General features: G+C 39.1%; 1 long non-coding RNA gene across 3 annotated transcripts; it reads left to right on the top strand.

Annotated features, from left to right (window-relative positions):
* The first annotated feature begins 22,684 nt into the window (after positions 1-22,684).
* LOC112580907 lies at positions 22,685-54,971 on the top strand. Of its 3 annotated transcripts, none has more exons than XR_006546929.2 (5): positions 22,685-22,779; positions 41,660-41,817; positions 45,293-45,337; positions 51,467-51,524; positions 54,694-54,971. It is a non-coding gene; the product is annotated as an uncharacterized LOC112580907 (long non-coding RNA). The 3 variants fall into 3 exon arrangements; XR_006546930.2 differs by having other exon boundaries at positions 54,686-54,971; XR_006546928.2 differs by lacking the exon at positions 41,660-41,817 and having other exon boundaries at positions 22,732-22,779.
* The last annotated feature ends 17,118 nt before the right edge of the window (positions 54,972-72,089 follow it).

The following is a 72,089-nucleotide window of genomic DNA, read 5'->3' as shown; positions in this document are numbered from 1 at the left end:
CTCTTTGCCACCCCATGGACTGTAGCCCACCAGGCTCCTCTGTCCATGGGGATCCTCTGGGCAAAAATACTGGAGTCGGTTGCCTTGCCCTCCTCCAGGGGATCTTCCCGACCCAGAAATAGAGCCCAGTCTCCCACATTGCAGGCAGATTCTTTACTGTCTGAGCCACTAGGGAAGTCCATCTTCACTTGCTTAACACACATAAAGGAGAATGTGATGGAAAGCCTTGTTTGTCCTCTAAATAAAATGATCACTTTGTCTTCCTCATGGATTTACTTTTTCCTTTGTTATGATCACTGCGTACTTCTTTACCTAGAGAAAACCCCCGCGATCCATCCAGTCCTCGCTAGTGATCTCCGAGGACTGGTCGTACATTTTCCAGATTGCTGTAGAAGCCTGTCATTTCTGCAGTCTCCCACAGCTGTTTGTCGTGCTGGGGCTGCTCAGTGCGAGCCGCTGTTCCCTGATGCTTCCCAGCTGCAGGAGGCTCTGTCTGATGACTCCTTTTGAGATTTTTATGGTTCATACCCTCACTTAGCAGGGTTCTGTTTAACTACACCATCCTAATCGTTGCAATTAAAAAAAAAATCATTAGAACCTTTCAACTTATGTTGGAATATGTAAAATTCTTGCTTATGTAATGCTAAAATAAAATGCTAAGCTGACAGATTTTACTTTTTCTTTGTGAGTAGATTTTTTTCCCCCACTTAATTTTCAGTTCATGTAGGAGAAACCTGCAAAGGGGCATGACCATAATGTCCTGTGGATAATTATGACCAATGAGAAGTTTTCCAGGAATTTTGTAATGGGCCAGGTCTACACAAGACAACTGAAAAGTCAGCTGCCTGAGAACTTAAGGTGAGGTTACAAAGATAAATCGTGCCTCAGCTTGTTTTTTTCATTCTTTGATAATTTAATGGAGACAAGTTTTCTTCTAAAAAATTCTTTGGGATTAAAATATATAGACTACACTATATAAAATAGATAACTGACAAGGACCCCCTTTATAGCACAAGAAATTTAACTCAATATTTTGTAATAACTTGTAATGAAAAAGAATCTAAAAAAGAATTTATATATATTTTTATATAGTTATATATATGTATGTATACATAATATATACACATGTATATATTTCTATAACTGAATCACTTTGCTGTATACTTGAAACTAACACTAAACTGCATATCAACTATATTCCGATAAAAATTAAAAAATAAATAGCTTGAAATTTCACTTAATAAAAATAAATTTAAAAAATAAAATAAAATAAAAACAAATCTTGTACTTTCTTCCTGCTTGTTCTACAGTTCTTTTTTTAAAATCTGACAGATCATCATAGGTTATATCTGTTATTAACACTCCTAATGAAATCTTTGCTTTTGAGAAACAGAAAATAGTTTTAATGTCTGGAAGTTTCCCATTTCCCAGTGAATTACATACTTTTTTAGTGGCAAGGAAGAACTGACCTAGCAATCCAGGGGTAAACAGTCTCCATTGCAGAAAGAGGACTGTGCCCTAAAGCTCATTAAAAGGATTAAGCCTTCCCAAGGAGAGAAAAATTTCAGGAAAGATAAAACAGAGAAATAGTGCCAGGAACTGAAGATTGAAAAGATATCATGAGGAAAGAATATTCTTTCTCTTGATGCAACCTATTAAGTTATATTTGATTTGTGCGAGTTGTACACTGAGCGAATTTAGAGGGCATTAGGCATCCCCCGGAGAAGGGCATGGCAACCACTCTAGTATTCTTGTCTGGAGAATCCCATGAACAGAGGAGCCTGGCGGGCTGCAGTCCATGGGGTCACACAGAGTCGGACGACTGAGTGACTGAGCATGCATGCATCCATGAACGTGTGTGAATCGTGTTTCCCAGAGATGTAGTTGCTCAGTGGTGTCTGACACTGCGACCCCGTGGACTGTGGCCCATCAAGCCCCTCTGTCCATGGGATTCTCCAGGCAAGAATATTGGAAAAAGTAGCCATTCCCTTCTCCAGGGGATCTTCTTGACTCAGGGATTGAACCTGGGTCTCCTGTATTACAGGCAGATCCTTTACCATCTGAGCCACACAGTGCTTAACCCTTAACCTTTCTTCATCGTATCTCACTGACCTGAAAATGATAATCACAAGGATAGTAGGAGGACTAGGAAAGTGCCTAGAACAGAGTAACAGAGTAGAGAATTTAAGAAGTTATTTCCTTTCATGCAATGCCTATGTGACAGGTATCAGACATCAAAGTGAGTACCTGGAAGTGCTGATGACATAGGCGAGGCTGCTCAGAGTTCTTTAGATCCAGATGTTCCTGGACTCAGGCTCTCAGATGGCACAAAAGTGGGAAAGGGTAAGGAAATGGTGGAATAAATCTCTTGGTCAAGTTGATGATGGCTGCTTCAAACAATGATCCTTCCCCATATCAGTGGCTTAATACAATATGATTTATTTCTAGATCACATATATTCCAAGGTGGTGTCCACCAAGAATAAAGTCAGAGGCCCAGGTGTTTTCCATCTTGTGACTCTTCATCAAACCTGCAGCTACCACGATTGCTCCAGAAGGGTGGAATGAGGAGCAAAACAGAAGGACTGTTGCTGGTGGCTTCCGCTTGGCCGACCTGATAGTGGTTCGCATCCCTGCGCTGACTGACATTCCTCTGGTGTCATCCCAGCCATACGTCCAGAGGCGCTTTCAAGGGAGGCAGTGAAACATTGATGACCTGTGTGTCCAAAAGGAAGGAAAAAAATCAGTCTCTTTCATAGTTTCCCCAGAAGCACCTGGATTTCATCTTTATATATTAGTCAACCTGTCCTCCACAGATTGGGTCTTCTGGATTCAGAAACCAAACTGCATTCCCACAGGAATCTTTGCTTCTTAAACAACTAGAAAAGAAGTAGCAAAGGAGGGATGAGCTCCAATACACAGGCCCATACACACACAGTTTAAATGTAAAGGGGAACTGCTTTCTTAAAACAAACTGTTTAAAATCATGGTATTTGTATCTATGTTTGAGTTAAGCTTAACTAAGTTAAAAGCTAGATGTCTCTCTATATAATTTGTTTAGATTTTGTGATTCTTTAATGGAAAAAATAGATTATCTATTTCAAAGAATTTTGACAAACACCAACTTGTTTTTCTATCAGACTGTAAGAAAGAATCCTATTTTCCTGGGTTTTCTGATTCCTGATCCTGTTAAAGTGTATGGAAAATATACACTGGCTTCTCTGTCACTCCTGTAACACCACACTGAGGATAAAGGAACATGCGAGATACCTCTCAATTGTCTTCTCCATATTTGCATAGAATTTCTTTTACTTTTTGAATTAGTTTGGTTGACAAGTAACTAAGTTTTTTCTGTCTCATCCTTCCCACCACATTGAATCTAATACTCTGAAAATATAGTATTACAGAAACTTATCTGCAGTCTCTGTTCTGCCCACACTTCATTTACATCTTTCTTTTGAAATATTAGCAAAGGAATCTTTGCTAGGAAATAGTAAATCTCATATGTTTAGCCAGAGGGCCTTTAATCAATTAGTCTTCCCTCCTTCCCTCCCTCCATTCTGTTTCTTTCATTCTTCCTTCTTTCCTTTCTTTCTTTCTCTCTCTTTCTTCCTTCCTTTATTTCTTTCTCATTTCCTTTTGCCTTCTGTTTCTCCCTCTCTCCTTTCTTCCTTCTCTCAGTCACTTTTGCAATTGAGCTAGCAACCTTAGCAAGCTAGGTGTCTTGCTCATGGGCTGTCTTATTTTTTATTTATGTCTTATTTAAGCTTAAGACGGAGATTTTCCTATGCGGTGCTCCACGTTCAATCACATCATGTTGCCTCTTGTGGTTCGTTCTGCAGGCCTGTGCCCATTATGGTGTTGGGTTTTTCTGCATGACAATATATTTTCCTCTTTGCCTGTCTTGTGTATCATCTCTCTCAATGTTAGCTTTGAACTTTTTAATTTCCACATTGTCTCTTTCCCTCTTCAGATATTGCCTTAAAGAAATACAATTTTATAAAAGTAAATGAACTTGTCATCATGCTCCCAGTTTAAATGCTTTTCCCACACCTTGAAAAGCTTTACACCTTACAGCAAGTAAATATGTTGTGCATTTAATTAAAGGTGGTGTTTGCTGTCATTTCTGTAAGTCATCAAGCAACAGGCTCTTAGACACAGAGTCCCCTGTTACAACATCACTTCAATGGGAAAATCAGATTCTCCTTACATCACTGTGAATTACAATGCCTTTTCCAGGAACATAACTCATGGTAAATACAAGGACTGCTTGTAAACTTAGTGAGCTGCTCCTTCCTTTTCAGCAGTGAGGGTTAAAACAGTGGGCATGGTTTTTAGAGAATAACTGCTAAATGCCTCCTGTTGGAAGAAGGGACTGTTAGAAGTTCCTGCTGGGCAGGTCTCTGGCCACTCTGAAGAGATATTGCTGGAAAAGCTGCATTCTTCTTGTCCTGCTTCTTTGTGGTCTGATCCTGGATTGGCCCATCTGAAAAGTGTTTTACCGACACCATTGTACACGTGTCTTGGCTGAAGTAATAGCCTGCAAGTGTCAGCAGAGCACAAGTTGAGCATGAACCTTCTGGGGACTGATAAATTCTAAAATAACTTTGTGAATGTTGACTTTTGGCTTGATTCGGTTTGAAAGGCATGGACCATGCTCCGTTTCTCTTCTAAAAATACTCAAAAGACCAACTCCAGTCTGAAGTTATCATAAATGGCCATGTCAGTTATAAAATCGTGGTCCACTTCCTCCAGGGCATAATCAGGTAAAAATGTTGAACTGTTCACACTAACATGTGCTAAGATTCAAGAATCTAAAAGCCAATGATACCATTTCCGCTTTCAACCAGCTCATATACCTAAATGGGACTTATTAAAGGGGGTGAAAGATATAAGCAAACATATTTATAATAAGATAATGAAATAAGAAAAGTGTTGAGTATAACTTAGAAAGTTCTTTAAAAGTTCAGGGACACTAGAGATATAGCCAGGATGGACAAAACCTCCTTATCCTGCATCCGTAGATTACTCAAGGGGAAATTCAACCTGTAGGGTAGAAATAAACTTTCCCCACTATTAGGGGCTTCCCAGGTGGCTCTAGTCGTAAAGAACCCGCCTTACAATGCAGGAGACGTACGAGATGCAGGTTCGATCCCTGAGTCCAGAAGGTCCCCTGGAGGATGGCATGGCAACCCACCCCAGTATTCTTGCCTGGATAAACCGTGGACAGAGGAGCCTGGTGGGCTACGGTCCATAGGGCATAACGAGTTGGACACGATGGAAACTACTTAGCACACAGCACTGTTACACTGGATATGAAAATATATTGAGTCGGTGCAAATGACCTAGGTGTGTAATTTAGCTTTAATTCCATGAGTTACTATGAGGCTGTGGTGTGGCCATGGGCTATTCTTTGTTTAGCCACAAGTAGAAGTTAACGCAGCTGATGAACACGTGGTGTTCAAACCCATATATGTACATACCCAGGCCACAGCTGAACCTGGGAAATCTCTTTCTCCATCTTTCTTATCTGAAACAGTGTAATACTTCTTACAGTTCAATTTTAGCCAACTTAAAAAGGGAAACATTCTTTGAACTTGAGGGTCTATTTCCATTGAACCATCTGAAATAAATCCTCTCATTTTACTCATTCAGTCTCCAAGGACTCTTCTATGAGTGGATGTCACGTTTTGTACCTGGTCCTGTGTGTTACATGTTTGGGGACCTCACTTAGCACAGGATGAAGGAAAGATGAGTGAAAGGGTGAACGGATTCACCAACACTGAATTTCCGTGTTATCATCTCTGCAAGAACCCATCAGCTTCCTCTTATCCCCGTTAGTCTGTGGCTCCCTATGAGGAGTTAGCATTATTACTAATCAGTTATCTTCCATTCAAAGTCACGGGTAAGCCAACTAGTCCTTGAAAACAATTTTTACAAAATTTTCTTTCTCTTCTTTGCCAAAATCTCAAAGAGGGAAATAAGAGGAAAGAAAGAATTTAAATATGATAGTAAAACTTTTGTATATGCCCTTGGTCTCCCTGGGATATGCTTGGTTGCCTTCTTTTCCCTTCTGAGTGGATAGACACAGAAAGAATTACATTTGAGGTTTTTACATGGATGAGTAACATCTGTTTTAACCTGAATGGTTCAATGTGTTCCTGAAGAACCATGTTTACAGAATTAATTTGGTTATAAATATGAGAACAAATTTAGGCTACAAATTTAACTTGGTTTTTCCCTAAGGCAAGCTAATTCATAAAATCTGAAATATTGTTTTGGCCATGAAGTAATCTTTCCTCTAACTTAATAAGTAAATGGAAGGAGAAAACGTAATAAAGCTCAAATCACAGCAGCTAAAAAGTTAACACCTTAGTGGTGAATAGCCAAAATAAGAAAGAATGGGCTGTTGCCAGCAGGCAAAAGGTCCCAAACCTGCTAAACCTCTTTCTTAGAGCTGTAACACTTTTCTTTCAAGTTATTCAACCTTTCCCCCAATAGGTTTCTTTCTGTGACCTTTGAACCATAGTTATTTGTTTAGCATTGTGGTAATAGAGTTTGGAAATCTGAAAAACATTAAGTTAAATGCAAGGGTGTTGAGAAGGTGGAATTCTTTAAGTGAGCTGCAGAAATTCTATCTGGTAGATTTAAACATTTTTCTTTTTTTTTTTTTTTTGTCCTCCTTGGAGTAAGGGAAAAGAAAAATATTGTGGGTCTTTGGAAACATTATCAAAGTTTTCTTTTCTTTTTTAGTAAAAGGAAAGAATGTTATTGATGATATGTATGTGAAGAGTGAAGAAAAGTAATGATCTCTTTTAGCATCTAATTTTTAAAAAATTATAAAAGTAAAAATTTAACAGGCCAGTCAAAATTTTAATTGAAGTTAGATATACTGCCAATAATCCTCAGCCTGGAAAATATACTTTAATATTCATGTGATCATAATTTCCAATCTGTAAGATTACTAAATGCACACGATTCTTACAGAAGTTTCTCTTTCTTTGCTGTGCTTAGTTTGGAGAATTTGTTTTGTTCTTCCTTCAAATGTATATGTAGATAAAATTTAGACCCTTATATTATGATTCTTTTGAAATAATATTAGCTGTATGTGAGACTTTGTGTTCAACTTAATAATGTTGTAATATAATTATATTAAATGTACATGTTTATTACCCCAAAATGTCATGATTAAAAAGTGCAAAACTTGAGAGTCAATGTCAGTAACTTTTTCTTTACAATAATTATGACCATTTAGAATACTGCCCTTCCATTCACATTTTTAGCTTCATGTATCTGTGGCCTTTCTGCTGTCAGAGTATTAGTGCTAAGACTTTTCTGGATTATTCTTAATAATTTGAAATGTAATATCTAATTGACCAGACAGGAGCTTCTAATTTTTTGGTCAGGCAATGAGGATTGACAATGGTCAAAATTGTTATGTTACAATCTTGTGTGAAAGTAACAAAATAAAATATTTTGCAATACGTCTAGTGGTGTCAGCTTTAGAACTGTTCTTGTCTGGAATAATTTGAGGGATGCAAAAGTGTTTCTGATCTCTATTATCTGTGTATCTAGCTGTCTGTCTATCATCTACCTATATTCTCTTTTTAAATAATTTTATTTATTCATTTTTGGCCGTGCTTGGTCACTGTTACTGCTCGGGCTTTCTCTGGTTGCGGTGAGGGGGTGCCCAGTCTTCTCCCTGCAGTGGTTTCTTGGGTGGCAGAACAAGGCTCTAGGGTGCCCGGGCTCAGTAGTCGAGGCATGTGGGCTCAGTGGTTGCGGCTCCCAAACTCTAGAGCACACGCTCTGCAGCTGCGGTGCATGTGCTTAGCTGCTCTGATCAAGGATCAAACCTGTGTCTCCTGCATTGGCAGGTAGGTCATTCACCACTAAGCCACCAGGGAAGCTTATACCCTTGTTTGTATCTACAGTACTCAGTCCCTTCATTTACTTACTTACTCAGAAAAACGTATGGAGCATGTATTTTATGACTAGTACTATGCAAAGCACCAGACATAAAGACAGAAAGACAAATCTCAAAGAGCTCCGGATTAAAGCAGTAAGTGTTAGTCACTCAGTCTCTGTGACTCCATGGACTGTAGCCCGCTAAGCTCCTCTGTCCAGGCAAGAATACTGGAGTGGTTAGCCATTCCCTTCTCCAGGGGAATCTTCCTGACCCAGAATTTAAACCCAGGTCTTCTGCATTGCAGGCAGGTTCTTTACCATCTGAGCCACCAGGGAAGCCCTAAAGCACTGAAGACCTTGGTGAAATATGAAGCCAGATAGATTAAAAAATTAGGCCCTCTAAGGAGCTGTGGATCTATGTAATGTAGTGGCAATGAACCCACTCCAGTACTCTTGCCTGGCAAACCCCATGGTCGGAGGAGCCTGGTGGGCTGCAGTCCATGCGGTGCTAGGAGTCGGACACGACTGAGCGACTTCACTTTCACTTTTCACTTTCATGCATTGGAGAAGGAAATGGCAACCCACTCCAGTGTTCTTGCCTGGAAAATCCCAGGGACAGGGAAGCCTGGTGGGCTGCCGTTTATGGGGTCGCACAGAGTTGGACACGACTGATGCGACTTAGCAGCAGCAGCATCACATGGAGCACACTGGCTACATATTTATTTAGGTGTCATTTTCTCCCCTCTTCTTCTCACCTCTGTATCCCTAGCTCCTAATGCGATGCCAAGAATGTAGTATGAGTCTATAAATATTTAAATAAATAACTGAAAGGAACAACTAGAAGGGAAAAGGAACAGTGGAAAGAGAAACAGTGTGAGTCTGGCAGTGATTATAATCTTACCTAAAAAGATGTTTTATGTGTTCTCCATATTTTATTCTATAATAGAAATCTTGTGCTTTGGCGGCATTCCGTACTGAAGGCAGCTTTCACCAGCCACATGGCGTGTCAAGTCTATTCGAGTATGCTGTATGAATGGTTGAAGGACATATCAAAACAGAGAACTAATGTATGCGCACCCAGTACCCCACGGCACACAGAAGAGCAAATGCTTCCCTTCCAAGTCCTCATGCTACTGGTGATTTATTGACACATGGCATCAGTTGTCTTCAGGACAACAAATAATCTAATAATCGGAAACTTGTTTGATCACCTGGATAAAACTCCCAGATCGTTATGCCTACTGACATTAAACATCTAGGTCTTTTCAGATATTGATTACATTGCTGTTTCTACATACATAATTAGTTTCACCATTTTTACAAATCTCTCCAGTGAGTTTGGTCAAACAACCAGATAAGACATTAATTTGTCTGATGTGCTTTATGTAATGTGTGCCTAATAAATATTTGTTGAGTTAGTGTTTTTACTGAGTTAATGAATTTGAGTAAACTAGCAAGTCTCTGAATATCAGAAATTCCATGAGGAAGAGTGACTGTGTTGTCAACTGGGTATTTTCAAATGAGTTGTCTTCAGAGAACAATATCCACGCTTAAGCTTGGGATAAATGGTCATATGCTGAACAAATGCACATATCAATTTCAAAATCCATGAATGCAGATATCAATAAAATATAGAAATAAAATCCACCAACATTTTTGAGGTACATGCTGTGCTCCTAAGATCTTTGTCTAAGGATTAGGCATCCCCAAGGATTAGGAAGATATGGTTTCAAGTTTTCATTTGTTTTAGAACTTTTTTTTGAGTTGAATTCTTATGAACTCAACAGCAACCTCAGAAGTTAATGCTCTTGAAAGGGAGACAATGCTATATATTCCAATTCTATCAGTCACCATAATCTATACAAGGATACTTCTCAATATATCATATTGACAGACTGCAACGTTTGTATGTATTTCTTCTTAAGAAAAACATATGCACAGGCACATAGAATTGTTGGGTGAACATGCTTCATTGTTACAGAAAAAAAAATTTGCAATCCAAGTTATTTGTTATACTTTTTGTTCAAATCAATTAGCAACATCAAAGAGATTGGTGTATTTGCTGTACTAGAATGATATTCAAAATTTAAACATTACTATGTTATTTTAGTAAAGGATGAGTCTATTTATGGATTTATTGAGGGCAAATTAAGGGCAATTGTGGATTTTCTTTCTTGGATGAAAAAAAAAAAAGTATCCTAGCTTTAAAGAACCATCTATCTATCCTCTTTCCTCATGGGGTTTAAAAAATGTAGTACCAAGGAATTTCATTGATCCTACTTTACATCCCCAAGGATTTCTCAATGTCCTTTTCCAAGTATTTGCCATTTCCCATGAAGCTATATCCAACTTGTAGTACATAGTGTCCCATTCTTGCTTAATCCCACCATGAGTCTAGAACTATTCTTAGCCATAGTCAGATTTTCTTCTAATGACTGGCTTTATACACCCCCACCCCCATTAATCAGCATCATTGTAGAATATGACTAAGATTATATCAAAGGAATCTACAACTCACTGATCTTTAGAAGGTCACTTCTTAGCTGTAATTGTTTAAAGCATTCAATTCCAGCTTCAAACAGAATTATGACTTCTTCACTGAAAAATTATAGTTTTCTTGTCTCCTAGTATTTTCATCCTCACTTTAACTTCATGTGTTTGTGGTCTCAGAGATCCTTTTTGTTCTCTACATACATTCTACTCTACTGATATTTACTATGTCATTGATTCCTATCAATAACATGTTGGTAACTTGTTTTCATTTGTCATGTACTTTCCCTTTTCAACTAGATGACATGGGTTTGGATCTTCAAGAGTGCTCTACTGTTTAGACTAATCTCTTAATTGAGTCTGCAAATCTCTACCTTCTCTAAGCAATTTTCCACACAGCTACCTAAAATACAGCTCAGAAACTCTCATTGTTCCAGACATAATTTGACAAATCTTTTGGATTCTACAACATACACAAAAGCAACATCTTACCTCTTGACTTCTCAATGCAGTTTGATTCTATGGATATCTCCACTGTACCATATACCTCTCCTGTCTTTCACCCAGCCCCCAAGTTGTGTTTCTTCTCCTCCCGTGTGGACAGAGCCTGCTAAAGGGTTGAGAACTGGAAATGATCATCCATTACTGTCCTCGCTACACAGAAGATGGGTTCAGTAAGAAGCTCAAGTACATAGGAAAGATGAAAGGCTTTGGGGTCAGACAAACCTGGGGATGAGTCCCACTTCCCATCATTTCCAAGTTATGTCAATTCAAACATTTTAACTGGAAAATGGAGATAATCCAGCCCTTGAGAGATGAAATGACTGTCCATGTGAAAGTATATTCTGGAAGAATGGAAGCATTTATTAATGAGTATCCTTTGTGTAATGATCAAGTTGAAGAAAAGAAAAAGAAACATTACAAGTTCTGTTGTTGACTCTGCTGTGACTGTCTGGCCAACAGTGTTCAGTGGGCTGGGTCTGGCAGCCGTTAAGGCCAGAGGTTCAGAGAGGTCTAAGCTGCAGTCTGCTGCCCTAAGGGCTCCTGATTAGCAAGAGTCTTGACTTTTGGGTGAGATTTCCATGCCCTGGAAATTGTTTTCACTGCCAAATAGCTTCTCATTAGTTTTTTTTCTTCTAAATAACATCTCACTTCAGATTTGCTCAGAACAACAGATCAAAGAAAGTGTGTGAACTTTGGCCAGGGCAGGAGGCAAAAGAAGGAAGGCTGGTGACAAAGTGAAATGCATTTTCCAAACTGATTTTGTCAGGGCTGAAGACTTGTGAAGAAAGACTGTGCCCATCCTTTTACTTCCCTTCCATTCATTAAAGTCTGCTGCTACCTGGAAAAAAAAAAATTCTAATCAAAAATAGAAACAGGATAACTTTCATTTTACTCCTTCCTATAAATACAGATTGCCAAAGTAGATTGTTCCTATGAAACCTTTAGTAAGCAGAAATTGTGTAAAGCCGAGAAGCAATTACCTTAGGACTAACTTGCTAATGGATGCATAAAATAAATCAAGACAAAGCACAGATGCTCACAGATGCAGTTCAGAGCTATGGCATCTTGACACGGAGCTGCTCAGTGCTGTTCCTGGGGAAGGAGCTGGGCAGTGCTCCTCTCATGCTTGGGATGTGTGAAGTCTGTAATGGTTCACCGAGAAATACATATTGAACTCTATTTTTGCTTTTTCTTTGTTGGGGTTGGGGGTGGGTAGGGTAAAAGGTAAATTCCATTTCGAGTTCTTTCGGTTATCCAAAATAGGAACTAATAAAAGTCTTTTTTTAAAAACAGGAGTATGGTAAAGCAATCTTTCAAAAAGTCAGGGATATCTACTGGAATCAAAGTGAGTTGGAGTACTTTAACTAAAATGTATAATAAATAGGTAAGTTTGATTGGTTAAAAATACATGGAGAAATGAATTGGAATCTCCACTTATAGAGCATATATAATAATAGTGACATGTACTGTTTTGCTTTTCCAAAGTAAATGTGCTTTGTTCATTACATTTGGCCCTCATGATCCACCCTACCCATGAAATGGAATAGGGATCACTAAAAAAGAAAATGGTATTTCCCCCAAACATTGATCTCTTTATTGCAATTTGGCTAAACAATTCTTTCCAATGACAAGTACGTAGGAAAATCACATTTTCTTTTGAGTAAATGTGATTTTTCAAAGCACAAAAAATATATATATTTTTAGGTATATGTAAAGTTCTTATTATGGGTGAAATTTAAGGTACTGTTTCTGTTCAAGCAAAAATGTTCAGAAAATATAAGATCACTATAAAAATATGAACTAAAATTTTCTCATTTCATTTTGTTCAATTATTGTTGCATTCCTTCTGCTGTATAGTGTGGATGTATATGTGTGTGTGTGTGTGTGTATAAAATCAAAGTATCCATGGTTCCTCTGTTTCCATTTAACATGTCTTGAAATATCATTGTATCTTAAGTATTCTTTGAAAACAAAATGCTTGATGATTTCATAATTTAACATAAAATAAAATTAATTGATCTCTTCATGTTGCAAATTAAGTTTTTTTAAAAAATTTTTTACTATTATCATGTCTTTTAGTTATTTTAAATGTTTATGTCAACTCCAGAGGCTAATGTTTTATAATTAAACTTTTGTATCAGAGGGTACAAATTTTTTTTTAATGTATGTGTTGCATCTAAGAACATTTATATTTAATAAGTTCATAATTGGCCAACAATCTCATCAGATAGTGTTTTGAACAGGCTAACATTTTTTATTCATAAGAGAAACATGTAGAAAAAATATAACACATTAAAAAAAAAATATATATATATATATGTATTTGATCATCACTGCTGTGTGAGAACCAGGAACTTCTTCAGGGAACTCTGCACATGATCATAAACTAGAGGAAAAGGCCAGGAGAGGAAAAGCCAGAAAACTTCCTCAGAGGACTAGTGGGCACACAAGCACATGAGTTATAAGGAGTAACTGAGCACCAGGTGAATTAGGAGTGATGTAATACAATTTAAGGCCTCTCTTCTATTCTCACCCCTTTCTTGGCTCCCAGATGACCAAAGAGTCTCTATCACTTAAGCTCTTTGCTTCCTTTGGACCCAAGTTTGGTCTCCTTTATTGTTACACATTGTAGCATTATCAGTACATTACACTCAGGAACGCATTGAGATCAATATGTTTGTTGGGCCAAATTCTTTAATAACAAGATTAAACTGTATATCTGCATTATCATGCATATTCAGAAAACTGGGTTGACTGAACGAATTCATTTTCTGAGTTATTAGCCACTGAAGAATTTTCAATGACCAGGGCAAGTTGATGAAAATTTCTCACCTCTTCTAGAGTTCCTGATTCTACCTCAAGTTAGCCCTGAAAAGGGATTGTTATTGTTCAGTCCCTAAGTTGTGGCCATCTCTTTGTGACCACATGAACCCCGTTCTAGGATCCCCTGTCTTTCACTGTTTCCCAGAGTTTGCTCAAACTCATGTGCATTGAGTCGGGGATGCTATCCAACCATCTCACCCTCTGATGCCTCCTTCTCCTCCTACCCTCAATCTTTCCCAGTATCAGGATGTTCTCCAATGAGTTAGCTTTTTGCATCACGTGGCCAAAGTATTGGAGCTTTAGCTTCAGGATCAGTCCTTCCAGTGAATATTCAGGCTTAATTTTCTCTAGGATTGACTGGTTGGATCTCCTTGTTCTCCAAGGGACTCTCAAGAGTCTTCTCTAGCACCACAATTTGAAAGCATCAGTTCTTCGGCACTTAGCCTTCTTATGTTTCAACTCTCACATTGGTACATGACTACTGGAAAAACCATAGCTTTGACTATACAGAGCTTTGTCAGAGAAGTAATGTCTCCGCTTTTTAATATGCTGTCAAGTTTTGTCATAGCTTTCTTTCCAAGGAGCAAGCATCTTTCAATTTCATGGTCACAGTCACCATCTGCAGTGATTTTGGAGCCCAAGAAAATAGTCTGTTTCCATTGTTTCCCATCTATTTTCCATGAAGTAATGGGACTAGATGCCATGATCTTAGATTTTTTGAATGTTGTTTTAAGCCTGCTTTTTCACTCTCCTATTCACCTCCGTCAAGAGGCTCTTAGTTCCTCTTTGCTTTCTGCCATTAAGGTGGTATTGTCTGCATATCTAGGCTATTGATATTCCTCCCAGCAATCTGAAAAGGGACAGTGGCACGAAAAAGACTAGCTCCTTTGCAATTATGCTTTCTTATTTGTCTATAGAATTTCTCTTTTTATATTCTTAATATAGTAATTTTTTTTGTTAAAAAGATAGTACATTTGGCAACAATTTTTTATTATAATAGAAAATAGAATCTATTAAAAACGTTTTATGCCAGATTTTCTGGGTGGAAATAAGAAGCTACAACTTACTTTTTTCATTTGTGTGTTACAAATATCATTTAGAGACTATCTGACTGTTCAGAAAGTCTCCCTTGTGAACAATATGTTGGTTGAGTCACCATGATAAAGGTTAAAATCATCAGTTAAATTTTTCAAAATTCAAATTTTCTTTTAAAGTATTAACTCATTCAACTATTCACTTTTTCATTCATTCAGCACAGAAAAAAATACAATGCTTAATACAATTGGTGAAGGGAAAAGCAAATATAATTTATTTGCTTAAAGAAAATGAGTCATCAAAATTTTATTTTGATATTAGAATAGAAATTTGAAAATTTATAGAAAACTGAAAAAATGAGGCAGAGTTCCTATGAATCTTATACCCAGTTCTCCCTATGATTCACATCTGACCTTAGTATGATAAACTTATCACAATTAATTAATCAATATTTATGCATTGTAATTAATTAAAATTATGCTTTATCAGATTTTTTAATCAGATTTTTTTTTAAATTTTATTTTATTTTTAAACTTTACATAATTGTATTAGTTTTGCTAAATATCAAAATGAATCCGCCACAGGTATACATGTGTTCCCCATCCTGAACCCTCCTCCCTCCCCATTCCATCCCTCTGGGTCGTCCCAGTGCACTAGCCCCAAGCATCCAGGATCGTGCATCAAACCTGTACTGGCAACTCGTTTCATACATGATATTTTACATGTTTCAATGCCATTCTCCCAAATCTTCCCACCCTCTCCCTCTCTCTCAAAGTCCATAAGACTGTTCTATACATCAGTGTCTCTTTTGCTGTCTCGTACACAGGGTTATTGTTACCATCTTTCTAAATTCCATATGTATGCGTTAGTATACTGTATTGGTGTTTTTCTTTCTGGCTTACTTCACTCTGTATAATAGGCTCCAGTTTCATCCACCTCATTAGAACTGATTCAAATGTATTCTTTTGAATGGCTGAGTAATACTCCATTGTGTATATGTACCAGAGCTTTCTTATCCATTCATCTGCTGATGGACATCTAGGTTGCTTCCATGTCCTGGCTATTATAAACAGTGCTGCGATGAACATTGGGGTACACGTGTCTCTTTCCCTTCTGGTTTCCTCAGTATGTATGCCCAGCAGTGGGATTGCTGGATCATAAGGCAGGTCTATTTCCAGTTTTTTAAGGAATCTCCACACTGTTCTCCATAGTGGCTGTACTAGTTTGCATTCCCACCAACAGTGTAAGAGGGTTCCCTTTTCTCCACACCCTCTCCAGCATTTATTACTTGTAGACTTTTGGATCGCAGCCATTCTGACTGGTGTGAAATGGTACCTCATAGTGGTTTTGATTTGCATTTCTCTGATAATGAGTGATGTTGAGCATCTTTTCATGTGTTTGTTAGCCATCTGTATGTCTTCTTTGGAGAAATGTCTATTTAGTTCTTTGGCCCATTTTTTGATTGGGTCATTTATTTTTCTGGAGTTGAGCTGTAGGAGTTGCTTGTATATTCTAGAGATTAGTTGTTTGTCAGTTGCTTCATTTGCTATTATCTTCTCCCATTCTGAAGGTTGTCTTTTCACCTTGCTAATAGTTTCCTTTGATGTGCAGAAGCTTTTAAGGTTAATTAGGTCCCATTTGTTTATTTTTGCTTTTATTTCCAATATTCTGGGAGGTGGGTCATAGAGGATCCTGCTGTGATGTATTTCAGAGAGTGTTTTGCCTATGTTCTCCTCTAGGAGTTTTATAGTTTCTGGTCTTATGTTTAGATCTTTAATCCATTTTGAGTTTATTTTTGTGTATGGTGTTAGAAAGTGTTCTAGCTTCATTCTTTTACAAGTGGTTGACCAGTTTTCCCAGCACCACTTGTTAAAGAGATTGTCTTTAATCCATTGTATATTCTTGCCTTCTTTGTCAAAGATAAGGTGTCCATATGTGCATGGGTTTATCCCTGGGCTTTCTATTTTGTTCCATTGATCTATATTTCTGTCTTTGTGCCAGTACCATACTGTCTTGATAACTGTGGCTTTGTAGTAGAGCCTGAAGTCAGGTAGGTTGATTCCTCCAGTTCCATTCTTCTTTCTCAAGATCGCTTTGGCTATTCGAGGTTTTTTGTATTTCCATACAAATTGTGAAATTATTTGTTCTAGCTCTGTGAAGAATACTGTTGGTAGCTTGATAGGGATTGCATTGAATCTATAGATTGCTTTGGGTAGTATACTCATTTTCACTATATTGATTCTTCCAATCCATGAACATGGTATATTTCTCCATCTGTTAGTGTCCTCTTTGATTTCTTTCACCAGTGTTTTATAGTTTTCTATATATAGGTCTTTAGTTTCTTTAGGTAGATATATTCCTAAGTATTTTATTCTTTCCGTTGCAATGGTGAATGGAATTGTTTCCTTAATTTCTCTTTCTGTTTTCTCATTATTAGTGTATAGGAATGCAAAGGATTTCTGTGTGTTGATTTTATATCCTGCAACTTTACTATAGTCATTGATAATCAGATTTTTTTGAAGTCTTTACCCAATGTCCTTTTTATACCAGGCTGTGACATTTTTCTCTCATAAAGCAGATTTTCCTCTGTTCAATGACCTTTCAAGTTTGAGGAGTACTGACCATGTATTTTGGGTGGCTTCTCGGGTGGCTCAGTGGTAAAGAATCTACCTGCTTGTATAGGAGATGGAGACACAAGTTTGATCCCTGGGTCAGAAAGTTCCCCTGGAGCAGGAAATGGCAACCCAATCCCATATTTTCATCTGAAAAAACCCACGGGCAGAGGAGCCTGGCGGGCTGCAGTCCATGGGGCTGCAAAGTGTCCGACAGGACTGAGTGACTGAGCACACCTTCTCTTCTGGTTGTATATTTTATGGAATGCTGCTCAACTGGGATTTGTCTGATGTTTTTCTTGTGGTTAAACTGGAATTACAGGTTTTGGGTAAGAAGATAATCCAGAAAAGTACCCTTCTCATCACATCTTATCAAAGGTATCTGCTGTCAATGTGACTCATCAGATTTCTCTACTGTAAAGTTATTATTTTTTCCCTCTTTTCGCATTACTGTCTTAGAGAGAAAATCACTATGCATGGTACATACTAAAGGAATGGAGAGTTATGATCCACCTCGCTGAGAGTGGAGTATCACATGAATTATTTGGAATTCTTCTACTTGGGAGACTTTTCTATTCTTTTTTATTTACTTATTGACTTATTTACTTTTTGCATATTGATAGCCAATTATTCTTACATCACCAGTTGAAATCACTATCTTTTAACCATTGGATTTCCTTTGCATTTTTGTAAAAAAAAAGTCAGTTGTCTATATTTGTATGGGCTTATTTCTGGGCTCTCTAATTCACAAAATATCATGCTTTCAGGAATATCACAGCATTATATTAAACATCAGATAATTTGAGTCCTATAACTTTGCTTTTCTTCTTCAGAATTATATAGACTATTATAAATCTTTTGCCTTTCTGAATAAACTTCAGACACAGTTTGTCAATTTGCACAAAATAGTTTGCTAGGATTTGGATTCTTGATTGAGATTGTCCAGCATCTCTAGATCAGATTGGGTATATCTGACATGTTAACATCACTGAATCTTTCAATTCATAAATTTGAAATATCTTTCCATTCGTTTAGATCTTCTTTGTTTTTTTTCCACTGTATTTTGTCATTCTCTACGTGTAGATTTTAGATATTTCTCCTCTTCAAATATACCTATTAGTGTTATAAATCTTCCTTTTTGCTCTGCTTTCACTATATTCTGCAAGTTTTGATAAGATGTATTTATTTTCATACAGTTCAAAACATTTTTTCAGTTTTTCTGATGACTTCTTTTTGACCCATTATGGGTTTCTAAACATCCATGGATTTCATTTAATTTTTATTGTTTAATTTCTAAATATGGATTTCTGTTAATTTTACTTTAATTCCATGGTTGTCTGAGGATATATTTTGTATAATTTCTATTTTTCTAAATTTGTTAATACAGGTCATCAGTTTTTTAAGCCAGAATTTCTACTTTATTGATATATTCAGTTTCAACTTCTCAGATTTGAATAACCTACCATATTTTTAAAAATGGTATGTTAAACATGATGCCCATGAATTATGTTAATAAGAGCCATAATAGACAAGTAGATCGTTATGCTAACATTTGCTGTGGGAAGCATTATAGGAAGTCAAAGTCACTGGCCTGGTGTAGGAGTCAGAGCCCCGCGGTATGACAAGGCACACTCTCTGAGCTGATGCTTTGACATCAAGGGAAGCCATGAGCGGATCTTCATTTTTCTTTTCATTTACGAATGGGAAATCTCATAGGTTTAGCTAATCAAAAATTCTGTTTAAGGACTTGAATTAAGTTTTTGATCTATAAAGATCGAATTGCTTCTCAGCCTATGAGTCTGGAATGTTCTTCAACTTCAGGAAAAAATCTCAGTAATACTAGGATGCTAGTAGGAACTGGAAGACACCCAACCCCTGACAGGTCCAAAGACACGCAACCCATTGAGATATTTCGGCTTCATATTTCCTCAATTCCAGGTGATCATCACATTTTTTTTTGTCTTTTCTCCCTGGCCATTCTCTTCTGTGTCCCTTATTATAATTGTCAGATCAAACATGGTGGCATTCCTTGGACACATTTTGTTCCTTCATGCTTTTGTTTTCTATGTTCTATGGGAACATTATACAGATATCTTTTTGGGTTCCATTCAAATGATATCATCTTTCAAGCTGTCATAGAAGTTGGTAAGCACCTCGGTTATGACACCCTGCCTTGTTATCTTTTTCTATGTTTATCTGTGTCCTGCCTGATCTACTCCAGTAGGATGCAAACTCTCGTCAGGTAAGTTTCTGTTTTATATATCTCTGTGCCCTCTATAGCAACTAAAAGACATCGGGTGCCTTTTCTATTGAATGAAAAAATAAATGAACAACCACATAATGAAGTGGAGTTTAAAGTGTGATAGTTCTCTCTCTTCCATATGGAGTCAGTAATAGTGGGGTCAGTGTTTTGTCTGAATTAGGAGATTTTAGAGAAAACATAGGACAGAAAAGACAAGAGGAAAAACTGATAACATCAAGTTCTAGTCCAAGCAGTGGAGTTCCTGTAGAGCTCCTCTTGGGAGCACTTTTTTTCCCCCAAATTGAAGTATAATTGCTTTACAATGTTGTGTTTTTTCTGTTGCACACCAAAGTGAATAAACTATATATATACATACATATCCTCCCTCTTTTTTAATTAATTAATTTTTTGAGTTTACCTTTGATTTGTAAACAATTTTTAACTGGAGGATAATTGCTTTACAATGTTGGGTTGGTTTCTGCCTTACAACAATGTGAATCAGCTATAAGCATACACAGATTCCCTCTCTTAAGTCTCCCTCCGAGCCACCCCACATCCCACCCCTTTGGGTCAAAACAGAGTACTGAGCTGAGCTCCCCATGCTGTACAGAAGCTTCCCACTAGCTCTCTGTTTTACACATAATAACAGATAAATGTGATTTCTAATCTTATAATTCATCCCACCCCCGTCCCCCCTTGTGTCTGAACATCCATTCTCTACATCTGCGTTTCCATTCTTGGCCTGCACCTTATACTTCTTTCATTTTGGGGGCCTTGAACAGACAACTGGGTCTGTATTAACTCCTTTCTAAGCTCCCCGCAAGTATTTCCAAACCTTAGCCTTACTGTAAGGCTACTGAAGACACCTGAATGACTTCAGGGTAAAGATTCACTTCTCACAGATTCAAAGTATAAACTAGAACTAGAGCTTTGTAGGATGAATAAAACAGTGAAAAACAAAATGCTTTCCAGGTGTTTTAGCCATCAATCCTAGCTTCCAACCCCATCCCTCCCTCCTGACTCTACTCACGGGGGGTTGTCTTAAAGGAGGCATATATAGAGTTTCTTTTTAAATTAGATGATTGCTACTTTTCTAAATAATAGGCAAGAGAATTCTGAATCATTCAACAAAGTGCTGGTGACCAAACTCTCTTGGAAGAGGGGAAAAGCACGTTCATGCTCTCTTTTTCTCTCACTTTGTAAAAAGTGACTGATCCAGCTGAAATCTGGGCAAAGATTGTGTGTGTGTGTGTGTGAGTGTATGTGTGTGTGTGAGCATGCACATGTGCATGCCTACATTTCTCTCTTTTTCTGGACAGCTTCCAGTTACACAGTCTTGAAAGCTGGTATCATGTTCCCCTTCTTTCCTTCTTATTTCTTCCATCCTGATAGCGAGACCTCTCAGTCCCCCCTTCTTTCTGTGGTTCCCAGAGAGGGACGTGAGTTTTGAAAGTGTCAAGGCAGTGTAAATGCTGATGTATAGGCCACAGTTGTTTCTCTGAAAAGGCCTTCAGAGTCCTCCCCTCTCCTCTGTTCCCTTCAAGTTGGAATGATTCATCAGCTGGCCTTTAGCAAGAAAAGAGGCTGGCCTGAGGTCTTGGGCCTTTGACCTCCGTGAAGAGAAAGGTTACACCGAGCGCAACTGTGCAAGGGCCAGGGCGGCAGCCACGGGCATAGAAACCCGAGGTGGGGGCGCCAGGCCTGGGGAGGGGGCTGGTGGGAAAGAGGGGGGATTCATCAACGTGAAGAGTCTATTTCTAAGAGGCTCAGTGGATCAGCTGACAGCCGGGGTCAGAGGTCATATTTATGCTTGATTCCCTGAGCATGTTACAGTAACATCTGCTTGTTATCGGTCTTGAGGGAGCAGGCGTGGGGACCAGGCGCTCTGACCTCCTTCTATCAAAGGAGGCGGGAGAAGAGATTAGGGGTCCCTATTAATGTTTGTGTTAGACTTAATGCCTCCCCCCTCTCCTGAGCCTGATTTGTCAGCTTTCCCCTTTTTCTTTTTGTCATCTTGCAAAATGTTTCAATGAGCCCCTTTCTTGTCAGTGGTACAGCAATGGAAATTGCAGAAAAGAAAGTTAGGTTTCAATCAGAAGGAAATCTTGGTGAAAAATATACAGTGAGAAAGAGAAAAAGAAAAATCAACAACCCAGGAAATTCCTCACATGCAGGAATGGAATTGTTTCATAGAAACTTCTCGCTTTTTGGACATCATACACAGAACTGAAAAATCGGTTGTAATTGTTTTCTGTCACCTTCTGCAAAAAACTTCCTAACAGGAAAGGTGGTTTGGTCATTCAGTTACCAGGGAATTCAACTTTAATGTAGGATTTGCCTCAAGGTTGGTGTCATCAACTCAAAACAAGGACAGAAGCCACCACTGGAGTTGGGGTTGAGGGTGGAATAGTAATTCTCTTTGATTAACCTTTTTAATTTGAGTCAGTTTTGTGACTTTTCCACAAATTTCCCTAAAAAAAATTTTCCTTCTGTCACCAGTGAATTTCAGCTTTTACGTGCAAATATTTCCCCATCTCCAATTTCTCTGGCCAAACTAATAATCCATGGAAACATAAAGCAATTTCTGAAAATCAGGCTGAAGAAAATGCACTGAGCTGCTAAGTGCTTTTTTCTTCATTTTCTGAAACAAACAAACAAAAAAACACTTGCTGTGTGCCTGCTGGCTTCTAGAGGAAACAATTATCTATAATCTTGTGTTTCCAATTTCCATGATTTCTGTTCAGAAGTTTCTGGAAGGTCTCAGGTTAGTTTTGTAAAAATCTCTTGGTCCGCTCTAGACGGAGCATACATAATTGATACCTAGTAGATGCCTTAACCACTTATGTGACATTTTGTTTTAGTCTCAAGCCTTGCATGGAGGAATAAAATTTGGGAATGAAGGAAGAGGTTGGAGATAGAGGATATTATTTTTAGCTAAAAAAAAAAAAAAAAAGTAAGTTAAAATAAGCAAATGTGATTTCATGGAAGGCAGCCACCTCTGGGGTCCAAGTCCATGGCAAAGTTCACACAGTCCAACTTCCATACAACTGTATGAAAACAACATATTTGCTATTTATAAGGAATTCCCTTGGGGAAACCAGCTTTAAAAAGGAGGATAGATTGTTGTGAGGAAAACTGGATGTGAGTGGATGGGGCCTCTTTAAAGGTAAGGGCTTAGTTGTGTGTTTGTATGTGTGTGGTGTGTGTGTGTGTGTGTGTGTGTGTAGTGGTGGTGGGATGGGTGATGGGAGTCGCCGTTCAAAACCACTTTGTGATTATAAATAATAAAAAAAAAATTCAATCGGAAGTGCGTTCTGCCAAACTGGACAATAAAGCTCCTAGCAGGGCATTGAGATTTTCTTAATCAGGGTCAGACCCACATGCATAAGGCCAATGAGTTCAGTGGGAAAAAACGACTCTTCTTCCCCGTTTTTTTCCCCTTTCCTTTTTTCTTTCATTTGGAAGGGACCCCCTCATAAACATGCAGAGCAATTTTCCAGTACATTAACCCAGGAGGGATCCTCTCTCTGTCGGCTCAAGAGACAGAGAAGTTGAGAACCAGGGTGAGGGGAAGATGGATGAGCCTGGGATATAAGAGAGGGCAGTTTTTCCACTGTCCTGCCCTGTACACCTAGGACAAAGACTTCATTGACTGCCATGCTTGACATCAGCCTCATAAACTAGTAGTCAGGCACAAAGGGTCTGACACTTGAAAGTACAAGTCCCTGCCTTCTTTCTATTGCAGCTGTGCAGGGGGGTTGGGCCTAACAGTGGTGCCCCTTTGTCAGCCCACAGGACAAGAGGTGAAGATAAATAGTATTGACTTTAAGGTAGTCACCCAATCTTGCTATTTCCCCAAAGACAACACTTCCTCTCAGGCCGCACATCATGGCCCCAGGAGATCTAGCCATCTTCCCTTTGGCCAGGGAGCTAGGGCAGAGTTGGCCTGGGTAGCAATGAAGGTGTAGCTAGAGGGAAGGGGAGAAGACAAGGGCAAGTACAGAGTCGTGGGATCCGTTCCTCGTCCTCTGTGAGGAGGTGGTATGGTTTTCATGCATTCCAGCTTGGTCACAGTGGTTTCTTTCATTCTCTTGAGATCCCCAGAAATGGTCCTAGAGGGAAAAAAACAAATGCAGGAAGCAAGACTGAAAACCATGTACATTTATATGATCCAAAAGATAGGGGGGAAAAACAAAAGCAACAACTCACATTGGTATCTCTGATTATCACAAGGCCAGAAAGCACAATACTTTTCTGGGAACATTTTGGCAATAAAACTTTAAAACAAGCACATAAGTTGAATGCAATCATTTAAGAATCATATGGGCTGAAGGCAGGGACACAGCTGTGTGATTTGTTGGGGTTTGATTGTTGCAATCGCTAGTTTTTTTAATTATTATTTTCTTCATCATTAGTTTTTACTTGATGCATTTTATTATAATTTTTTATTTGCAGCTGCATAGGGAAACTTTTTTGTATTATTTCTATCTGTGTTAGAAGAGAAGGGATTTGAAATTCAAAACACCGAACCCATTTGGATTTGAAGGCTTATGTGCTGTGCCTAGTCACTCAGTTGTATCTGACTCTTTGTGACTCCATAGACTGCAGCCTGCCAGGCTCCTCTGTCCATGGGGATTCTCCAGGCAAGAATACTGGAGTGGGTTGTCAAGCCCTTCTCCAAGGGATCTTCCCAACCCAGGGATCAAACTCAGGTCTCTCACATTGCAGGCAGATTTTTTACTGACTGAGCCACCAGGAAACCTCTGATGGCTTATGACCAAGTTCAACAGCTTAGAGAGGATCACTCTTCCTGGGTGTCTTTCTAGACCTTCTGAATGCAGGATGCTATTTCAGATGTCTTTTCATCCTCTAAAGAGGCTCAACGGACGATGATTTATGAGCCATCCTCAATGACAAAAGTCCATCTCAAGTTAAACCTCTTGTCTTTAGAGTGGACTTACGGGTCTCAGAGCAGACAGGTTCTAAAGAGCACTCCAAAAATATTTTATGTACACAGAGAGAAGGGTGTGGTAGCTCAAATCCCTACAGGCCCCATGTTCAAGCTGAAGAAAGGTTATGGTTAGGATGTGAACGCCAGAGGGGAGTTCCATTTAAACCCTAACAGTGGAACTCAGATCAATCGCACATTAGCTGGTTTATAAAATCTAGCTGAGCTTCCCTTCCCATTGCCTTTTCAAAATTTCTCAGTTTAGCGCCTTCTTCTATTGACAATGCCACTTTATATCATTTGAAAATATATCCTTTATCCAAGTCATTTCAAGAACTTTATTCTCTAAAACTGTGCTATAATTTCATTTTAGAGAACACTGCTTGAGGCTAAGATATAAAGAGATCACATTGATAGGAAACTGTTTGAGATTAGCTCCTTTCTAAGAATCTTTTAAGTAAACATATTTACTCTAAAAACTAATAGTTTCAAGTTGAGAAACAAGTTTCTTGAAAATAGAGGACATATTGACTAGCTTCGATTCACACTCATTTAACCTCCTCTTTAAGGGAGTCTTGGGAGAAGGCAATGGCACCCCACTCCAGCACTCTTGCCTGGAAAATCCTATGGACGGAGGAGCCTGGTGGGCTGCAGTCCATGGGGTCACTAGGAGTCGGACACGACTGAGCGACTTCACTTTCACTTTTCACTTTCATGCGCTGGAGAAGGAAATGGCAACCCACTCCAGTGTTCTTGCCTGGAGAATCCCAGGGACGGGGGAGCCTGGTGGGCTGCCGTCTCTGGGGTCTCACAGAGTCGGACACGACTGAAGCAACTTAGCAGCAGTAGCAGTTTAAGGGAGTCTTATAGCTGATGAACTTAGAATATCTGTTTTGAACTTGATTTGCCTTTGAACAATTATGTGGCAATAGTTTTGTACATGTGTGTTCAGTTGTGTCTGACTCCTTTGTGATCCCACGGACCATAGCACACCAGACTCCTCTGTCATGGGATTTCCCAGCCAGAATACTGGAGTGGGTTGCCATTTCCTCTTCCAGGGGATATCCTGACCTAGATATCAAACCTGAGTCTCCTGCATTGGCAGGCAGATTCTTTAGCACTGAGGCACCTGGGAAGTCTGGCAATAATTTTGACTTATTGATAAAAGCATTATGTCTTGAAGGAGGTGGATTTCATTCATTGCCTTTTGTTTTCACTTCTGGAGTTCCTAAATTCATTATTTCCAGAATCTAGTCATGTTCACTTACACTTCAATAGAGCCTTGATTATTTCCAGAAACCTACAAGTTATCTCAGATTGACACTTTTATTTTCATATCTCAGAGATGGTTTATGGGGCAAACTGCAAACTGAGCATAACTTTGTCCTTCTGCCTCTGCCTAATGCCCCCTTCCTCTTCCCAGAGCCATTGGGTCTTCATTTCTCTGGGCTCTTGGATATTCCTCTGGGGTCTCTTCATCCTTCACCCTCCAGACTCTCAAACTGACATTCTGCATAGAACATCATTTGGCAACTCTCAGATGTGATTGCTAAGTCTACTTATAGCAGGAAAAAAAAAAAAAAAAGCTGAACAGAAGTAAACAGAAACCTAGTTTGCAGTTGTGGGAAAGAAAAGTGAAGGTTATGTCTAGGGGATTTTCATGGGATGATGAGATGTGAACTTCTGGGAAATTTGTTTCACTTTTCCTTTTCCGTTTTTGCCTCTTCTAGTCCATTCTTTTCCAGAGAGTACATTGTTTCACAGGTTTTCATTGTGAAAATTCTGAAATAGATATTGAACATTCTAAGCAGATCTTCTCAAAAGCAGCAAAGTGATTAGCCTTGACTCTCCTCTTTCCCTATGCTATCCATTGTATTTCTACCTCTTGACTCAAAACACAGAAGGAACTTTCCATCAGAGGTTATCTGTCAAACCCTAGGGTAGGGAATATCTCTTAATGTTTTCTTCTGAGTCTCTTCTTCCTGAGAGGCAACAATTTTGTGGGGAAAGCTCATGGATTGGGTGCTGGGAAGGCTTCTGTTCTAGTCTAATCCTGTCCAGCCTTGTGCTCCCTTCATTGAACTTGGATACTCATTTCATCTCCCTCAGTTTTCTTATCTGTAAGATGGACAAACTACACATATCTGTATGATTGTTTTCTTTCTTTCTTTCTTGTCCCTTATCTTCTAACAGTGGACTGCATTTTTTCCCCCATTATAATTATGGGAAATAAGCATGTTTAAACAGATAAGTGAACACTGAAAAATATAATCTCAATTTTAGGCATTGTTGGTATCGCAACTGGAAAGGTCCATGAATTTGATGTATATACATGACCAAACATTTCCTCTCTTCTTTATTTAGACCTGGGTCATGCACTTGGCGGAGAAGGCAATGGCACCCCACTCCAGTACTTTTGCCTGGAAAATCCCATGGACGGAGGAGCCTGGTAGGCTGCAGTCCATGGGGTCGCTAAGAGTCGGATACGACTGAGCGACTTCACTTTCACTTTTCACTTTCATGCATTGGAGAAGGAAATGGCAACCCACTCCAGTGTTCTTGCCTGGAGAATCCCAGGGACTGGAAGCCTGGTGGGCTGCTGTCTATGGGGTCGCACAGAGTCGGACACGACTGAAGCGACTTAGCCGCAGTAGCAGCATGCACTTGGAATTGATATGTTTTGGGAGTTTTTCTTAGTTTTAGTTGAGGACATGTGGTTTTGTAAACACACCATTAAAAGCTAACTTACTGGGTGGAGACCCTCGCATGTGCTTGTCCCATGGGATTCAGCGACTGGCCTGACTTTCCTAGTCTGAATCAGAGTTTAAAAATTCTTTTAAATAAACATTTGTGTTCTGCCTTGTCCAAGGTCTTTCCGACAAAAATATATTTTTATTTGCATACTATTTGACATTTATTTTAGGTAAAAGATCTATTTCAGCCCATTTGTATTTATGCTGATACAGGCTGTGGGCCACCTTGTCCCTCTGGTGTGTGTACTGGGAGCTGAGTTGAGCCAGGAGGCCTTACTTTGTCTCTCACTAACTTTGTTTCTTCGAGCTAGACTGTGGCTTCAGGAAAAGGAAAGAGAACTGTCACTGTGTAAAGCACAGTGCGGGTCCCATACCCTGTATCCTTGTAGAACCAAGGCCAAGGAAATACGAACAGAGTGAAATAAATCATAAAGAGAAAAACAAATATTATATATATTAACTCATATGTGTGGAATCTAGAAAAATAGTACAGATGATCTTATTTGCAAAGCAGAAATAGAAACACAGATGTAGAGAACAAAGATATAGACACCAAATGGGGAAAGGAAGGATGGGATGGGTTGGGAGTTTGGGATTGACATATATACACTGCTATGCATAAGATAGATAACAAATAAGAACTGACTGTATAGAGCTGGGAACTCTATTCAGTGTTCTCTGGTGACCTAGAAGGGAAGGAAATACAAAAAAGAAGGGATATATGTATTCATATAGCTGAGTCACTTTGCTGTACAGCAGACAAAGCAATTATACACCAATAAAATTTTTTTTAAAAGAATGGCTACCTTGGTTTTGTCCCTCTTCTCCTTGATGTTGGCCCCAAGGGACTTCTGTTAAGAGCCTGTGAATACCTATGAATCTTGATACTGAACTTACAAGGACATGGGTCACTTACATTAAAGGGTTAATTGTTGCTTTTAACTCTCTAATTTCGCTTTCCCCTCAGTGATTCAACCTCATATGACAGACTTAGTAAGCATGTCCAATTTGATAACCTGTGAACCTCAAACTCCACCTATGTTAAACTCACTTCCAGTCTCCCCTTAGAAAAGCAAGCTCTGCTTTCTCTTTCATTTTCCCATTTCTATAATTATCATTGCTTTTGTTATCCAAACTCAGAAACTGAGATGCATCTCTGATTTTTTTTCCTTCTTCTCTTTTCCTCTTGCTCCCTATGTGACAGCAGCGATGTGCTCCTACTGAGTCTTGTCACTTCTACATCCTGATTCTATCCTATTTCTATGGCCCTGTGTACTTGAGGCTCTCAGATATTCATTGCTAAATTACTTCAGTGACACCTGAGGTGAGTTTGTTTTTCATCGCTTACCTAACACACTTCTCCATTCCAGCCACCTCTCTTCTATGTATGTTCCAGTGACCTGTGCCTCAATCTAGTTTCCTACCCAGAAGGAGGTTGTTTTTGTTCCCTTGTACCTTTCAATTCACATTCCTCAGCAAGTCTGCCTTGATTTCTCTAGAGATGAGTGAGCATGCACCCTCTGGATACGCATTGCACCATTAGTCTTTATCATATACTTCATTATTCTCATTTGAGAAAACACATAAAATACCTATTGTAGTTTTCTAGAAGCTGTTTGAATTGTGAACAAGATGGTATGAAGTTTACAAATCTGGTCAAGAAATTCAGTAGAGATGTCGGTGGTAACAATAAGACGGTGATATTCTCATGGGCTAGGAAATATTCTAATCATTTATTGTCATTGACGATAAATGTCAATGTCATTGACAATAAATGTCCTTTTCCACAGGACTGGAAAAGATCAGAGTGCTGACAATAACCCTATGAGGCTGTTACTCAGGATTCCATTTCATAGATGTGAAAACAGAGGTGCAAACAGGCTCAGCCCAATGAGGAACACGTTTTATAAGAATGACAAAGGATTATGAAAGCCTGGTAGGAGAGATGACTCCTGTCCAGTTGAAATAAATGTTATGAAGGAGGTTTAAAGAAAGAGGAAAGTGATTTGGTATTTTCCAAGTAACTAATTAGAAATGCTCTGTCTTTCAGTCTTATATTATTGTAGTTTTATGAGTTCATCTTTGCACTCCTAATTGGATGGGTCACTCCTTAGGACAAATATTAATTCTCTTTGTTCCCTCCACAGCATCTAACCCAGTGTTTTTCGTATAGCAGTTGTATGTTGATAGATGCTTAATTACTTTTTGTTGTCTTGAGCACAGAGGTGCTGCATTTCAGGGTCTTTTTTGTTGTTGTTTTCTCACCATTTCTAGATATATATATTGATTTAGTCATTTATTTTGATTTTAGGGAAATAAGTTACTTAGTGTATATACTATATGCCTCAGTTCAGTTCATTTGCTCAGTCGTGTCTGACTCTTTGCGACCCCATGAATCGCAGCACGCCAGGCCTCCCTGTCCATCACCAACTCCCGGAGTTCACCCAGACTCACGTCCATCGAGTCAGTGATGCCATCCAGCCATCTCATCCTCTGTCGTCCCCTTCTCCTCCTGCCCCCAATCCCTCCCAGCATCAGAGTCTTTTCCAATGAGTCAACTCTTCGCATGAGGTGGCCAAAGTACTGGAGTTTCAGCTTTAGTATCATTCCTTCCAAAGAAATCCCAGGGCTGATCTCCTTCAGGATGGACTGGTTGGATCTTCTTGCAGTCCAAGGGACTCTCAAGAGTCTTCTCCAACACCACAGTTCAAAAGCATCAATTCTTCAGCACTCAGCCTTCTTCACAGTCCAACTCTCACATCCATACATGACCACAGGAAAAACCATAGCCTTGACTAGACGAACCTTTGTTGGCAGAGTAATGTCTCTGCTTTTCAATATGCTATCTAGGTTGGTCATAACTTTCCTTCCAAGGAGTAAGCGTCTTTTAATTTGATGGCTGCAGTCACCATCTGCAGTGATTTTGGAGCCCCAAAGATAAAGTCTGACACTGTTTCCCTATCTATTTCCCATGAAGTGATAGGACCAGATGACTATATGCCTATATAGGTTAAATAGCAATGACTTTTAAATTTTTGATTAATTTCAAGATAGAATACTTTTGAAGCAGTTTTCCTTCAATCACCCTAATCAAATTTTTGCCAAGTAAGAATGGACTTACAACATAAGGAATTAAGGCTGGTATAAGTGAGCCAATGTTGTTCAGGTTCTGAGTTGCATTCAACCCTTTGTGATCTCATGGACTGCAGCGCACCAGCCTTCCTTGTCCTTCACTATCTCCCGGCGTTTGCTCAAACTCATGTCCATTGAGTCAGTTAGGCCATCCAATCATCTCATCCTCTCTTGCCCCCTTCTCGTCCTGCCCTGAATCTTTCCCAGCATCAGGGTTTTCCCCAATGGATTGGCTCTTCACATCAGGCGGCCAAAGTATTGGAGCTTCAGCTTCAGCATCAGTTCCTCCTATGGGCCAATATAAGTTAGTAAAGACTTTTCACAAAACCAGTGATGTTCGCTAGAGCTTCTCATTCTGGTGGTATGTCCTTTCTAATGTTCTGGTGACTTTCTCACAGGGTTGTTGAGAGGATTAAATGTAACAAAAATTAATCAGAAAAGAAAAGTGTTTAACATATAGTCATTTCATATTTGCTAAATGTCATCATCATCAGCAGCAGTATTATCTTCAGTGCTATTATCAACTTCATCTTCTTCATCACATCATCCTCATCATCAATGTCACCATCAGCAGCATCATCCATCATCACCACTCATATACATGATCTGTAAATGTCATTGGCTCTCAGTGACCAAAATTACAACATGGTTCTAATATTAATGTGATACTATGTTGGGCTGAGTGGTCTTAGTAAAGGACTTGCAATACTAGACTCAGGTGATTTTCCCAGAGCAAAGACTTTGTTGTACTTCATTAATATACAACTAGGAATCATTGCTTCTCATGTATCACATATGACTTTCTTCTGTGGGAGGGTGAGCTGCAGTGTCTTCTGCTTGATGAAATTAGCTATGACTCCCTGCACACTCTCACCTCCAAGTGGACCCTTATTAGCGTCCTTCATCCCCAAATGGATTCACTTACAGGCCATTCAACAAATAAAAACATTTATGTTTAAATTCCTTTTAAAGTTTACTAGCAATTGATAGCTTTGAAATTTCTAAAATGAAGCTGAATTTATGGCTAGCCAGCAAATATTTTTGTTAAACAAATCACACATCCTTTACACTAAATGCAACTGAAAACAATGCAAAAAAAGGATATTATTTGTAATTTAACTGAAAAATAGAAGTAAGGTAAGAAATTTGTATGCAGGTCAGGAAGCAACAGTTAGAACTGGACATGGAACAACAGACTGGTTCCAAATAGGAAAAGGAGTTCGTCAAGGCTGTATATTGTTACCCTGCTTATTTAACTTATATGCAGAGTACATCATGAGAAACGCTGGACTGGAAGAAACACAAGCTGGAATCAAGATTGCCAGGAGAAATATCAATAACCTCAGATATGCAGATGACACCACCCTTATGGCAGAAAGTGAAGAGGAACTCAAAAGCCTCTTGATGAAAGTGAAAGTGGAGAGTGAAAATGTTGGCTTAAAGCTCAACATTCAGAAAACGAAGATCATGGCATCTGGTCCCACCACGTCATGGGAAATAGATGGGGAAACAGTGGAAACAGTGTCAGACTTTATTTTTCTGGGCTCCAAAATCACTGCAGATGGTGACTGCAGCCATGAAATTAAAAGATGCTTACTCCTTGGAAGGAAAGTTATGACCAACCTAGATAGCATATTGAAAAGCAGAGACATTACTCTGCCAACAAAGGTTCGTCTAGTCAAGGCTATGGTTTTTCCTGTGGTCATGTATGGATATGAGAGTTGGACTGTGAAGAAGGCTGAGCGCCGAAGAATTGATGCTTTTGAACTGTGGTGCTGGAGAAGACTCTTGAGAGTCCCTTGGACTGCAAGGAGATCCAACCAGTCCATCCTGAAGGAGATCAGCCCTGGGATTTCTTTGGAAGGAATGATACTAAAGCTGAAACTCCAGTACTTTGGCCACCTCATGCGAAGAGTTGACTCATTGGAAAAGACTCTGATGCTGGGAGGGATTGGGGGCAGGAGGAGAAGGGGACGACAGAGGATGAGATGGCTGGATGGCATCACTGACTCGATGGACGTGAGTCTGGGTGAACTCCGGGAGTTGGTGATGGACAGGGAGGCCTGGCGTGCTGCGATTCATGGGGTCGCAAAGAGTCGGACACGACTGAGCGACTGATCTGATCTGATCTGAAGATCTATTTTGGTGCTGATTCATTTGTCCTTTCCAAGGGCAACTAATACATATTTAAATAAAAGAAGTGATCTGTTACATGATATCTATTGAAAACAGTCTTGTCCAGAAAGTTACATGTTCAGAAATATTAATTTGACTTTCTTTTCTGAAATCATCTAAAATAAAAATAATGTAAAGGGTTTTAGATATAGACACTATTACCAAGGACACAATCCTTTCATCTTGACTTCCCTGAAATTTATATTTATTACTAGTTAAATTATTGGCTACCATAAAAATAACGTAAAAAATAAAGAGAAAATTTAAATGTATGTCCGAACATATGGATTGCTAACACTGAATTTGTTGTTTTTGTATTTGATCCATCCTGATGTTCTACAGTTACAGAATTACTTAGTATATAACCTGTAATTATAAGATACGTCCACATAGCTGGTTAACAGAGAAAAGTAAAAATGTTTAACAGATTTTTTTTTTTACCTTCCGAATTTCTCCCACTCACCTCCTCTCAAGCTATAGTTTAAAAAATCGTAAAAAGACTTTGAAGTTTACAAAGAATTAAAAATCAGTATGACAAGTAACAGAAGTTTTCCTAGTCCATCATTCATCATAAAAATTTAATTAAATTAGGAATTTGTGAATAAAATATATATACCATAATAGTTCATAACATTGTACAGGAGATGGTGATGAAAACCATCCCCAAGAAAAAGAAATGCAAAAGGCAAAATGGTTGTATGAGGAGGCCTTGCAAATAGCTGAGAAAAGAAGAGAAGCAAAAGGAAAAGGGGAAAAGGAAAGATATATCTATCTGAATGCAGAGTTCCGAAGAATAGCAAGGAGAGATAAGAAAGCCTTCCAAAGTAATCAATGCCGAAAAATAGAGGAAAACAATAGAATGGGAAAGATTAGAGATCTCTTCAAGAAAATTATAGATACCAAGGGAATATTTCATGCAAAGATGGGCACAATAAAGGACAGAAATGGTATGGACCTAACAGAAGCAGAAGATATTAAGAAGAGGTGGCAAGAATACACAGAAGAACTGTACAAAAAAGATCTTCACGAGCCAGATAATCACGATGGTGTGATCACTCACCTAGAGCCAGACATCCTGGAATGTGAAGTCCAGTGGGCCTTAGGAAGCATCACTGTGAACAAAGCCAGTGGAGGTGATGGGATTCCAGATGAGCTCTTCCAAGTCCTGAAAGATGGTGCTGCGACAGCGCTGCACTCAATGGCAGCAGATGTGGAAACCCAGAGTGGCCGCGGGACTGGGAGAGGCCAACGTTCACTCCAATCCCAAAGAAGGGCAGTGCCAAAGAGTGCTCAAACGACTGCGCAATTGCATGCGTGTCACATACCAGCAAAGTAATGCTCAAAATTCTCCAAGCCAGGCTTCAACAGTATGTACACTGAATACTTCCAGATGTTCAAGCTGGATTTAGAAAAGGCAGAGGAACCAGAAATCAAATGGCCAACATCTGTTAGATCATAGAAAAAGCAAAAGAATTTCAGAAAAACATCTACTTCTGCTTCATTGACTATGTATGCTAAAGCCTTTGACAGTGTGGATCACAACAAACTGTGAAAAATTCTTGAAGAGATGGGAATACCAGACCACCTTGTCTGCCTCCTGAGAAATCTGTATGCTGGTCAAGAAACAACAGTTAGAGCCAGATATGGAACAACAGGCTGGTTCCAAATTGGGAATGAATATGTCAAGGCTGTATATTGTCACTCTGCTTATTTAACTTCTATGCAGAGTACACTATATGAAATGTCAGACTTGGTGGAACACAAGCTGGGATCAAGATTGTTGGGAGAACTATCAATAACCTCAGATATGCAGATGACACCACCCTTATGGCAGAAAATGAAGAGAAACTAAAGAGATTTCTTGATGAAAGTGAAAGAGGAGAGTGAAAAAGTTGGCTTAAAACTCAACATTCAAAAAATGAAGATCATGGGATCTGGTCCCATCACTTCGTGGCAAATAGACGGGGAAACAATGCAAGCAGTGACAGACTTTATTTTCTTGGGCTCCAAAATCACTGCAGATGGTGACCACAGCCACGAAATTAAAAGACGCTTGCTCCTTGGAAGGAAAGCGATGACCAACCTAGACAGCATATTAAAAAGCAGCAACATTACTTTCCCAACACAGGTCCATCTAGTCAAAGCTATGGTTTTTCCAGTAGTCGTGTGAGCATTGTGATGTGAGTGTTGGACCATCAAGAATTGATGCTTTTGAACTGTGGTGTTGGAGAAGACTCTTGAGAGTCCCTTGGACTGCAAGGAGGTCCAACCAGTCAATCCTAAAGGAAATCAGTCCTGAATATTCATTGGAAGGGCTGATGCTGAAGCTGAAGCTCCAATACTTTGGCCACCTGATGCGAAGAGCTGACTCATCTGAAAAGACCGTTATGCTGGGAAAGATTGAAGGCAGGAGGTGAAGGGGACAATAGAGGATGAGATGGCCAGATAGAGTCACTGACTAAATGGACATGAGTTTGAGTAAGCTCTGGGAGTTGGTGATGAACAGGGAAGCCTGCCATGCTGTAGTCCATGGGATCTCAGAGTTGGACATGACTGAGCAACTAAACTGAACTGAACTGAATGAATAAGGACCTACTGTATAGCACAGGTAAATACACTCCATGTCGTGTAATAACCTATAAAAGAGGATGTAAAAAAAGAATATATATATGTCTACATATAACACTGAATCACTTTGGTGTGCACTTGAAACTAACACAACATTGTGAATCAACCATTGCGAATCAACTAGATTTCAATAAAATTAAAAATAAAAATACCAAAAAATTAGAAAATTAGAAGAAATATAATATAAACTTTAAACTTATTAAGTACATTTTATTTTAAATTCATTGTCTTTACATCTTTCATTTTGCTGCTAACTGGTTTGGGAAGCTTACTTCTTACTTGCGAGAAGTAAGCGTCCCTTTAGTATACTTTCTGAGAAATAATGTCATTGAAATGTGAAAGAATATTCAGGTGAATTTGATGGAAATTTCTGATTGTGTGCTATTTTTCTAAAAAAAGGTGATATTTTTTTAAACGAATAATGGTAATTATCAAGCTATTTATAGATTAATTGATATGAATTGTTTGGTTATTTCTAATTTCAATGTATGATCAAGTCTTATATGACACATGGAGGAATCATAAATAAAGTCAACACCAAACTAGTGTGAGAGGAGAAAGTGAAAGAGGAGAGTGGAAAAGCTGGCTTAAAACTCAACACTCAAAAAACAAAGATAATGTGATCTGGTCCCAATACTTCATGGCAAATAGATGGGGAAACAATGGAAACAGTGACAGACTTTATTTTCTTAGGCTCTAAAATCACTGCAGATGATAACTGCAGCCATGAAATTAAAAGATACTTGCTCCTTGGAAGGAAAACTACGACCAAGTTAGACAGCATATTAAAAAGCAGAGACATTACTTTGCCAACAAAGGTCCATCTAGTCAAAGCTATGGTTTTTCCAGTAGTCATGTATGGATGTGAGAGCTGGACCATAAAGAAAGCTGGACATCAAAGAATTGATGCTTTTGAACTGTGGTGTTGGAAAAGTCTCTTGAGAGTGCCTTGGACTACAAGGAGATCAAACCAGTCAATCCCAAAGGAAATCAGTCCTGAATATTCATTGGAAGGGCTGATGCTAAAGCTGAAGCTCCAATACTTTGGCCACCTGATGTGAAAAGCCGACTCATTGGAGAAGACCCTGATTCTGGGAAAGATAGAAGGCAGAAGGAGATGGGGACGACAGAGAATGAGATGGTTGGATGGCATCACCAACCCAATGGACATGAATTTGAATACAATAATTGCAGTGTTGATATTTAGATTATCTAAATATTGTTTGATCTATAAAAAATAGTTGTTAGATAAATTAGAAGTACAAACTTTATTTTGGGGGAAGGTGGATTTTTAAATGACTTAACACCTTCAAAGCACCTGTTTATTAGCAATGACTATGGAACTGCATCTCATTCATTGTAGAACCATAGAGAATCTGAAGTATAAACTTTTGCAGGGGACATTTTTCTTGTCATTCTCAGGGTTACAGCACAGATTTTAAATAATATTCTTAACTTTTTAAGCTGTTTGCACTCTTCACCAATTAATTCCATTTTTTAGCACCATTCCCCCAGCAATTAGTTCTAAGAATGAAATATTTTACCTTATTAACATTTCATTTTACTATCCAGCTTCATTGTTTGAAAACAAATTGAGCATCTCTAGGATGAATTTAACAAATTTTGTCTTTAAAAAACAAAATTATATTCTGATTCATTGTGATTGTGTCAGTACTAAATTACACTGGAAGTTTTACAATAAGGCATTAAATTCACCTTCAAGTTGTATATTAAAATATCCTTCCCTAAATAAGTAATCCTTAACTTGTGAATTCATGAGGGAGTTTTGAAGTATTTTTGAAAAATTAGAGAAAAGGGAAGGAGCTCCATCTTTCTGCTTGTAACTCCAAAGAGTTAGTCTTGAAAAATCAAAAGGGATTTGTGTAAGGTATAGCAACATGCTTATTGGGGTAACCATGTCCTCATCTTACTCTGAAGGAGGATTTCTTTGTTATAACACATCAACCTACAGCCAACCGTTTGGTTATCACAAAAGTACAAGTACTTGAGCAGTCATTGAGATGAGAAAGCCTAAAAAAGAATCAACCGAACATTAGATTTTAACACAAACATGCCGTCCATCACACATGGTAACAGAACGCAGAATGCATTACAGAAGAGCCTTGTCTCTCATGTGATAGGAAGGTGCTGGAAGAGGAAGCACTTTTGCATTTATTCACACCCCAAAATGTTCTGTATCAGGGAATTCACTCCATCAGAGAAGAACGATTTCTATCCTCATTTGTGTTTGAAACATGAAAACAACATAACAGCTGCATACTGCATTGAATAAGGAAGATCCACATGCATTTAAATCACTTATATCTTACTTTTTTATGATGCAATTGTGAATTATGTTCCTTTTGCATCTGTAATTAGAGGGCAGAACAGATGGCGAAGGCTTCGTTTAAAGTGATGTGTCCATTAAAATAACCTATGCTGCCAAATGATTGTTCACTATAACAGGGTATTCATTCACTGTGGCAGGCACTTTGCTGTACTGAAATATGTTGCAAAGGCCCCTGGACTATACATGACGCTTATTATTTTTAAGGGCTTTCCAATAAAAGGGTTCACTGTACCACAGCTAGCTTTGTACCTCATTTATCTTGTGAGCATATGTTTTACTATATTGTTCTAATTAAAAAGTGACCTTGTATATAATGATCAGAACTCAGTGCTGAAAATGATTCATATAGGAGCTGGGGATATGAGAAGACAGTCCAAGCCATATTAAACCGGGCAGTGAGGCAAGGGGGTGGGGCAATCTCTTCTTGTGCGTTACTTGGAGATGATTTTTAAAGAGGAAAAAAAAATTAAACAAGGGAAAAAAAGGGTAAAAAAGTCATCATAAGATTTGGTTCAAAGATGCTCGTATGAAGTTTAATTATTTTACATCTGGCCAAAGCATACTGACTTCTGTGTTGTTCAAAGCTATGAAAGATGCACTCTGTTTTGCTTTGCTTGGTTAAGATTGTCGGAACTTTTTGGCATATCAGATTCTGGTCAACCGTAATACTAAATACTATTGAAATTTCAGTGTTTTCAGCTTCTGAGGACAAAAAAGAGCTTTCAAATACCACTTCACAGAATTCCCCAAATTTTACAAAATAGTTATTGTAATTTCTGCATTATGAAGCAAAAAACAGTTTCAAAGAGATTAGGAGAGCAGCCTGACTCATCCACTGGTAAAAACATTTAAAAAGAAAATTTTTGAAAACAATAGAGAAAAAACATTGAAAACAACAGATGAAAACATAAATAACTTCTTTATGTAATTTATGGAGAAAACATTTTCTAGGTAAAAATTGGTGAAAAAAGTCAAAAGCACATGTTACAAATTTCACAAACGAAATAAAAGTACACACATCTAACTGAAGAAATTGTTTGTAACCAGTATGAAAGGAACTGTCCATCCTTGATATGTGAAGAACTCACACAAATCAACAAGGAAATACTGAGACTCCATAGGAACATACCACAATGTAAACTATCTGTTTACAGCAGAAAATACAAATAGTTTACACATAGCTTACAGCAGAAAATACAAATTGCTAATTAAAATAAAAAATATGTTCAACTTAATTTGCAATCAAATTCTTTTAAAATAAATAACAAGAAGTACCATTTTCAACTAATATTAGGAAGCCTTTTAAAATGCTCATGCCCAGTTCTTGGGAAGTTTCGGAAAGGTCTTTGTGGTGATGCTAATTTGGGTCAGAAAGATATTAATGAAAAGTGTTTGAATAATTTAGGTCAGAAATATTTTTTTTTAAATGTGTGCATTTTATCTATTACTTCTACAAGTCAATGCTAAGGGATCAAGCAGAAATGTGGCATAATTTTGTGCATTTGGATTTCAATTATAATGTTATTTATTAAGTTTTTTAAAATCTCCTAATTATCAATACCCTGGTAATAGTTTGTAAAGTTTTAATATTTTCATCCCCAAACACTGTAGCATTAAAAATAATGTGCTTAAAATCTGAGTTCTGTTTGCATTCAAGGAAGAAATCTTGCCATCAGGGATTTATTTCAAAATTCATTGTGAAAATTCACTTCTGGCAGACCGAATTTCATCTCTCAGGGAGGCTTTTCTTAATTTTGGCTAATCAATAAGAGATTCTCATACTTTGGCAGTTTTTCTCTACCTGCTTTTTTGCAAGTAGTTAATGGTCTGTAAATAGCATTTAAGAAGCACCAAGGGAGTACACCATTAAGAGGAAATCTTCAGGGAACCCTTTCATAGAAAGAAAGTCTTTGAATAATGCAAATATTTACTCCTAAATAACTTTTATTGGTTTTAAAATTTATTTTAAAATCCTTTAGGTGGAGCTTCCAGTCATCATGAGTATTTTTATTTCAGAAAAAAAAACAACAAACAATCACTCCCTTTTTATCCGAGTTCTCGTTTCCCCAACTTCTTTAGTAAACTTGGATTTGGCACTATAATAAGAGGATGGGCTGAGGATGTGGAGAGCTTCTGAATGACAGTGTCTGCTCTTCAGATTCTTTGAATTTGCATTTATGGAATCTGCCAACATTTTGATGGGCATTCCCAATCTGGTGTGGAGCTAAGAGGTGAAGTAGCCAGCACAAGTGAAATTAAGCAGCTTCGCCAGGACTTTACATCCTTCTGGGAGGAACTTAGACATAGCCACAGGCTCAACACTCCCATGGAAACTCTGTGGAAAATCACCACCACTCCCTGCTGCTAGGAGTGGGGAGACGGAGGTCCACCCCCAGACCTCCTACCTAACTCTAGGTCATCTCCCAATGTCTCAGAATGTCCCAGTGTGAACTGAGATGATAATTAGCACCTGGTCCATAGGATAATCAAGAAGATTGAGGCAAGGGTGATGTGGAAATGATTTTCAGTCTTGCACGGGGAAATCAAGCACTTACCACATTATATGCGTTTTGATTGCTTTCTTGTCAGACTCTATTCTGGGCTGGAAAATTCTACAGAGCAGGTGCAAAGTCTCCTTCCCTTCTCCTTCCCCAGAGCTTACTCCAGACCCTGTCACAGAGTCCTTGTTTTATAAATACGTGTGTGGTTTTTTTTTTTTTTCTTTTCACTGGACTGACACATAAAGGAGTAGTTTCTGAGTGGAATGTGATTGTATTTTAAACTCCTTGGAAGATACCCATATATTCCAAGGATCACTAGTTCTGCCAGAGCTTCTGTTAGTTTTATTTATCAGTATCTCTTCCATCATTGTTAACTACTTCACACAAGGCCCTGAACAAAATTTAAAGATACTTTACCTGTCTGTTAGAATCTTAGAATCTAGTTTCTTCATTGCACAATATGATTATTCAGTAATAAAGATATTAAGAATTGGACATTCAAGATTCATTCAGACTTCTCACAATGGCAAAATAATCCAGACCTATACTTTCTTGATTTGAAATGGAATCAGGGCAGGAAAAAGTTACAGGACTAATATAAAATAAGGAATAGCTGAATATACATTAAAATATGATTGCCAAACATACCAAGAGAAAATGGTTCTTTGGTGTTTTTTATTATGAAAGCTCAATTTTAAAATATCAATATTTTATGCTTTAATTTTTAACCTCTGACCAAGCTATTTGTCATTGTTGGAATAGTGTTCTGCAACCACTACTTATATGCTTTTCATTGTGAAATGGGTCTTTGGTGATCATTCTTTTTCATGGAGTGCATCTATCTTTCTCAGTTAAGATTTTCGGCTTTTACTTCCCCAAAGGTTACATCTATAATAATTGTGTTACCCTACCTGCCAGTGGCCATTTCTCAATTATTCTAACTCAACTATTTGTGGTTTCCAGTAGGAGTATGCTTCCCATTTCTTCCCGTACATGGGTGCTTGTTTCATGAATGCCTGTGGTTTATTTCCTCTTCTCCAGAAAATTAAGAGGCCATAGATCAGAGGGAAAAATGCTAATTTAAAGGCCAGGCATGGCATGGTTGAAAGCTTCACATGGTTTAGAATGCTATGAGTCCTTCAAAGAATTTCTTGAGTCTATGCAGTTTTCAATTCATTAAGGTCAGTCCAAGAATATTTGATCTATCTGCCCATCCAGGTAAGCTGTGTGTGTGTGTGTGTGTGTGTGTGTATGCATGCTCACTGAGGCTTGGTGAGACTTTAAATATTGTTAATTCTTTTTTTAAAAAATTTTGTATTAGAGTATAGTTGATTTACAAAGTTGCTTTAATTTCAGGTGTATGCAAAGTAGATCAGTTGTACATATACATATATCCATTGTTTTTCAGATTCTTTTCCCATATGGGTTATTAAAGAATAATAAATAGAGTTCCCTGTGCCATACAGTAGGTCCTTTTTAGTTATCTATTTTATGTACAGTAGTGTGAGCTTTGTTAATTCTGATTGTGAAGCAAGGTGATCGCTGACATGTTCTTACAGGGGACAGTTTTCCAGTTTTGAAGAGACCTGTTGGGATAAACACATTCAAGATAATAGTGTTGGGACAGGACAAAAGCCACTTCATTGTAAAAATGCCTTCAACCTGAAACATTCTGATGGACCTGTGCATGAACAATAGACACACACTGCCTAATGTGGTATGTAAAGATAGCAATAACCCTTAATGGCGACTGTAAAATGAAGCATTATGTTAGCCAGTAGAAAGGAAAATGCAAATTGATTCCCTTTTTGTTTAGATGTAAGTGCTTATCAAGGTTAGTAGGTATTCAAGATCTGTGACACCAGAATAATTTGTTTTATTATAATACATGGAAAAAGAGAGTGCTTGGGGCTTTCTAAGTGACTCGGATGGCCAGAGAAAATTCTACAGTCTGGGCTCTTAACAATCTCATTTCAACATATCTCGGACTCTATCTCATAGACAGAAAGGAGGTTCAGAACCAAAACCCTTTTAAAATGAGATGATGGTGTTATAGATGAAAGCTAGTAATATATTTTCCTTGGAGAGAATATAGAATTGAAATTTGCATTTTGATTCGAAGGATTTTAGAATTGCCTAATAGACAAAGGCTTTCCAAGTTCGTTATCTCAGGCTCCTGGACACTAGCAAGATGTTCCCTGTTGACTCTTCCCTGTCACAGGGGCTCAGTGGACAGCAGACATTATGATATGTGTGAGTCAGTTTGGCTGGAGCACAAACCACACCCAACCCAACCGCCAGGTCTCTCTATACTAAATCTAAGTCTATGGGACTCTTTTATTCTGGTCTGGTCACCAAGGTAACAGTTAATTTTTGCATGCTGTCACAGAGTGACACCTATTGTCTGATACAGCAAGTTTTGGCAATGCCTTCATACATCTCTACCCAGATGGTAGCTCAGGAAGAGGGAAGGTGAGAGGGCAGAAGGAATCATATTGATGGAAAAAGCTTTTCATTTGAAATGCTGAGCCACAGTGAGAGCTACTGAATGTCTTCGCTGGGTACAAGTGATCTCTCATAGCTAGGCTAATTTACAGAGATCCTGACAATGGTAAATATGGCGGCTCAGAATTTCCTTTCAGCTGTTAAGTAGATGCAAAATGCATGTCAAACACATGAATTCTTTAACACATGAATGAACAGATAAAACCAGCTCCATATAAATGGACTTAAACACAGAAATGGATATAGCTCTCTAATTCTTAAGTAGGATTTGGTATTTGGATCTTCCTTCTAGTGGGTTACTGAGTGAAATAATTTTAATGAAAAAAATTAGCCTTTGATTCAGTGGGTTGGTGAATTATGGACATAACTAGTTAGTTACCATTCTGGGGAATTGTGTGAGTGCAATACCTGGAACAATGACTGTCCCCCTCCGCCCACCACCTTGGGAATAGATCGCTGTCTGTCAAGAGAAAATCTCCCAGATAAATAATAAAACACTAAAAATGAAATCGACTGTATTAGTGGTCTTTGCTTTGCAAATCAGCAGAAAATAACTTGAGCTAGCTTATTCAAAAAACGGTATTCATATGAAGGATACTGAAGTTGTCATGAAAGGGCTGAATTAAGTGGTGTTAGAAAGCATGGAAATATTGATATTGAGGTCCGGATCTTCCTTCTTGAGACCTATCATTAGTGAACTCAGTTCCCAGGAATTCTCTGTTACAATAAACTCATGTAAGAAGGAAGCTGATTGGCCCAGCTTGGGCCAGAGATCTAACTACTCTGCATATGGTAGTCGGAGGAGCAGGGTTGTAAAACTTGCACATGACCCACCACTAAGGGGCCTTTCTGCAGAGTAGCGGGAGAGTCAAAAGAAAGGGAAAAGTGTGAGTTGGATAGACACCACCAAACATGTCAATTATAATGGTAAAATAACAAAGGTTTTTGTTTTTGGCAAATACTGATCTCATTTGAGAGACAGCGACTCTGAGTCTAGAATAAACTACAGGTACCATAGCATGGGGTTTCCCCGGTGGCTCAGTGGTGAAAGTACCTGCTTGCTAATTCAGGAGATGCAGGTTCAGTCTCTGTTTCAGGAAAATTCCCTGGAGAAGGAAATGGCAACCCACTTCAGTATTCTTGCTTGGGAAATCCCATGGACAGAGGAGCCTTGAGGGCTATGGTCCATGGAGTCGCAAAGAGTTGGGCATGACTTAGTGACTAAATAACAACAACAGTAGCAGAATCCTTGAGCCTTTCATAGTTCATCTTTCTTCAGTTTTTTTTTTAGCCCCATCTCAGGCCATACTATTCCCCTCCCACATACTGTAAAAAATTCACCCTTAGAACAAAGTCAGATATAGAACTTATTGTAGTTCCCTAAACATGAAGCATGTCATCTGTACTCCTACCCCCTTGCTTATGCCATGCTCTGTGACCCAGAATACAACCCCTCCCCTCTACCTGGGTGTTGGCCTTGTAGAGCACTTAGCAGGATTTGAATATCACCTCCTCCAGGAAGACCTCTCTGTCGCCACCATCAATCAAGTTCTCAGCTCACTGTGGCTTCTCTCCAGTGCCTAGAACATGAGAGATAGATTTATTTTTCATGTTTGTGGCCAAAGATGAGGACTATATTTATTTTGCACCTTTGTATCCTCTACTGCATCTGGGCCAGATGTTGGCACAAGAAGTGCTCTTTGGAAAAAGGAGTGAGGCAAAGTCAATGTGAATACAAACTCTAGAATATCTCTCCTTCTCTGCTGCTCCCCAGAGCAACATGGCTGTCGCCTGGACCTTCCTCTTGCAGCCTATAGGTGGCAATGAGAGGTTTCTCTCTCCAGCTCTTCTTTCCTTCAGGTCTGATGGTAATGACAGATCATTCAGGAGCATGCTGTGTTTGGAATGAAACCAACCAGCAACAGTGTTATACACACTTCAGTCCCTATCAATCTTGACAGGATTTTTATATGGGGATTTTATGACAAAAGGCTTCATATCCCATCACACCTTCCCCAAGCCATTCATTCCTGGGGGAATATTTATCTACAATCATAAAAAAAAAAAATTCTAAGAAAACCTGCAACATATTGCTATTACCCAACATAAGCAGCCTCCATTGTTCCTGCTATTAGCTACACAGACCCACATGCTATTCCAGTGTGTGATGTATATACAATGGACATGTTTTTATAGTTACACATTCACTTATACCAATTATACAAGTATATGCTATATACAGCAACCTTTCTTGGACATAGAGTGGCAAAGTCACACACACACAGAACACAAAAGGAAAGGAAAGAATATTATTGTCCTTCATAAATAAGCCTCATTTTTTACGCCAAAAGTTGGGGAGGTGGGTGATAGAAACCAGCACAACATTGTAAAGCAATTATACTCCTATAAAAATTAATTAAAGTAAAAGAAGTGAGAGGAGGGGCACAGAATTCTAAATGAGGTGAGATACAGGCTTTTCTAAACATTTTACATCTTTCACCTTTTCACTGTGTCCATTTTGCTAAATCCACTCCCAGCAATCAAGGCCAGCACACTCATTTGTCTAATTTGGAATTAGAGAGAACGCGGATTGATTTTTCAGCTTCTCTCGGAATACAGGGGAAGGGCCATCTGTTAGGAAGAACAGGGTGTGTAAATCCTTCTTGACTCATCTTCTCTGACAACAGGGATGGAAGAGTAGCTGGTGGACTGCAGCATTCTCTGGATTCGTGGTAAGAAATTCACCCTCCCTCCGAGAAGTCCATCAGTTAATATTAACAAGCAAGAACCACTTGGCAGGAAGCTCTGAATTTCCCCCAGACTCTGAGTCAAGAGGTCATCAAGGAAGGAGTCTGGCTGTAAAGTACACCTATCTTCCTGTGATGAGAGTGACGACCGGGGTGACTGGAATCAGAGTGTAGCCTGCCCTCCTTTGGCAAACAAACATCCACTCTAGTAAGTGCCTTTTAATGTGCATCGAGGCTGTGTCTAGGAAAAGGATGCACACTTGGCAAGTACAGAGCTGTAAGGGGATCACTTTGACATGCCGATAAAGCTTATTGGTTTACTTTGGACTTGGCTTTATCATTTACTGAAGGATATTATTAGTGTGGAGATGATAGCCGTTTTCGGACTTCTCGAACAAAAGCCAGTGAAATGCATATGAACCAGAGGTCTGTTATGGAGAATCCTACTCTGTTTGTTCAGTGACTTTGGGATCCTAATCATGCAACTTAACAGAGATAAGACTCAGAGCAGAGAAAAAGAGCCCACCCAGTTTGGGGCCCCCAGGAAGACGAAAGTCAGTCGTGTTAAAAATGGAAGCCCATCCAACTCTGAGCATGTGTGTCGTTTTCTCTTATTGCAAATATGATATTATAAAAATAGGCTTGCTCTTTGGAGCCAGATGGCATGCAATACGTCTGAAGCTAAATCCAGTCTTGTGACAGTGGTCATCGCCAGCGAGGAACCACTTGGTCTGTGATGCCAAACTATTCGGTTCTTTGTGAGTCTTTTCCATCAAGCAAGCTCTTCGGTACTTCTCTGAGTGTAAAGAAACATACATGCCCCTTGATGACTGTGGGACTATTGTTTTGCGAGGTATCATTTTGTTTGTTCTGTTTCATCTACCTCACTCTTTAGAAAAAATAATGAAGAACACATAAATAATAACCTTGGTACTTATCAGCAACTAGCTTGTTGCTTCACAATCTGATTTCAGTGCTTACTTTTCAATGATTTCATTATTGATTGATGTATCCATTAATTCAGCAAAGTCTTCAGTTGCATACAAACCAAGATTGTAGGAGCTCAAGTCAAATGATATAAGTTGGGTTCATCAACATACAGATTTTAAAAACCATGTCATCTTGGGAAACTTTACATTTTTCTCAGTTCTAGCTTCTATGGCTTATTTATATTGAAGATAATCCTCCTAATTGTACCATTTATAAAAGTGATTTGTAAACTGTAAATTACAATGCAAATACTTTTGATTCTCAGAGGTTAGGACTGGAATATTATGTAAGTTAAATATAAGCGTATTTTAAGCATCTATTGTATGCTCAGAAATATGTGAAGTGTTTTGTAGATAAAAGGACTAAATTGACAGAGTTTCTATACTCAAGAAAGTTCGAGTCTATGAAAATAAAATAATTTAATCATGGAAAAGACACAAATTTAGCCACTGAGTTGTCTGAAAATTTTCTATAAAGTAATCTGTTTACCAGGCAAGGCCATTAACATTGTGATTCTCTGTGCTCCTTGGTCTGATTTTGCAATAACCTATGCAACCAGCAATAGCTCTTATTTTAAGATAAGCTTCCTCTAAACATAATAAATTATTCACTTTTATTTAAAAAGCAAAATTCTGCTTGTTAAATAATTTCCTTCACAGCATTTTGGAAATTTATTGATGGACATTGAATCCAGGCTACTTGTCTCTGTATTTTTCTAGAAACCAAAAAGATTTTCAAATAATAATTGAGAATATTTTTATTATTAACAGCAAATATTCAATTGTTAAGGCAAAACTTCCAAATGTAGGCTTATCAAAAAAAAGTTTGCTTATATATCAATTGGCTGTTTTATTTAACGAGTGTGCATGTGCTCAGTCTCTCCGTCGTGTCTGACTCTTTGTAACCCCATGGAATGTAGCTGCTAGGCACCTTCCTCTATCCATGGAATTTTCCAGGCAAGAATACTGAAGTGGGTGGACCCAATGATCGAATCCCTATCTCTTGCATCTCCTGCATTAGCAAGTGGATTCTTTACTACTGAGCCACCTGGGAAGCATTCTATTTATTAGCTATGTGAATTAAGAACTGAACTTTTGGAAATTCAGTGTTCTGACAAGTAAGTGGGAGAAAATGTCCCATTTTAAAGATGAAACATAAAAATATGCATACAGCACTTGTAGTAATTAGCTGCAGCTCAGGTCTGGTAGTTTGAAGGAATAGAAGTTTCTTTCTTTCTCACACAGCCACCCGGGAGACTGATCAGGCCTTCCTCATGGGTTGTAAGAACTCCACTTCCACCATGGATGCCAGCAGGACAGATAAACTAGACAGATGAGGGACACTGCTTAGTGACTTGAGGATCTGGTCCAGAGAACTGGTGCACCCAGGGACCTCTGTCTGCCCAATGGCCAGAGAATCCTCAGGGAAATGATCACCTCCAAGAAATGGGCACTGTGACATTGCCCTGTGGGTCCCCTCATCCAGCATCCTTCAGGGTACTTACAGCATTGTCCTTACAGGACTAATTAAAATTTGGCTGATTGTTAGTGATTTTCCTTCCATGATGGCACTTTTTATGCTAAAGGTCACCTTACAATATTATGAAACTCAGCCTTGAAGATGTAAAGACAGCACATGTGGGGCGTGAAATGAGCAGGTGTGTGTTGAGATGGGTGTGTAAAGTGATTCATTCAACCAGGCAAAAGGGGGCAGTTGTGTATGGGAGGCCTGTTACTCCAGGATGAGAACCTGCTGGGCAATCCTCAAAATGTGTCGCTAGAATCCTGGTGGGATTTTTACGAACTAGGAATTGCCACTGCTATTTCTGAGCAGGCATCCACCGACTCGGGGTCCACAGGGTTGCAGTTGAGAGCCCTCTTTTCCTCCAGAGGCCAGAAGACTTCCCGGCTCTGAGTAGGTGCCACAGATGGTGCTGCAGGTAAGTGTCAGATGGGGAAGCAGCATGCGTCTTTGTCACCTTGCCTTCCCCAGAAGCCACTTGCCTGAGCCGCTCTCCACTGTCAGCCAAGGCTCAGGTGTCTGGCTCCCTGCCCTGCTCCTGGAGTTCGCCTTGACTTTGCAGCTTGTGCACTCTGCCCCTTGGAGGATGAGAAATCACGGGCAACAGAAGCCATTGGAAGTGACACCAAACAGGGATTCTGGCCTTGGCTCTCATTTACGTCTCTCCTCTTTTTTTGCTCCCCTTGTAGCTCAGATTTGCAGTGTCACTCTATGATATTTGGGGCCAGTGTTGACCCCAAAGACAGTGGACCCAGACGCAGTCGATCTTATATTCCTTATCATAGTCACGTGATAGATAAACCTGCCTTAGAGGAGTTTGGTTTCACCTATATTGAATTTGGGCTTCACAGGTGGCTTAGCAGGTAAAGAATCCACCTGCAATGCAGGAGATGCAGGAGATGTGGGTTTGACCCCTGGGTTGGGAGGATCTCCTGGAGGAGGGTATGGCGACCCACTCCAGTATCCTTGCCTGGAGAATTCCATGGAAAGAGGAGCCTGGCGGCCACAGTCCATGGGGTCACAAAGAGCTGGATACTACTGGAGTGACTGAGTACACGCACACATCCTGAGTTTGAGAAGACGCAGAATTGTGAATGTCCAGCTAGTTTAACGGAGAAGGTGATGGCACCCCACTCCAGGACTCTTGCCTGGAAAATCCCATGGACCGAGGAGCCGTCCGTGGGGTCTGCGAAGAGTCGGACACGACTGAGCGACTTCACTTTCACTTTTCCCTTTCATGCATTGGAGGAGGAAATGTCAACCTACTCCAGTGTTCTTGCGTGGAGAATCCCAGGGACGGGGGAGCCTGGTGGGCTGCCGTCTATGGGGTCACACAGAGTTGGACACGACTGAAGCAACTTAGCAGCAGCAACAGCAGGAGCTAGTTTAAACTCCACTGACAGAACCAGAGGGAAGGTCAGGCCTAGGGGTGTCTAGAGCCTCTCCGAGGTTCAAAGACTTCTGAACCATTTCTGATTTTTTTTTTAAATATAACTGACATATTAAGAAAAAAAAGAGAGAGAACAAATAGAAACTTTGTGGCATATTTAACATTTTTTACATGTATCAAAATAACACCTTCATTAGATATAATGCAGCTGCCTTTTTAAAGAAAATTAAGATGGAGTTCCTAAAATATATATAAGCATGGAGGATTAAGTAAAATGGTTTTATTTTTATTTTTTTTATAAGAAATGATTTTATTCCTACTTTTTAGTTACCATGCAGTTTACTCTGATAATATGACTCTGTTACTAGCAAAGCAGTTGAACTAACACCCATAAATACAGGATGGGAGACAGTTAACATGCACTAATGTTTCTCTAAATAGGATGGTTTTTTATTGGGGTATATATGGGGTGATTCTTCCTCTTGCTGTGCCCGGGACAGTCCTGGTGTAAACCCTTTGTCTCAGCATAATTATTAATAACATACAAAGAGTCTCCCAGTTTGGATGATAAATTGTTTAATCAACTTAGCAATATGTTTAAACCCCTATGCTGAATGCTTTCTTTCCACGGTCCCCACATGGCTCAGTAACTCTCTGTAAAGCCTATTTATAGAAACATCAACATTCTCAGTTGGAGGCACTCTGAGAATAATAGGCTTTGGAAATGAATATGGGAGTCATCTCCATAGAGGTGATGCCATAAGTTGAGGTGGTGAAGTTGAGGTCTTTTTCAAAGACAGCAAAGACTGCCAAAATGTCACGGTTATGCTTTGTCATAAACCTTTTAGTGCCTTTACATGGAGCCCTTTATTCTTTCTCTGAGCAGCGGGCAGAGGGATATAGTGTCTTGTATCAGATAGACTGACCCTAGGGTTTGAAACCCTATGGGAATGGATTTATGAGGAAGGAGAGGGTCAGTTCTTGTAGCTAATTTCATATGAACTTTCTGTGGCCAGATGCTGGATAAGTGCTGGACCAGTCTGCTACCAGAGATGGGTGTGTGATGAGATCTACATAAGCCCTACATTAGTTTTGGACTTGGCATTTTCCATACAGTGACCCCATATACCATCTCAGCCAATCCTCTGATTCTACTATGAGATTGGCAGTACTTGTAATATTATTCCTGGTTTACCCTCGATGAAATAAAAAAAAAATCAGAAGAATGTGAAATGCACAAGTAACTCAAGATGACTCAGATGTTAAAGAATCTACCTGCAATGTGAGAGATCTGGGTTCAATTCCTGGGTTAGGAAGATCCCTGGAGGAGGGCATGGCAACCCACTCCAGTATTATTTCCTGGAGAATCCCATGGAGAGAAGAGTCTGGCGGGCTACAGTTCATGAGGTCACATATAGTTGGACATGACTGAACGACTAAGCACAGCACATCAGTCAGGGGAAGAACAGGGTTCAGACTAAAAAATCCTTCAGACTTGAATCCAGAGTGTTTCCGTGCTGCTGTGCAGGAGGGGGAAGTTAGAAAAGGCTTGATTAGTTCAAGTTGCTAATGCTCGACCAACGTTGTAATCTACAGGGCCACACGTGACAATTGATCTTACCAGAGATGCACTTGAACTGTCGGACCCTGACAAACCATGGTTTGTCAGAAACAGGATCTGTTTCCATGCAGATCCTGCCATTTCCTACAATCACGTGCAACATATCCGTCTGAGCCTTTTTTTTTTTTTTTTTTTCATCAATTGCATTATGTGGAAGGATGATCAGTCCTACTTCACGGATTTGGTTGTATCAACTGAGATTTGTATAACATGCCTGAGGCATATTATACAGGAGGCACCAAACAATCCATTTCTTCTTTAAAGTATGTGTAAAATACTTAGGATTTAGGATGGCTTTAAGTCCCATTTGTGATTTCTAGGAGAGAGACAAGACACTTGAGGCTACTTCACATTTTGGTGAGTTAAGTGAAACCAGCAGCTGAATTTGCTGGCAGATAATAGCACATGTGTCCCACCGCTGCTCTTTCCAAACATGGAATAAATCTGAAATTTTCTAGCACTGGAAAGAAATGTAATATTTAAAGGTAATTTGACCTGTATATGTGCGTACCATGAATATTTAATGAAACCTATGGCAAATGTATTTATATAGCATTAAACTGAGGATATTTATTTCTGACTCATTTTCCAGGATGTTATTTCCTCAGCAAATGGGAAGTTGCCCTCTATAAAAATGCTCAGTTCTAAAGGTAAGCTTAAAGATGTTAGAGTGGAGCTCTTCTTTTTCCTGGTTCAACTGCGGATGCTAACTCTGCCGCCTTAAAAAGAAGAAGAGCCATTTTAAACGGTCAAGATGTGTCCCAAAGACATTATAGATCGAGGGCTAGTCCCAAGTACCACTCTTTTGATCCTTTTATTCTATTGTGTAGAGTGTTTACAGATATAGATGGCAGAGTCTAATATTTTATTTCCTGTTAATATAGATCATTATGCTCCTTTATAATATTTCAATTTGCTAGTGCTTTAAATAAAATGGGCATACATGTTTCAAGTTAGTTGATATAATACCTAATTCAGAGATGTTTTTAAATTTATTTTTTTGGATTGGATAGGATAACCACGTGGAATGAAGTTATTTTTCTCTGAGGCAGCTGCAACTTTGGGATTAAAAACAGCAAAAGCAAACAAACAAGTGACAACAATAATAAAAGAACAAATATTAAGTGCTGTGTCCAGATGCAATTTGATAAATTAGGACTTCCCTGGTGGCTCAGATGGTAAAGCATCTGCCTACAATGTGGGAGACCTGGGTTCGATCCCTGGGTCAGGAAGATCCTCTGGAGAAGGAAATGGCAACCCACTCCAGTACTCTTGCCTGGAAAATCCCATGGACGGAGGAGCCTGGTAGGCTACAGTCTACCATGGTGTGGTAGACCCCATTCCATGGGGTTGCAAATAGTCGGACATGACTGAGCAACTAAACTTTCTTTAAACTTTATTAAATTTACCATTAAATCAGATGAGGTAGATTTGGTTTTCATTAATAACCTCAGATATGCAGATGACACCAGTCTTATGGCAGAAAGTGAAGAGGAACTAAAAAGCCTCTTGATCAAAGTGAAAGAGGAGAGTGAAAAAGTTGGCTTAAAGCTCAACATTCAGAAAACAAAGATCATGGCATCTGGTCCCATCACTTCATGACAAATAGATGGGGAAACAGTGTCAGATTTTATTTTTGGGGGCTCCAAAATCACTGCAGATGGTGATTGCAGCCATGAAATTAAAAGACGCTTACTCCTTGGAAGGAAAGTTATGACCAATCTAGATAGCATATTGAAAAGCAGAGATATTACTTTGCCAACAAAGGTCCATCTAGTCAAGGCTATGGTTTTTCCAGTGGTCATGTATGGATGTGAGAGTTGAACTGTGAAGAAAGCTGAGCGCCAAAGAATGGATGCTTTTGAACTGTGGTGTTGGAGAAGACTCTTGAGAGTCCCTTGGACTGCAAGGAGATCCAACCAGTCCACCCTAAAGGAGATCAGTCCTGGGTGTTCATTGGAAGGACTGATGCTGAAGCTGAAACTCCAGTACTTTGTCCACTTCATTCAAAGAGTTGACTCATTTGAAAAGACCCTGATGCTGGGAGGGATTGGGGGCAGGAGGAGAAGGGAACAACAGAGGATGAGATGGCTGGATGGCATCACCAACTTGATAAACATGAGTTTGAGTGAACTCCGGGAGTTGGTGATGGACAGGGAGGCCTGGTGTGCTGTGATTCATGGGGTCGCAAAGAGTCAGACACGACTGAGCGACTGAACTGAAGTGAAATCAGATGTGCTAGGTTTGGGGTAAAAGCTTAAGTTGTGATTTGATCACTTAAAAATTATTTATTTATGGCTGTTCAAGGTCTTTGTTGACACGTGGCTTTTCTCTAGCTGTGATGAGCAGGGGTTGCTCTCTAGTTGTGGTGCCTGGGCTTCTTGTTGTGGCGGCTCCTCTTGTTGCAGAGCACAGTCTCTAGGGCACGTGCCAGCTCGGTAGTAGCTGAGGTTCCAGTCTCTAGAACACTGGCTCAGTAGTTGTGGTGCATGGGCTTAGTTGCTTCACAGCGTGAGGGATCTTCCTGGACCAGGGATTGAACTTATGTCTCCTGCATTGACAGGCAGATTCTTTACCACTGAGCCACCAGGGAAGTCTCTTGACACTTTTCACAACTAGAAAATCTCAACATAGTTGAGGAGAAAATATTACAGAAAAATAAGTGTCAGCTCTTCTTATCCTGCTGGGTAACCATGTGAGCTAGAAAAGTCAATCTCACTCACAGGTCAAGGGTACAGGAAGAGCCAAGGTTCCAAGGAAGATTGTGCCAGCTAAGTCATAATTGCAAACTTTTTCCATTCCCTGATATGGTTTCCATTTTATAAATAACCATAGTCCTCCTGAAAATGTCACTGTCTTAAGGAAAATAAATCCACTTTTTATAATCAGCATACTCTTTTAATATGTCATTAGCAAGAAGTCCTATTTTGCTATCTCTTGGCAGGGAAATTAAAACTCATTTTGAAACTTAAACAGCTTTAACTATATAAAAGCACAGAATTCCAAAGGAGCTTTTTTAAAGACTGCATGTTTAAAAACTGTAGCACAGAAGAACTGATAATGTGCTCACAGTAGAAGTGCTTGTAGTTAACATGGAAGTTTGGTACACACATGATGTCATTCTAATAGTTGCCAAGTTCCACCCTGACTTTCTCTGATCTTCATAGTCGAATGGCTCTTAACTATGATGCTTGGGGGTAAATTGCCTGTTATATAAGAGTGTTTTAAAATCTCATGGTTATGCCTACTTGTCATAAACCTCTTTGTGCCTTTACGTAGAGCTCCTTTTCCTCTCTGATGGGGATAGACAGTAGAATGTAGTATGGTGCTGTATCAGTTAGTCTGACCCTAGGCTTAGAAATCATGTGGAAATTAATTTGAAGAAGGAGCAAGGATCAGCTCCTGTGGCTGGTTTTAGATGAACTTTCTGTTGCTGGCACTCAGTGGGCCTAGCATAGTGTGACCCAGTGCATGCGTGCACACACACACACACACACACACACACACACACACACACACAATAGCTAATAGAAACAAAATTCTCACAAGATACTTACCCTTACTGTGTAAAAAACAGAATGGTATTTTCTGTTCTAGCCTATCTCATTCTATTAAAAAAAAATAAAGTGGGTCACAACCCACTGAACTGATTTCTCAGTCCACTAATAAGTCATGGCCTGGAGTAGGGGAAGCACAGGCCTGGCACCTAGCAAGGCACATCTTGCATGTTTTTAAATTTAAAAAAAATTATTATTACTTTTAACCATGTATATATTTATTTGACTACACTGTCTTAATTGTGGCAAATGAGTTCTTTAGTTGCAGGATGATAACTCTGAGTTGCAGCATGTGGATCTAGCTCTTTGGCCAGCAATCAAACCGGGGCCCCGTGTATTGGGGACATGGAGTTTTTGCCACTGAACTACCAGGCAAGTCCCAGGGTGTGTGTGTGTGTGTGTGTGTTCCAATAACCTAGTGTTTTATAACCTACTGTTATAGCACATGGAACTCTGAAAAGTGAAAATGTTAGTCACTAAGTTGTGTTCAACTCTTTGTGACCCCATGGACTGTAGCCCGCCAGGCTCCTCTGTCTGTGGGATTCTCCAGGCAAGAATACTGGAGTGGGTTGCCATTTCCTTCTTCAGGGGATCTTCCCAACCCAGGGATCAAATCCGGGTGTCCTACATTGCAGTTAGATTCTTTACTGTCTGAGCCACCAGGGAGGCCCCTGACAGTTTATTGCTAAAGAATGTTAGCCATAATCTGAGCCTTCAATGAGTCATGGTAGTAACACCAAAATTCACTGACCACAAATCAACAGAAAAATGTAATAATAATGAAAAAGTTTGAAATACTGAGACAATTACCAAAATGTGACATAGAGACATGAAGTGGGCAAATGCTGATGGAAAAATGGCGCTAAAAGACTTGCTCCGTGCAGCATTGCTACCAACTTCAATTTGCAAAAGATGCAATATCTGCAAACTACAGTAAAGCAACATAATAAAACAAGCTATGCCTATAGTAAAAAACAATAGATGCTGAATGGATAATATTAAAGAAAATAATTTTAGTTTTTGCATTTATTTTGCAATTGAATCTTGTGAGCACATTTTTAACTTGCAAAAGAATTGGATGATGGATCCCTGAGAAGGAACAATGTGTGGTGTTGGGCTATTTTGGTCTCTGTGTCTCTCCATGAGCTTGTGCCCTGGAGAAAATGAGAGATGAAACCTGCAAAACTGATACCTCCTCCCTAAGTTCTCATCGTGGGAGGACCTTGCTGGCTGCGGCAGCCATGGACTCTGCCTTGGAGAGCTTTCTTTCATAGAAGACCTTGCCATTAAGAGGCAAGGAGCACAATCAGCTGACAACCTGCAGTTATTGCAACTCCAGGGACCACTTCAGCTTTCCAGCTGAGACCACTCTCCTCCCAGGCAGCCCCAGCCAATGCCTAAGTGTGGCAGAAAGTACCAGGGTCCTTCAATAAGGTAGTCTTTTTGCCACTGGAGTTCCTTGTTGGTGTGGCTGTTCTCAGTCAGATTTTTATTGCAGTCAGAGGCTGTCCTGTCAAATTTTGCCTTTTTCCTTTTAATTTTTCATGTGCATTAACCCCTAGTCAATCTCATGCACCCTAGATATTTGACCCCCTCCCTCCAAGCTCTCAGAGCCTGGAGAGATGGCTTCTCTCTCCCTATTAAGAGTTAGTATTCTCCCTGTATGGGAAGAGGCCAGGAGTTCTCACTGCTAAGTCCACTGGGTCCACTACCTCCTTTGCTGCCTGCCAAACCAAAAACTGAGGTTAAGTCATAGCTTACTGAAGATGTCCTGAGCCTGGTGAGAACTTTGCGCCAAAGGGGCAATAAGAAAATCAGTATATACAGGCAAAAACCAGGGGGGCACCTACAGACTGGATTTGGAGGGTGCTTGATCAAGGTGATTAGCCAAAAGTGAAGAGAATGGGTTGGTCTGTCAGGATGTAGGACTTGACACCAGGGGATGATGCAAACTTGTTGGGAAGCTGGCTCTGGAAGCTTGGAAAGCAAGATGGCCCCACTGAGTGAAGTTGAAAAGCTGAATGACTATGGCAGGTGGTTGAGGAAGAAACTAAAAAGTTCAGTAAAGCAGCCCGTGCTGGAGAGGATGGAATATTATGTTCTAAGTCAGGGCCCAGAGGACTCAGTATTCACAAGGCTGCTGTGAATGTGCCAGTGAGCAAGGCACCTGCATCATTAACTCTCCTCTGCAGGCTGACACAGAGCTTGTTCATTGAGAGCAGTGGGGATGTCGGAGTCCCAAAGCAATAGATACCAGGTGGTGGCACTAACCACCAGTACTCCGGGACAGCTGTGCAATGAGTGAGAGCAGGGTGGTACCCAAGGGGCCTTGCCTCACAGAGAACTGAAGAGATTATTAATTGGATGAAATAGGGCCCATTTTTCCTAGGGACAAAATAAATGGGCAGTCATTGAGGGTTGTACCTAATGCGTATAATCAATTTAATAAAGTCCACACAACTAGGAACTTTACTTTGACCTAAATTCTATCATCTTTGAGTGGAACCTGGAGTAGGAAAAGGATCTACCTTGGGAGCAGGTTACAGGGCTTGCATTCCAGTACTTGGGTCACACAATCACATGTCAGTGGTGACAAGCGATGCTGAGAGGAGTGCACGACAGATTTCAGTGGGAGGGTCACAGTGCAAGACCCCAGGATTCTGAAACAAGGCAATGACATTTGCAAAGAAGAATTAAGCATTAGCATCCTTCTATGTGCTGAAAGAGATAGAAAGTTTAAGAACAAGTGACCATGGATCTAGAACTTTCATCATGAACTGGCTTCTTTCAGTTATATATTGATCAGGCAGGCAGCACAGGAATTTAACATTACATGGAAAAGGAACATGTAAGATAGAGCCCAAGTAGAATCATATGGTGCTTTGACTCACTGAGAAATGTGGGGATTAATTGCATGAAATAGGGATGGTTTTCCTAGGGACAAAATATGCTGCAGGAGGGCCCAGTGGCCCCATCTCAACTCTCATCAATGACTTCATGGGATCTTCTGTAAGACAACCTGATGGAGGAACCAGATCTCAAAGATAATTATCAGGGATCATCTTACAAGGGACAAGCCATTAAAGGGTGATGGGCTGCATCATAGTCATAGTTAAAAGGTGGCTTGAAAACCATTAGTAAGATAAGCTCTTCCCAGTGAGCAGAGCTTTGAGTGATTTACCTGGTCAGCCACTTTTTTGTGGCAGGAAAAGTGGCTTAAGCTGAGAATATGTATAGAATTATGGGCAGTATTAAATTTCCTGGCTTAGATGCCCCATGCATGTAAGAAAAAAGACTGAGAGATCAGAGAAAAAGAGGTAAGAAAAACAGAAGGAATGCCAAGGAAGCACTTACAGCCACATTCTGGAATCATCTGTAAGAAGGTAAAGGGTGAAACTAACCCAGTAAATGTTGATGAAGACAGGACTCAGAGTGGGGTAGGTGGGGGGGTCACAAAATTCCAAATATTAGAATCCAGAAGTCATCATTCTTTGAAGACCCAGACATAGGCAAGAACATAAATACAAAGCAATCCATCACTATAAACACTGCATAACTAATTTGTCTGTTAGTGCAAAACAGATCAAAAACACTTTAAAAATATTTGGAGCATTAGAGGAGATTCAAAAATATTTCTGGACTGTTTAGAAGAATAAATGAAAATTAAAAGCTCAATATATATCCTCATAAATTTAAGGCTTAGATATCAACTGTCATTATTTCTGCACCATTCATTATTATTTTATTGTAACTAAATAGATTTTTGAGTGATTTCAGGAATTTATTCTAGTTTTATTTCTCACACTGAATCATAAATTCCTTAATTGCCAAGTTTTCCACTGTGGAAGTTTCCTAAAGTCATCTTATTGTTGGGGAAAAGCTACAGTATCTTAAACTTTCCACTGGGGTTCAGATCATGGGTTGAAAATATGTGACTACAGTATGAAAGCCTGTTACACTCTGGAAAAATAATTTTAAGCTCATCTTAATGTTACCTTTTCTCTCTTCTCTAATTTTACCCGTATGTTTGTTATCTGATGCATGTGTGCGTGCTCAGTCACTTCAGTCACGTCCGATTCTTTGTGACTCTATAGAGAGTAGCCCAACAGGTTCCTCAGTCCGTGGGATTCTCCAGGCAAATATGGGAGTGGGTTGCCATGCCCTTCTCCAGGGCATCTTCCCAACCCAGGGATTAAACCTGTGTCTCCTGCATTGTAGGTGGATACTTTATCAACTGAGCCACCAGGGAAGCCCCTGTTGTCTGATATTATAATGATAATTATTAGCATCACTAAATCACTTGTTGAATCTTAAACCCCCCTCGGATTTTAAAACACAAGAATCTATACTAGTATGGCCAGAGTTGGTCACTAAGCATTACAATGAAATGCCTTCCCTGTAATTTTTATGTTTCCTCTTCAAGTTATTTCTTTATTTTTGAAAACATTTTTTATTATTCCACAAGTAATACATATATTATTTGTAGATGTCTTTAAAACTTGGACACATGAAATTTAAAATGTTTAAAAATTTTACATTACCTTTAATCCTACCACTAAGAAATCACTGACTATAAACACTACTATACCCCTATATTCTCTGTTTTTTTTCTTCCAGTTAAAGGGGGAAGAAAAAAGAGCCAAAATGGTATACAAATAATTCATTTCAGTATGTGAGTACAAGCAAACATGGCAGGGAATTACAGACAGAAAAATAATAGAGCAAATGGAAAAATAATAATAGGAAACAATAGAAGAAAATTTTCCTGACATGAAGCAAAAGTGAGTTCGGATTAAGACTCACCAAATGCCTACAAAATATATCAAAGGAAAGAGAATTACATCCAGTCTTCTTGTAATAAAAAATCAGCATTTGAAAATAATGTTATGAACTATAGCACAGAGACCAGAAGGTAACAGACAAAAGGAGGAGAAACAAATTTGTCATACATTTCTTCTTTTCATAAATGCTTCACACAAGGGAACCACATCTGCATATGCTTTGAGAATGAAAAATTGTAATTCAAGGTTTCTAAATAAAGAGAAGCTATGATTCATTCACAAATGAGATAGAAAAAATGTTCTCAGACTCAAAGAATCCCAGAAAATAGATCATTTAAACTTTTGTGAAAAAATTGAGGACATATTCTAACCAAATGAGAAATGAATCAAAATAACAGATGAAAGAACTGAAAGAATATGATGTAAATAAAGAGTGGTGAAAAATTAAATTCATAAACCCTAAGGCTTTTTTTTTCAAATATTGACCATAAAATATAGTCAAGGAATATAATACACATGTCAAAATTATTCTTGAAAAGGGAGATTAATAAAGTAAAAGCAGTTTGTCAATAATAATCTAAATTTCAAATTTGAAATTATTGTGAAATATATAGGAAATTGGGAGTAAGAGAGTTGAGTCAACATACTTTAGATATGCAACACTAACTTGATGGACGTGAGTCTGGGTGAACTTCGGGAGTTGGTGATGGACAGGGAGGCCTGGCGTGCTGCAATTCATGGGGTCGCAAAGAGTCTGACACGACTGAGCGACTGAACTGAACTGAACTGAGACAGAATATATAACTTTTTAATCACTGGAAAGTAAAGGAAAGAGTAAAATGTGTAAAGTGTTTATTAAAAAACTTATTTTTCCTTAATAAATTTTAGGGATTTTTCTGACTTTAAATATTTTCTTCAATAACACCACAGAACATTCTATTAAATACTCTCATGGCTTCCCTGGTGGCTCAGATGGTAAAGCGTCTGCCTGCAATGCAGGAGATCCATGTTCGATTCCTGGGTCAGTAAGATCCCCTGGATAAGGAAATGGCAATCCACTCCAGCACTCTTGCCTGGAAAATCCCACGGACGGAGGAGCCTGATAGGCTCCAGTCCATGGGGTTGCAAAGAGTCGGACACGACTGAGCGACTTCACTTTCACTTTAGTATTTTAACTTACATCTTATATTTAATGTACTGAATGTGTTGTCAAACTTTATTCCAACCAGTTTATATCATTTTACAGTCCCACTAACAATGACTAAAAAGGCCTGTCACCTGTACGCTAGCTAACATGCTGTTACAAGAAAAATGTACCAATACTGTCGCATTTTAGCTCAGCCACTAAATATTTCATTCATATAGATTTTTCCTGACTTGAAATAAAAATTTAATTTTGCTTAAAAATGAGTTAGCAATATACTTATATGCTGAGTGTATTTTTCCCCACAAATAATTTAAAATGTATCTTTCAAAATAGACCAAATGCTAAACATTTTCTCATTTTAGCAAATGTGGTTTCTGGCCAAAATTACTGTCAAGTACCTTCAAAATATTTGATAATAATTAATATAATTTTGTTTGATAAGACAAGAGACCTTTGGTGAAAATACTTACAAAACTAATTGTGAATGTGGTTAAGGTAGATAATCACTTTGCAAGTGATATTTCTGATTTTAGTGTGGTCTATTAAGTATAAGTAGAATATATTAGGCTGCAAGTTTTCAGAAGTCTGTTTTTATTTGTACCTGCTTAGAGGGAGGAATAAAATCAGGAATTATTATGTTTCCTAGAGATCTTTTTTCTTTTAATGTGTCTGCTATCATCCTACCATAGTCTTTTCTTTTTCAGGGAAAATGTATAAAAACACATAAGAAGGCTGAGTGCCGAAGAACTGATGCTTTCGAACTGTGGTGCTGGAGAAAACTGTTGAGAGTCCCTTGGACAGCAAGGAGACCAAACCAGTCCATCCTAAAGGAAATCAACCCCAAATATTCATTGGAAGGACTGATGCTGAAGCTCTAATACTTTGGCCATCTGATGTGAAAAGCCAACTCATCGGAAAAGACGCTGACTCTGGAAACATTGAGGGCAGGAAGAGAAGGGGTGACAGAAAATGAGATGGTTGGATGGCATCACTGACTTAATGGACATGAGTTTGAGCAAACTCTGGGAGATAGTAAAGGACAGGGAAGCCTGATGTGCTGCAGTCTATGGGGTCGCAAAGATTAGGACATGACTTAGCAACTGAGCAACTGTAAAACAACAACATGATATGACACAACAAAGAATGTACAGAAAAAAATTAAGGCTCTCAAATAAAGATAAAATCAAGCAATAATATGGGTAGTGGAATACAATATTTTTATTTTAAAATCTTTAATATTAATACCACAATAGAATGCCAGATAACTATTTAAATTAAAGTAAAATTGATTTATAATATTATATTAGTTTCAAGTACACAGCATAGCAATTCAATATTTTTATAGATTATATTCCATTAAAAGTTATTGCAAGATAAGGTCTGTAATTCCCTGAGCTAGACAACACATTTTTGTTGCATATCTACTTTATGCATATCTATTTTATTTAAGTAGTTTGCATCTCTTAATCTCATACCCCTATCTTCCATCTCCCCCTTCTTTTTTCTCATTATAACCTCTAGGTTTTTTTCCACCCCCCTCTATACCTGGGAGTCTGTTTATATCTTTATACATGTTTTTTTTTTTAGATTCTACATATAAGGATATCCTACAGTATTTGCCTTTCTCTGTCTTACTTCACTGAGAAAATAGGTACATTCATGCTATAAATGGCATTATTTGACTTCTTAAGTCAATCATCTGTTGATGAGCATTCACGCTATAAATGGCATTATTTCATTCTTTTTTATAGTTGAGTAACATTCCATTATATATATATATATATATATATATATCACATCTTCTTAAGTCAATCGTCTGTTGATGGGACTTGGGTTATTTCCATATCTTGGCTATTGTGAATAGTGCTGCTATGAACATTGGGGTGCATGCATCTTTTTAAATTAGTGTTTTCATATATATATATTCAGGAGTACAACTGCTGGATCATTTGTAAGTTCTAGTTTTAACTTTTGGGAAACCTCCATATTACTCTCCACAGTCGCTGCATTAATTTACATTCCCACCAACAGTGTAGCACTGTTCCCTTTTCTGTCCATCCCTCTGCTAAGTCGCTTCAGTCGTGTCCGACTCTGTGCGACCCCATAGACGGCAGCCCACCAGGCTCCCCTGTCCCTGGGATTCTCCAGGCAAGAACCAGTTGGAGTGGGTTGCCATTTCCTTCTCCAATGCATGAAAGTTAGAAGTGAAAGTGAAGTCGCTCAGTCGTGTCTGACTCTTAGCGACCCCATGGACTGCAGCCCACCAGGCTCCTCCGTCCATGGGATTTTCCAGGCAAGAGTACTGGAGTGGGGTGCCATTGCCTTCTCTGGTCCATTCGTCTAACATTTATTATTTGTAGATTTTTTGATGATGGCCACTCTGACAGGTGTGAGGTGATATCTCATTTTGGTTTTGATTTACATTTCTCTAATAATTAGTGATGTTGAGCATGTTTTCAAATTCCTGTTAGTCATTTGCATATCTTCTTTGGAAAATTTCTGTTTAGGTCTACTGTCCATTTTCTGATTGGGCTGTTTGTTTGTTTCAATACTGAGTTGTATGAGCCATTTATATATCCAAATGTCCAAAGGGTTTTGGATATTAACCTTTTGTAAGCCCTATCATTTGCAAATATGTTCTTTAGTAGTATGCCTGTGTTTCTTCCTTTTAGTTCCTTTCTTTTTGGGTATCTATTGTAGGTTTTTGGTTTGTGGTTACATGGAGTTGACATTGACCTGTAACTACATCTACTTGTTTCAATTAAAAGATGCTTGCTCCTTGGAAGAAAAGCTATGACCAGCCTAGATGGCATATTAAAAAGCAGAGACATGTTGATGTATGGCCAAAACCACCATAATATTGTAAAGTAATTATCCTCCAATTAAATTAATTAATTAAAAATAAAAGCAAAGACATTACTTTGATGACAAAGGTCCATCTAGTCAAAGCTATGGTTTTTCCAGTAGTCGTGTATAGATGTGAGAGTTGGACTATAAAGAAAGCTGAGCTCCAAAGAATTGATGCTTTTGAACTGTGGTGTTGGAGAAGACTCTTGAGAGTCTCTTGGACTGCAAGGAGATCAAAACAGTCAATCCTAAAGGAAATCAACCCTGAATATTCATTAGAAGGACTGATGCTGAAGCTGAAGCTCCAGTACTTTGGCCACCTGATGAGAAGAACTGGCTCATTTGAAAAGACCCCGATGCTGGGAAAGACTGAAAACAAGAGGAGAAGGGGAAGACAGAGGATGAAATGGTTGGATGGCATCACCAACTTGATGGACATGAGTTTGAGTACTCTCCAGAAGTTGATGGACAGGGAAGCCTGGTGTGCTGCTGTCCATGGAGTCACAAACAGTTGGACACGACTGAGTGATTGAACTGAACTTCTTTCAAACAGATTGTCATTTAAATTCAAACAAATTCTAAAAGATCTATACTTTGTACTCCTGTTCTCTCCCCTCCATTTTGTGGTTTTGAAATCATATTTTACATGTTTATTCCTTAGCTGTTAATTGTAGTTACTGTTGCTTTTATAATTATCTGTTAATTTTCATACTGTCTTATTTAAATGGTTAATCCCCAGTGCTTACTATATATTTGGCTTTCCTAGTGATGTTTTCCCTTTCCTATTAGATTCTTACTTCTTTTCCACTTAAAGAAAATCCTTTAGCATTTCTTTTAGAGAAGGTAGAGTATGATTTTTTTTTTAGTTTTTGCTTATTTGAGAAGTCCTTTATCTTTCTATTCTTAATAGTAATCTTTCTAGGCAGAGTATCTTAGGTTTCAGGTTTTTCCCTTTCAGCACTTTGAATATATCATGACACTCCCTTCTGGTCTGCAAAGTTTCTGCAGAGAAATCAGCTGATAGACTTATGGTGATTCCTTTATATATGACTCTGTTTTTCTCTTGCCAACTTTAGTATTCTCTTTAACTTTTGCTGTTTTAATTATGATATGTCTTGGCGTGGGTTTGTTTGGATTCATTCTGTTTGGAATCCTCTGTGTTTTCTATTTCCTTTTTCAGGTTTGGAAAGTTTTCAACCATAGTTTCTTCAAATACATTTCGATCCCCTTCTCTCTCTCTCCTCTTTCTAGGGCTCCTGCTATGCGAATGTTGGTGCATTTAATGCTATCCCACCCAGAAATCTCTTAGACTGTTTTCATTTTTTAAAATTTGCTTTGCTTTTTGCTATTCTGATTGAGGAATTTCCATTTTATTCTATCATCTGGATCACTTTTTCATTCTTCTGTATCACTTAGTCTGTTATTCATTTCTTCTGATGTACTTTTTTTTTTTCAGAAATTAGTTCAATAAAATAAAATAATTCCATTTACAATCTTGTTAATCCTTCTGATATCTTTTTATGCTGGCTATTGACATCTTCATTTCTGATTGACTCTTTGTATATTTCCTAATTCCTCCTTAAAATTATCAATGTGTAGTTCTATTCTTTCCCCTAATTCAGTTAACATTTTTACAATCAACACTTTGAATTCCTTATCTGATAATTTTCTAACTTTTTCCAGGAGTTTTCTCTTGCTCTTTCATTTTGCTTAACTTTCTCTTCCTCCATGAATTTAGGTGAAACACCTACCTATTGAGGTCTTGAAAGGGTGTCCTTAAGTGGGTGCCTGCCTATACCGACTGTGTATTCTCAGTGTCTCCGGTGAGAGAGCTGGATTTGATGCTGGCAGTTGTCAGTGTGGTAGGGGGGAGGGCTGGTGGTGGAGGGTCTGAGGGCAGAGCCAGGTGTGAGTGCTGAAGCAATTGGGGTCCATGTGAGTTCTCGGCTTATGCTGACCAGACAAAGGTCTGACCTGTCCCCTCTGCACTGCCTATGCAGATGCTGGTATTTGTTTCCCTCGCTCCACTCAAATGCAGCCTCAGGTGCAAGTCCCTTTTGTCCCTCCCAGCCCTCTCCCTGTCCCCAGGCTCCACACGTACCCCATTCTGTGGACCACACTACAGGGTGGGTGGGTTCAAGTGGCCCCTTGGCATATATCAGGAGGAGCTGTGGCTGCTGTCAGAAATCTGGGCTGCGGTGCTTGAGTGAAGTGCCAAAAATGACAAGCACCTACCACTCAGGCTCAACCCCAGGACTGGGTGACCTCTGTGTCCTGGGGTTGATTCTTCCCTGAGGGCAAGTCAGTACAAGCTCCTCATGAGTGGAGTCCAGGCTTGCCACAGCTCTCCTGTTAGTCCCAGTCATCCTCCAACCCTCCAGGGGAGCTTGTCTCCTTGGTGTAGGACCCCAGGACTGGGCACCCAGCCTGTGGCTCTCACTGCTCACTCCCCAGGGCAGGTGTCTCCCCGTGTCATCTCCCTTTTCCTCTGGGTCCCCTCCCAGGGGCACAGATCCTGACCTGATTGCTTTCTTCCCTTCCCACCAGATTACATGTTTATCTTTCTTACAGCTTTGGATAAACTGTGGAAAATTCCTGAAGAGATGGGATACAAGACCACCTTACCTGCCTCCTGAGAAATCTGTATGCAGGTAAAGAAACAATAGTTGGAACTGGACATGGAATAACAACTGATTCCAAATAGGGAAAGGAGTAAGGCAAGGTTGTATATAGTTGTCCTGCTTATTTAACTTATATGCAGAGTATATCATGCCAAAGGCTTGTCTGGATGAAGCACAAGCTGGAATCAAGATTGCTGGGAGAAATATCAATAATCTCAGATATACAGATGACACCATCCTTATGGCAGAAAATGAAGAGGAACTAAAGAGCCTCTTGATAAAAGTGAAAAAGGAGAGTTAAAAAGTTGGCTTAAAACTCAATAATCAGAAAACTAAGATCATGGTATTTGGCCCCATCACTTGATGGCAAATAGATGGGGAAACAATGGAAACAGAGACTTTATTTTTTGGGCTCCAAAATTACTGCAGATGGTGACTGGAGCCATGAAATTAAAAGACGCTTACTCCTTGGAAGGAAAGTTATGACCAACCTAGATAGCATATTGAAAAGCAGAGACATTACTTTGCCAACAAAGGTCTGTCTAATCAAAGCTATGGTTTTTCCAGTAGTCATGTATGGATGTGAGAGACTATAAAGAAAGCTGAGCACTGAAGAACTGATGCTTTTGAACTGTGGTGTTGGAGAAGACTCTTGAGAGTCCCTTGGATTGCAAGGAGATCAAAACCATCAATCCTAAAGGAAATCAGTCTTGAATAATTATTGGAAGGGCTGATGCTGAAGCTGAAGTTCCAATACTTTGGCCACCTGATGTGAAGAGCTGACTCATTGGAACAGACACTGATGCTGGAAAAGATTGAAGGCAGGAGGGGAAGGGGATGACAGAGGATGAGATGTTTGCATGGCGTCACCAACTCAATGGACATGAGTTTGAACAAGCTCCGGGAGGTGGTGATGAACAGGGAAGCCTGGCATGCTGCAGTCCATGGAGTCACAAAGAGTTGCACATGACTGAGCGACTGAACTGAACTGAACTTGCATGTACAGGAGTCCTGCCAGTTTCCAGTTAGTTTTCAGTGAGAATTGTTCCACATGTAGGTGTATTTTTGAAGTGTTTATGGGGGAAATGAGCTTCAGGTCCATTCACTCTGCTATCTTGATTGATTTCCAATTGTAGAAATTTCCAATTAGGGTTAGGGTTAGGATTAGATATGAGAATTCTCATATGAATTATCTAAAAATGTATATGCATGAAATATGAAGGGTACTATTATTGAACATCACAGATAGAACAGTAGTTTAGAGGGCAGTTTGACAATAAGCAAAACAAACAACACCAAAAACATAAACATATTGACCTAGCAACTCCAGAAAGATACTGTTTATATAAGTGAGTATACTAGAAAAGCCTAAAAAATCACCTGCATACTGCTTAAATACACTGAAGTGTGGTCATATAATGTGATATTATGTAGCCATAGAGAAGAATAAAGAATGACCAACTGAAAATTATTATATTTTTATACCACATCGGTTAATAAGAAAAGGCAAAACCATGTGAAAAACATGTGAAAGGTAAAACTAAAATTAATGAAAGAAAATGAGATAATCTTTGTGACTTAGCATGGAAACACTAATCAAATGACAAATCTGTAAGAAACGATGGATTTGGTTATACTTAGAATCTGAAATTAATATTAAGAAACAGTAATATGCATAAAGTTAAGGGAGGGATAAGAGAGTATGGATGAAGATATTTGCAATGTCAAAAATTCTCAAGAAAACAGTATCTTGGAAATATGGTACAAGGAACTCTTTTAAATCAACAGGAAAGCTGCTTCAACCCCAAGAAAAAAATAGGCAAAGATGTAAATAGGCAGTGTACTTAAGTGGATATATAACTATTTACAAGTTAATGAAATTCAAATTAAAGCAACAATTAAACACCAATTTATCTATAAACCACCAAAAATCTAGGAAGCTCAGTGGTAGCAGGTAATGTGAGGGTGTGGTAGCTCTCTGCTCTGCTGGTGAGAATACAGATACACATAGCAGCTCTGGAGAGCTACATGGTGGTATTTAGAAAAAATAAATATGTGCATTCCAGATAAATCAGCACTTCTGCTTTTATGAATATATACTAAGAAAATTCTCATTCAGGTCGATATGTGGGCATGCAAGAACTTTCTTTTTGTTTTTTTTTTGTTTTTTTTCCCCAGCATTATTTGTGGTGTGAGAAATTGGAAAGTATAAAGTATTAGTCACTTAGTTGTGTCCAGCTCTTTGCAACCCCACGGACTGTAACCTGCCAGGTTCTTCTGTCCATGGGATTCTCCGGGCAAGAATATTGGAGTGGGTTGCCATGCCCTCCTCCAGGGGATCTTCCCAACCTAGGGATTTAACCCAGGTCTCCTGTATTGCAGGCAGATTCTTTACCACTGAGCCATATCAAAAGGCTTGTCATTGGGAGCCTGAGTGGCTAGAATCAGTGGGTGTACACTGTGAAGTACCATGTGGCAGGGAGACAGAAACAGAAGCGATAACATGCAGAAATATGAATGCAAAACAAGTACTGAGGAGGAAAAAGTAAGCAGTTGAATAGTGTAACAATAGTATTATACCATTGTACGTTGTCATACAGTACTATTATACTGAATTTGAACACTGATAGTAGTATGCCAGTACTCTTGCCTGGAAAATCCCATGGACGGAGGAGCCTGGTGCACTGCAGTCCATGGGGTCATGAAGAGTCGGACACGACTGAGCCACTTCACTTTCACTTTTCACTTTCATGCATTGGAGAAGGAAATGGCAACACACTCCAGTGTTCTTGCCTGGAGAATCCCAGGGACGGGAGCCTGGTGGGCTGCTGTCTATGGGGTCGCAGAGTCGGACACGACTGAAGTGACTTAGCAGCAGCAGCAGCAGCAGTAGTATGCCAGGTCCTTAAGAAGTTAAAAGTACCATTGCCACAGATAAATAAGAAAATCAGTACAAGGGAAAATGAAGAGGAACTCAGGTGACATAAAGAATGTTTAAGAGATTTTAGTGAATCTTATAAGTTTTTGAAAAAAGTAAGACATGTTTCTGTACCATATGTATAACCATTTGTGAGTATTTTATGTGTGTACATACACACATACGCACATACATACACATATATATCTGTTCATATATACATATGCATACACACATCTATCACAGATACACATATACAAGGACACAAACATATAATGTGTATGTATACAAATATACACATATACATTTATTACATGTATCTAAACTTTTGGATAATGTAAATTATTTGTCATGACTCTATATTGCATGCATGCATGCCTAGTCGCTTCAGTTCAATTTAGTTCAGTCGCTCAGTCGTGTCTGACTCTTTGCAACCCCATGAATCGCAGCACGCCAGGCTTGCCTGTCCATCACCAACTCCCAGAGTTCACTGAGACTCACGTCCATCAAGTCAGTGATGCCATCCAGCCATCTCATCCTCTGTCATCCCCTTCTCCTCCTGCCCCCAATCCCTCCCAGCATCAGAGTCTTTTCCAATGAGTCAACACTTTGCATGAGGTGGCCAAAGTACTGGAGTTTCAGCTTTAGCATCAGTCCTTCCAAAGAACACCCAGGACTGATCTCCTTAAGAATGGACTGGTTCAATCTCCTTGCAGTCCAAGGGACTCTCAGTAGTCTTCTCCAACACCACAGTTCAAAAGCATCAATTCTTAGGCGCTCAGCTTTCTTCACAGTCCAACTCTTACATCCATACATGACTACTGGAAAAACCATAGCCTTGACTAGACGGACCTATGTTGGCAAAGTAATATCTCTGCTTTTGAATATGCTGTCTAGGTTGGTCATAACTTTCCTTCCAAGGAGTAAGCGTCTTTTAATTTCATGGCTGCAGTCACCATCTGCAGTGATTTTGGAGCCCAGAAAAATAAAGTCTGACACTGTTTCCACTGTTTCCCCATCTATTTCCCATAAACTGATGTGACCAGATGCCATGATCTTAGTTTTCTGAATGTGAGCTTTAAGCCAACTTTTTCACTCTCCTCTTTCACTTTCCTCAAGAGGCTCTCTAGTTCTTCTTCACTTTCTGCCATAAGAGTGGTGTCATTTGCATATCTGAGGTTATTGATATTTCTCCCAGCAATCTTGATTCCAGCTTGTACTTCTTCCAGCCCAGCGTTTCTCATGTCACTTCAGTTGTGTCCAACTCTGCGACCTTATAGACCATGGCCTGCCAGGCTCCTCTGTCCATGGGATTCTCCAGGCAAGAATACTGGAGTGGGTGGCCATTTCCTTCTCCAGGGGACTCTATATTATATTTCTTTAAAAATAATAAAGTGGCAAATATGACAGTTCTTCATATTTAGAGAGTATTGCTCTCTATAATAGTCTTTGTGATGTTATTTTTTGTTGATTTTAAAAATCATACTTATTTATAATGCTCTTTAGAAATAATGTGAATGATAGTTTGAATGTGAATCAGAAGTGGAATTTTGTCAAATAAGTTTTACATACTTTTTCTTATTTTTATAACTAAATTTATAATTTCACAGTGCTAAAGAAAATATGATACTCTGGACATTTTTTTTTTTAAGAATTTTTATTTAAGTATACCGTAAATTCAGGAAAGTCCTCAACTCATTAGTGATCACATCAATAAATTTGTACAAGATTTTCACAAGTAACTGTCACTAAGATTGAGAAATAGAATTTCCCCATCATCACAGAAGTGTTCTCTCTGTCCCTATTACAAAGATAATACAACTTTAAAGCTGTATATTAGTTTTCCCTTTGTATAAAATGTATATAATTGAGTCATACAGTAGGTATTCTTTGATTTCTGCTTTTTTTTACCCATTATGTTATGACAACATTATTTGTCATATTCCATATATTTAAAGTTCCACAAGTAAAGGGAGTTTTTATTTTAGATTAAAATAAAATTTTATTTTAAAATTCTTTATAAAAATATATGTACACATGGTATTGATTAAAAAGATTCTGAATATCAGACTTCCTTGGTGGTCCAGGGATTAAAAATCTGCCTGCCAATGCAGGGGACACAGCTTCAATCCCTGGTCCTGGAAGATTCCACGTGCCTTGAGCAACTAAGCCTGTGCACCACAGCTACTGAAGCCCGTGTGTGCCTAGAGCCCGTTCTCTGCAGGAGAAGCCCAGGCCTCACACCTAGGGAGCGGCCCCCCCTTCCCCAACCGCAACCCTGCCTCCCCACCCCCAACCCCGCCTCCCCGCCCCGCCACTCACTGCAACTCCGCAACTAGAGAAGGCCCACAGGCAGCAAGGAAGACCCAATGCAGCCAAGAATAAATAAATAATAATAAAAGATTTTGAGTATGTGTCTGGATTTAAGGGGGTAGTTTGTTTAAAGTAATTGTCTTGAAAAAATACAAAAATCTGGGATATATACAAATATAAATATACACATCAGATCAGATCAGATCAGTCGCTCAGTCGTGTCCGACTCTTCGCGACCCCATGAATCGCAGCACACCAGGCCTCCCTGTCCATCACCAACTCCCAGAGTTCACTGAGACTCACGTCCATCAAGTCAGTGATGCCATCCAGCCATCTCATCCTCTGTCGTCCCCTTCTCCTCCTGCCCCCAATCCCTCCCAGCATCAGAGTCTTTTCCAATGAGTCAACTCTTCACATGAGGTGGCCAAAATATTGAAGTTTCAGCTTCAGCATCATTCCCTCCAAGAAATCACAGGGCTGATCTCCTTCGGAATGGACTGGTTGGATCTCCTTGCAGTCCAAGGGACTCTCAGTAGTCTTCTCCAACACCACAGTTCAAAAGCATCAATTCTTCGGCACTCAGCTTTCTTCACAGTCCAACTCTCACATCCATACGTGACCACAGGAAAAACCATAGCCTTGACTAGACGGACCTTTGTTGCCAAAGTAATGTCTCTGCTTTTCAATATGCTATCTAGGTTGGTCATAACTTTCCTTCCAAGGAGTAAGTGTCTTTTAATTTCATGGCTGCAGTCACCATCTGTAGTGATTTTGGAGCCCAGAAAAATTAAGTCTGACACTGTTTCCACTGTTTCCCCATCTATTTCCCATTAAGTGGTGGGACCGGATGCCATGATCTTTGTTTTCTGAATGTTGAGCTTTAAGCCAACTTTTTCACTCTCCACTTTCACTTTCATCAAGAGGCTTTTTAGTTCCTCTTCACTTTCTGCCATAAGGGTGGTGTCATCTGCATATCTGAGGTTATTGATATTTCTCCCGGCAATCTTGATTCCTGCTTGTGTTTCTTCCAGT

Source organism: Bubalus bubalis, chromosome 20, assembly GCF_019923935.1.
Source record: "Bubalus bubalis isolate 160015118507 breed Murrah chromosome 20, NDDB_SH_1, whole genome shotgun sequence".
NCBI lineage: Eukaryota > Metazoa > Chordata > Mammalia > Artiodactyla > Bovidae > Bubalus > Bubalus bubalis.
This window is presented reverse-complemented; position numbering and strand designations above follow the sequence as displayed.